Source organism: Mixophyes fleayi, unplaced genomic scaffold, assembly GCF_038048845.1.
Source record: "Mixophyes fleayi isolate aMixFle1 unplaced genomic scaffold, aMixFle1.hap1 Scaffold_35, whole genome shotgun sequence".
NCBI lineage: Eukaryota > Metazoa > Chordata > Amphibia > Anura > Limnodynastidae > Mixophyes > Mixophyes fleayi.
Window position 1 is genome coordinate 1,886,510 of NW_027447498.1, and position 72,089 is coordinate 1,958,598.

The 72,089-nt window shown below is 42.4% G+C and overlaps 2 protein-coding genes and 1 long non-coding RNA gene across 3 annotated transcripts; all 3 read right to left on the reverse strand.

Moving 5' to 3' along the window:
* Positions 1-3,630: 3,630 nt before the first annotated feature.
* Positions 3,631-7,293, reverse strand: LOC142131521 (uncharacterized). The gene is made up of 2 exons (XR_012686425.1): positions 5,942-7,293; positions 3,631-5,729 (listed from the first exon to the last, which is right to left on the reverse strand). It is a non-coding gene; the product is annotated as an uncharacterized LOC142131521 (long non-coding RNA).
* Positions 7,294-22,048: 14,755 nt separating this feature from the next.
* On the reverse strand, positions 22,049-43,722 carry LOC142131530 (uncharacterized). The gene is made up of 5 exons (XM_075194402.1): positions 43,701-43,722; positions 30,218-30,231; positions 27,100-27,150; positions 26,030-26,915; positions 22,049-22,125 (listed from the first exon to the last, which is right to left on the reverse strand). The coding sequence occupies exons 1-5, from the start codon at positions 43,720-43,722 to the stop codon at positions 22,049-22,051; spliced, it is 1,050 nt and encodes a 349-aa protein (XP_075050503.1).
* Positions 43,723-58,452: 14,730 nt separating this feature from the next.
* LOC142131523 (uncharacterized) lies at positions 58,453-60,662 on the reverse strand. Its single transcript, XM_075194396.1, has 2 exons — positions 60,388-60,662; positions 58,453-59,671 (listed from the first exon to the last, which is right to left on the reverse strand). Exons 1-2 carry the CDS (start codon positions 60,552-60,554, stop codon positions 58,513-58,515), a joined length of 1,326 nt encoding a protein of 441 aa, XP_075050497.1. The 5' UTR covers positions 60,555-60,662; the 3' UTR covers positions 58,453-58,512.
* Positions 60,663-72,089: the final 11,427 nt, after the last annotated feature.

The following is a 72,089-nucleotide window of genomic DNA, read 5'->3' on the forward strand; positions in this document are numbered from 1 at the left end:
CCTTTGCCGGTTATAGCGTTCACACGCTTGCTTCTCCGTGCTCCTGGTTCTGTGATTAGTCTGCCAGTTTCCTGATTGATATGGTCCATCAGGCTCACCTGTGTCTGCAGTGTTTCACAGTACAGATCTACTACTCTATCTTGCTCTGGAATTTTCCCTGACACTGTGCTGCTTTCTAGCTCCATCTCACTCAGGCCACAGCTGGTACTACACCATCCTCTACTCCACACTGCCAGTCTGTAATACTGGTGGAGGTTGGTACTGCATCCTGTTACTACTCAGTGTTCCTGCTTAATCTGGTCCAGGAGTATCTCTGCTCAGCATCCCACTGTCAAGTCCTCTGTGGTGCCTACCTACGGGAGTTGAGTTATCACTACTCGAGAATAAGTCCTGGGGACAACCGAGTACCGGCGAACATATCTGATAACTCAACTCATAGGGTGATTCGTGACATTATAACCGGCCCACATACTTTGGATTTACTCCCATGGATCCTAATCGTCCTTCCCTTGCACAATTGCTGGCTAATCGGCTGCAGGCTCAATATCAGATTGTTCAAGACATTTCTACCAGATTGTCCGTACAGGAACAAGCCTCCAGGATTACCTCTTCTCAGGAAGTTGAAGTTCAAGAACCCAAGCTTCATCTTCCAGACAGATTTTCTGGCAACTGAAGGGATTTCCACAACCTTAGAGAAAGTTGCAAATTATATTTCAAGCTACATCCTCGGTCTTCCGGTTCGGAACATTAGCGAGTGGGTAATGTTATATCACTGTTGCAAGGAGATCCACAAACCTGGGCATTTGGATTGAGCCCTGACAGTCCGGAATTGTTATCTGTAGATTTCTTTTTCCAAGCCTTGGGTCTCCTGTATGACGATCCTGACAAAGTCGCTACTGCTGAGTCTAAACTTAGATCTTTGAAACAGGGACATCGTACTACTGAAGAATATTGTACTGAATTTCGCAGGTGGGCCTCAGATTGCGAATGGAATAATCCAGCTCTCTGCAATCAGTTTCGTTTGGGCCTTTTAGAACGAATAAAGGACATAGTGGTGCAATATCCAGCTCCTGGTTCTCTGGAGTCCTTTATGTGTTTGGCAATTGATCGGCGAATAGATGAAAGAAGACTGGAAAAGGAATTTCATCTGCAGAACTTGTTCTCTATCACCAACTCAGTTAAAACTAGAGATGCTCACTGACCACCGTGTTTTGGTTTTGGATCTGGACTGCGTAGAGGAGTGGGTCACCACAATATATTAAAAACCCTGAACTTTTATGAATCGCACCAATAAATGTACCTGGACTGCGTAGAGGAGTGGGTCACCACAATATATCTTAAAAACCCTGAACTTTTATGAATCGCACCAATAAATGTACCTGGACTGCGTAGAGGAGTGGGTCACCACAATATATTAAAAACCCTGAACTTTTATGAATCGCACCAATAAATGTACCTGGACTGCGTAGAGGAGTGGGTCACCACAATATATATTAAAAACCCTGAACTTTTATGATTCGCACCAATAAATGTACCTGGACTGCGTAGAGGAGTGGGTGATTTAATTCTGCCAATTGCTGAATCATTGAGGGAGATCCAATTCAGTGCGATGTGTCTCCGGATCAGTCCATGGAGAGACATATTGTGCCGATGCTCTGGATGGAATCTCCACTAATATTCCCATGTGTCCCATAGAGGTACAAGTACTGCTGCGGTGCAGGTACAGTCTCCGTATCTGCCTTCATCATCACCACGATGTGCCTCCTTATGATCACACTGTGCCCCTTCATCACAACCACACTATGCCCTCTTATGATCACACTGCACCCTCCATGCTGCTTTTCCCCCCTTCATCACCCTGTGCCATGCTGCTTTTGCCCCACTTCACCCTGTGCCATGCTGCTTTTGCCCCACTTTACACTCTACCATGCTGCTTTTGCCCCTCTTCACACTCTGCTATGCTGCTTTTGCCCCTCATCACACTCTGCCTTACTGCTCCCCCTTAATCACTCTTTGCCATGCTACCCCCCTCTTCTTCATCACCCTGTGCTTTTCTCTCTCCCCTCCACCTCTTCTTCACACAACATGACAAGGCATGGAAATTAGTTACATGATGTTCAGGAATCGACCGGACAAATTAAATTATATTTTGGGGCTGTTCCTGACTACAAAGCAGGTTTTTTTTTTTACCATATTGGCAAACTGTGTAATGGGTGATAGAGGATCTGCAGATCTTTGTGAAGGTATGTAATATATTAATCATACTTGCCAACTCTCCCGGAATATTCGGGAGACTCCTGAAATCTGGGTCAGTCTCCCGGGAGAGAGGGCAATTCTCCCGATTCCCGAGCGACGGTGGAAATTGAATGGGGGAGGCGGGGCTTATCGGCGTCTCGGGCGCCTCATTGTGGGGGCGGGGCTAACGGTACAATTCTTCGAGCCCGAGTACATGTCCACCTGGAATAATCCATGTACGGTACATAGCGTATGTAGTGTACATGCACCACTGAGTCTCCAGCCGCTGTCTCCAGTTCCAAGTCTCCAGCCGCTGTCTCCAGTTCCGAGTCTCCAGCTGCTGTCTCCAGTTCCGAGTCTACAGCCGCTGTCTCCAGTTCCGAGTCTTCAGCTGCTGTCTCTGTTCCTGACCTACAGTCCGCTCAGGAAATGTTGCCAGTCTATACGGTTCAGCCCGAGTTGCCACTCTATACGGTTCAGACCGAGTTGCCACTCTATGCAGTTCAGCCCGAGTTACCACTTGGTGCTGTCTGCTATGAGGCTTCTCACAGCGCTGTCTGCTCTGAGGCTTCTCACAGTGCTGTCGCTGCCAAGTCTGCCGCCCAGTCTGGGCCTGCTGCCAAGTTTGACGCCCAGTCCGGGCCTGCTGCCAAGTCTGCCGCCCAGTCTGGGCCTGCTGCCAAGCCTGACGCCCAGTCCGGGCATGCTGCCAAGCCTGCCGCCCAGTCCAGGCCTGCTGCCAAGCCTGCCGCCCATTCCGGGCCTGCTGCCAACCCTGCTACCCAGTCCGGGCCTGCTGCCAAGCCTGCCGCCCAGTCCGGGCCTGCTGCCAAGCCTGGTGCCCAGTCCGGGCCTGCTGCCAAGCCTGGTGCCCAGTCCGGGCCTGCTGCCAAGTCTTCTGCCCAATCCCGGCCCCATGCCAAGTCATCCGCCAAGTCCGGGCTGTTTTCTGCAAAGGGTGTCCTGTCCTGTCTGAGTCCCCAGGGACGTATGTTCAACCCGAGCTGAACAAGTCTCATGCTAATTCACATTCATCATCTGTTCCAGACTTCCGACCACCTACCTTCAATGGGGATATTCAGCAATTTAATGCTCTTATTAAATTTTGTATTGCTTATTTTCCCTCTGTACCCGACTTCCTAGATACCCAACAAAAGCAAATGTTTTACCTGTTATCTAACTATGAAAGATTATGCTGAGAAGAGGGCTATACAAAAGACTCTCTAGTCAAGAAATCTTATGCCATATGATTGTGGATGCCATGGCAGACATAGAAAACTTTGGAAATTGTAAATCATTAACAGCATCTTGAAGAAGTACAACGCCACACCACCATACACCATACCATTGTCTTCTTACAAATCCAGACTGATTTATATTAAGAAACACACATAATTGTTTTAGGAAATTTCAGCTTTAATATTTTATTTCATCATCATCATCATCACCATTTATTTATATAGCGCCACTGATTCCGCAGCGCTGTACAGACAACTCATTCACATCAGTCCCTGCCCCATTGGAGCTTACAGTTTAAATTCCTAACTCTGAGGGAGTCAATTTGATTGAAGTGGGTCCCATTCTTCCTGCTTCTCCCAACACCAGAAACTTGATTAAAAGTGAGGTATCAATTCTGTGTTTTATCCTTTTAATTTTACAAGAAACAATTGCTTTATATTTGTATGCCTTTTTATTAACTGTTTTATCTTAAGCACTGTGGATGTATTTTCCATATAAAATTACACTTAATATGTTCAAGTCTCTGTGTTCTTACGAATTCACGCGACAGTTTGGTCAAGACGCTACATAATTGAAACATTGTGGTTGATGTGAACTCTGATTAAAGTAAATTGTGCTTGATTAATGGTAGGGAGAACCGAAGGCTTCCTAAATAAGAGTGTCAGCTCTTGTCAGAAAAAACCTTGGTGGTGGCATAGTTAGTACCGCAAAGCCAGTGTGTGTCATAGATAGGAAAGGATTTAATCATTTTAGACAGACCAGTTGGTTGTTATTTGGTCAACCCTGAGTCACACATGCATCACGCAGGCTCAGGTGAGTGCTGTTCGTGACAAATTGCTTTATTATCCAATAATTCCACATAATCTAACTTCTCATATCTTACACCAAGAAGTCACCCCAATACATCATTTTCTGGATTGAAATTTTAGCATATCTACCAAACCACCTTTCTTTGTCATGTCATAGGGGTATATTTACTAAACTGTGGGTTTGAAAAAATAGAGATGTTGCCTATTGCAACCAAACAGATTCGCACTTACACTTGTAAATAACTCACATTTATTAAGATGCCAATCCACATTTATTTATTAGTAAAATGTATTAGAGATTATTTATACATAGATAATGTATAAATAAAAGGTATTTATGGTTCAGGTCCTCTAAAAGGTAAACTAAAGCTTATTTCACCAGCTTTAACCCGGTTTCGACAGAGTGGCAATCACATCTAGTGGTCCCAAGTTATTAGCAATATGAGATTAATACTCAAAGTACTTTGTTGATGGGTCAGCTTAAACCGGTTATTCGTCGGGAAGACACGTAGGCAACAGTTGAAATGAGTTGTCCCCTCCTTTGGGAAGAGATCAAATGAACTGACCTATGACCAGCAGTCTACTGGCTCATCATGAACCCTGGACCAATGAAGACATCTCAGTATTATCTATGTATATTTGTGACATCATCACTGAATATGTTAATTCAAACTGCATATAAGCAAGTCCTAGGCCAGTGTTAAATCTCTCTCTTCCTGACTGCAGACTACATGGACCTAGGCCCAGGACGCGCTTGTGTAATGTATTCGGGTTTTATATTTTCCTGTTTATTGTTACACCTTTTATGCATCTTCATGGTTTGCTGTAAATCCTGCTAAATTTTTCAATCAAATCTTCGCAATGAACCCACAATAATAGCATTGGACAATGTTCATTGGTAGCGACAAAATGAATATTACACAGGTACAACCCTACATGTACACAACCCATACTTAAAGTTGCTACCATGACTACACAAAAGGCTTAAGAGATTTTGTGATGACAACATACATAAAATCTATGTACCCATAAATCAGCTAATATGTCACTGATAACTACGAATGAAGCATTACAAATATTGGTAATGTTTGGAATAAAAGAAAATGTAATATTTCTGAAATTGAGTTAGTCACATAGGTGATGTGTAATTCTCACTGTGATTGATAATAATTATTATGTAACTACTGATGTTATTGTGAATATTGATAGCATTAGCTATTTGATTTGTACAGCTACTGTATCTGAAATGGACTCTAAGTGTATTTTAAAAGCGAGGCACAGCGCATATCATGTGCTTTTTTGGTGCATTTGTAAGTCCACCTCCAGGAGACAGATCAACATAACTAACGTCGGGGGGTAATCGGAATGTGAATTTCTGTAAGAGGCTTGTAAAAAAGATGAAGAGCTCCATTCTTGCGAGAGTTTCTCCAGCACAGACTCTGTGACCTAAAACAGGGTAAACAAGTAGCATAGTAATTATATTAAATCAATTGGATATATAATTTCATTTAGTCTTTTACATTTAATACTGAACTAACAAGTCAGTAAATAATGATCTGTAAATATTCAGTAAACTTTCAACCTTGGAACACCATTATGTGCTGTCATTGACATAGTAAAAATAATATAATATTTCTCAAAGGCCAGACATACACTACCTGCAGAGAATGGCATAAAGGCGTCTTTCTTTATAAAGTTTCCTTTGTTGTCAAGAAAATGATTTGGGTAAAATTCATCTGGTTTCTCAAATTGCGTCTTGTCTCTCAATACAGATGACAGTAATGGGATTATAAAGGTTCCCTAGGATAAAAAAAACACATCTGGATAAAGGAAGTAAAGTGGGAACAGTGAGATATCAGTCAAATCTGCATGCGGAGATGGAAAGGAAGAAAAATGGGATTTAAACCTCTTATAATACTTGGCTAAGCTCTAGAACATTTATAGTTTAAGATTATCATACACATAAAAAAAATTGCAGTTGTTTCCTATAATTTACCCCAGATACTAGGTTTCATGTTACCCAAGAACACATTTCATCAGGCTGACAAATAAGGCCTGTGGTTCGAATGACTGGAGGACTCTGTTTAATCTATTAAGATCGTAGTGCCAATTGTAAACCAAATATAACTCTGGTTTTCACAGTTCTGTGGCTCTCTTTTTATAATAAGTTCTCTGAAAGTGATTCTTTTTATTACCATTACATGAAATTTGTTGGAACATACACATATGTGCTCAATATTTGATATGATATTTGTTATGCTTATATATTATGATCATTTATCCTTTTATATTAATTCATTGCCACTTATCGTTTGTGGGTTTTTTATGTAATTGGAATTAAAATTTTGTTATTTATCCATGGTTCATAGTTGATTTTTGGACACACTTATACATCATTGCATACTTTCTTTTTCTTTTTTTATTCATTGTTTATTTGAGGACTACAGACCTCTTGCAATCAGTATTTCGGGTCCACTGCCTACACAGTACCAAGTGATACATCATTTTCCTTATATATCTTAGATGTAAATCCACACAAAGCTGGTACCTCCATTCAACAGTGAGACCAGCAGAATGGGACTTCACTGTTCCCTTGTGGGCTCATTTATTCCTAGCCTTAGCATTTATTTAATGTCTTTGGTCATTTCAAACTTTCTTGGAACCTATAAAGTGGTTGTCAAACAATCACCCTTGGTGGATAATAAAATTGTGCTGTACCAGCGTGCTTCTTCCCAGGGTGTCAATAAACACATCATAAAGGACCCCTAAATGGATGTACAAACATATGATATTTTTTTTTATCCTTCGAGCTTCAGATGACAAAATCTCATAGTCTACATTAGAACTCTACATAGAACTTCAAATGGACCCTGCAAATCAGCCAACAGATTGCTCTCGTGTAGGTAATTACAACATAACTTTATTTCCTGTATCAAAGTCAGTCCCAACCCCATTGAAGATTACAGTATAAATTCCCTAACACACAAGTACACATACACTAAGTCCGCTTTTTTACTTATCAACCAATTAACCTATCATGCATGTCTCTGAAGAGTTGCGGAGGAAACTGGAGCACCCAGAGTAAACCCATGAAAACACAGGGAGCGCATACAAACTCCACACATAGTTGGCCCTGTTTGGGAACGGAACTCACCATTGTGCTGCCCTCAGTACATAATATTCAATGACATGGTTTGCTTGCGCTTGTAGTGCACCAAGATAAATTGTAAATAACAACAAAGACAACAAACCACTTACAGGCGGCCTGGACATGTTGGGATCTGTAGAATACCACAGAAGAAATATTATAATTTAACCCTTTTGTTTTATTTATTAACTCACACACACCATCCAGGGGTAGGGGAATAGCCCTAATGTTATCATCAAAGTGATGGTTATTCCTAGTGGGACTATCATTTATTTATGGATTTGAACCTCCAAAGGAATTCATCTTCATGCATAGGGCCAGTTGGTACTATGACAGGGGGACCCAACTCTATTGCTTTCCCTGCTATAGCACCACCAGTCCTTGCTGGCATAGCCTATTGCTGATATTGGCAATTTTAGGGTGCTCCATTGCTAAGAGTTATTGATAACTAGGAAGACAAGCAGGCTTGTCTTCTGAATTTGCAGGCAAATTCAACAGTGTTATATTGAATAAACAGACACATAGGGGGAGAAGAGGGAGACAGAAAATCAATCATCTTCCTCTTCCTCGGGACTGTAAATGGTGTTATAGTCTCTTAGTAGGCTGTGGGAGTATATATAAAGATATACAAAACAATACATGGATATAGTGCAGGATTACTATGGAGGGACAGAGAGTACTAGGAGTATATATAAAGATATACAGAACAATACAGGATATAGTGCAGGATTACTATGGAGGGACAGAGAGTACTAGGAGTATATATAAAGATATACAGAACAATACAGGATGTAGTGCAGGATTACTATGGAGGGACAGAGAGAACTGGGAGTATATATAAAGATATACAGAACAATACAGGATGTAGTGCAGGATTACTATGGAGAGACAGAGAGAACTGGGAGTATATATAAAGATATACAGAACAATACAGGATGTAGTGCAGGATTACTATGGAGGGACAGAGAGAACTGGGAGTTTATATAAAGATATACAGAACAATACAGGATGTAGTGCAGGATTACTATGGAGGGACAGAGAGTACTAGGAGTATATATAAAGATATACAGAACAATACAGGATATAGTGCAGGATTACTATGGAGGGACAGAGAGTACTAGGAGTATATATAAAGATATACAAAACAATACAAGATATAGTGCAGGATTACTATGGAGGGACAGAGAGTACTAGGAGTATATATAAAGATATACAGAACAATACAGGATATAGTGCAGGATTACTATGGAGGGACAGAGAGTACTGGGAGTATATATAAAGATATACAGTACAATACAGGATATAGTGCAGGATTACTATGGAAGGACAGAGAGTACTGGGAGTATATATAAAGATATACAGAACAATACAGGGATATAGAACATGATTACTATGGAGGGACAGAGAGTACTGGGAGTATATATAAAGATATACAGAACAATACAGGATTTAGTGCAGGATTACTATGGAGGGACAGAGAGTACTGGGAGTATATATATAAAGATATACAGAACAGCTGATTCAGCACTATCATGGAGTCAGATTGCTGTCACTCACACAATACAGACATGGTATGTCCTCACATCCTGTGGTTAGCTGTAGATTCAGCACTATCATGGAGTCAGATTGCTGTCACTCACACAATACAGACATGGTATGTCATCACATCCTGTGGTTAGCTGCAGATTCAGCACTATCATGGAGTGAGATTGCTGTCACTCACACAATACAGACATGGTATGTCATCACATCCTGTGGTTAGCTGCAGATTCAGCACTATCATGGAGTCAGATTGCTGTCACTCACACAATACAGACATGGTATGTCATCACATTCTGTGGTTAGCTGCAGATTCAGCACTATCATGGAGTCAGATTGCTGTCACTCACACAATACAGACATGGTATGTCATACCTCCTCTATATCTGCAGGGCGTACATAGCGAGCTGTATTCTTTTTCACTCTTGGGGAGACATCTTCCATCTCTAAGGGGTGACTCACTAATGGTCTGTCTACCTGTATAGTTATATTAGCAACTTGCTCTGCCAGTTTCTGTGCAATGAATCTTTTATGCTGCTCTTCCTACTTCATGCTCTGCTTACTAATTCATGTCATTTCTTCCTGTCTTCTCCAGACGCTGTATTACTGGTATTCTAGTCTCAAAAAAAATAAATACAATTAAAGATAAGCAAAGCATTCAGCAAATGTCACTTTCTATGACTATAATCTTTTATTTGTGGTCAGCAAATTGGGTTGCAAATGTCAGGTTGAAACAAAATGTAGTTTGGGTACAAAAATGTATTTTAAAATATTGCTTTTAGTTTAAAAAAAAAAAAAACCCCAAAGGGCAGAGTTTAACAAAATGTATAATGATTGTTATATCCTAAAGACATTCTTTTGAATTACTGCTCATGAAAGTTTTGTGGAGATCTAACCATTATGCTATTATCAATTCAAGCGAGAAAGACCTCAGTCCTGGTGGGGCATCTAATCCTATGTCTGATAATTGTGGCTATACTTTCTCCCTAATTGTCTCTTCTGCTGTCATCTTCAGAATATGGATAACGATATGCCAATCAGCAGTACCCCCCCTCCCCCAATCCACTCTGTATTACTTCCCAAAGTTTTTTTTTTCTTTAATAATCACTGAGGCGAATTTGGAACTTTGATGTGTTCAGCATCGGTTTTAATTAAAAATAATCCAAAGGATAAAGCTATTAGGTTTTCAACTGTGATGTGCAATAGGTGCACTGAAATGGAACGAGAAGTATTAAAAACATTTTTTAAAAAAATGTATTTACATTTCTTGCATTCGATGCAGAATTTTAATGCACTGTGTATGTGGCCTTCAATTGTACCTTTTTGTACATATTTGGTGCCTGCCCAGGTATAGCAGGTCGATCCTGGATAAATTTAAAGGTTAATCATGACTGGTAGATATGTTTTTTTTTTTAATTTTAAGATAATCTGTACAAGAAATTTGAGTCTGTGAAAAGAATAGAAACAAGTTTACATACTGGAATCTATAAAAGATCTGATTTATTTTTTTTGTACTTTAACATCCTTCTCCTCTGTATGTTTAACACGCTCAGGCTTTGAGGATGAGACACTTCAGTAGTTTATCCGACAGTGAACTGAGCACAGGCAGGTTAAACGTGGTCTGTGTACAATGGCAGGCATCACACTATGTACATGAAAGGTATGTTGTACCAATAATGGAGACAAATGTAATATCCAAAATCTAAAACTGTTCACAGAAGAGCTGCGCAAGCACAACATCAAATACAAATAGATAAAAAAAGGTATTTAGATGGACAGCGGGAATCAGGGATTGAGGGTTGAATTAAAATATGATAATATTTGACGTTAAAATTTAATCTCACTCTATAGTAGTTATAATAGTTTTAATACAATGCCAAGAATTCTTTTTCTCCTAATAGCAGGATACGAGCTTGTAATATATGCAGAATATTTTAGATTTTATGTGTGCATAAAATAGCAATATGTTTTCTACAAGTTCATTGCCATATTTCCAATTGCACACTATGCATAATGCTAATTCTCAAAACGGAGCAGGATCAAGGGGTAAATGTAGTAAAGGTGCGATATTGCAAATCCAGCGATTTTCTTGGGAGAGTTGAAACTCGCAGATGTATGAACCTGAGATTTCATGTAAAATCGCCAGAGATGTGTTTCTGTCAAAAGCGCTATTTCCAAAATCGATAGAGATCAAACTCCTGACTGTTTGCCACTCTAGCTATACAAGTCTCAAATGTATGAAGCTGCGTTTAAGCAAACTCTCCTGAGTTTGCTTTAAAAATCGCTACATACAACACACTGCAGTCTAGCAGTGTGTTTAGTAAACACATCACTGTTACACTGTCAGGCTATACAGCCGGAGGTCCCGGCAGCTGTCAAAAGTGTTTAAAATAGATAAAAGTTTTTAAAAGAAAAATTGACCTCGCGCAAGAGCTAAGCTCATTGCGTATCGGAGCTTCTATAGTGTAGAAGCTGTTTGCAGTGTCTGTCATATTTCTTGTAAACAAGCATGTTCCGGATTGGATCTTACAATACTGGGGCCCTTCTGGCTGAAGAAGAGAAGACTTCAATCAACAAGGGATGCCCTTCTGGCCTGGCCTGGGGTTGGTTGTCATTATGGCAGGGGGACCCCTGCCACGTGTCCCCCTACTATAGTGCCACCCACCCCAGCTGGTGTGCCTAGTGCTAGTTATGTGAAAATCGGTGGACCCCACGTACATTTTTCCCCTGATATTCACGTAGACAGCAGTAGGCTGGCTGCACTAGGGTTAATAGTGGCTGAGCTGGGGACCCCACACTTTTTTTTTTTTTAATATTTATCTATTTTTAAACATTTGACAGCTGCCAGAGCTCCGGCTCTATAGGCAGACAGTGTAACAGTGATGTGTTCACTAAACACGCAGGAAACACAGGAGAGTTAGCTAAACACGGGACTGTTTGACATCGCAGAAAAGCACCAGAGATGACCAGCAATTTGAAAGTTCAGGGTAAAAATCGCAGGTTAATACATTTGATGACTTTTGGACTAAAATCGCAGGTTATCACCCGCGATTTGCCGCGATTTTAACACGCTGAACAAATTGGACCTTGATACATTTACCTCCAAGTCTCATTCAGTTTACAAGCCTCACACAATGGCAAGCAAACTCTTCTAAAGGATCATTCTGATCTTGATCAGTTCTGCTCCACTTTGGCTCTTCGCTTCTGAAACTCACTCTTCAGGATTGGCAAGTACAGTCAACTTGTTTGATGCCTCCTCCACTTCTGCTACAGAAGAGTTGGCGGAAAGTGCGTAATCTAAACAAAATCTCCAAGGCCCTGTCACGTGGGACAACCCCTGTCTTTGCTTATTTGTTGCTCTTGAACTTTATATATAACCTGGAGCTATCACCCTTAAGCTCCACTGGACACAACACGATTTGAGCCTAGTTCTGTTTATTGCAGCTGGTTTTCATTTTCATTATTCTAATTTCATATTCCTAATTTGTTATATTATTATTATGTTATACTGTATCTATTAGCACGTGTTCTATGACTCTCAAATTTCTTGTCGACTTCTGAACTGTTTGTTTTAGTACATCTAGTTACTGGCTCTAAGTTGTCTAGTACAAATGTACCTTTAAACTGGGTTAAAAGTGAGGTTGTGTCAATGCTTTTTGATATGGATCATTGGGTTGGCAGTGGTCTTACTTGTGACTATGAGGCCAAAACAGCTCTGACCCTTCTTTATACAGAAAGGCTGATAGCACATGCAAAATCAATAATGTTACTTCAAGGTCCTTGCACTATCACTTTTTAAACATTTCACTTTTTCCTCGAAAGTACCGCTCTATGGGGCCTCCTTTACGTGTAAAACTGTTGATGGCTGTGAGAGGATATTGGTACTGTCTTTATTTTGTGTGTCATATTTGTACATTATTTTATTACTATTAGTGCATATAGAAATTCTATACTAATATAAAGCGTACCTGAATAGTAGATATTCCTTTGAATGTAAAAGCCAACACCCAAATTCCAAATGCTTAAAAATGAAGGGCCTGATTCATTAAGGATCTTAACTTGAGAAACGTCTTATTTCAGTCTCCTGGACAAAACCATGTTACAATGCAAGGGGTGCAAGTTAGTGTTCTGTTTTGCACATAAGTTAAATACTGACTGTTTTTCATGTAACACACAAATACTTGATAGTTTATTTGTACACTGAAATTTAAAGTTGATATTTGTGTGCTACATGAAAAACAGTCAGTATTTAACTTATGTGCAAAACAGAATACTAATTTGCACCCCTTGCATTGTAACATGGTTTTGTCCAGGAGACTGAAATAAGAAGTTTTTCAAGTTAAGATCCTTAATAAATCAGGCCTGAAGTCATTTTGCAAGGGAAGAGGGGGGGGGGGCAGTTAAAATGACCCCTCCCATCGCCATTGTAATGCGCTAATCCAAGCACCTAAATGCAATCGCTGAAGAACGGGTACATGACACCACAACAGGACATATGGGATTTGCACCTCCGCATTTTTGAAGTTCATAAATGTCCCTTTCTGTGGATTTATATGGTGACGACGGGTCCACTTTACACCAATTTCACTTTATCAATATCATATTTTTTTTTACCAGGGCAGAGCAGAACGATTTTGTTCGGCGTGAAAGTTACAGCCCCTCCCTGACTGAGCTCAGGTGTGACTGATCCGTTATCATGCTGACATGAACATTATACTGTGACTTACAAGTAACAGGCTGCCCAGCTAAGGAGCTCCCATTTCCCTCTACCACACGTACTAATGACATCTGCTTTGGGAGACTACATGCTTTTTTAAGTCTCATACACTCAACAGATTTTGTTCAGAGTGTTAGCGCAGACATAAATCTGTGGCGTTGTATTATGTGGAACAGCGAACCCTATATCGCCCCTGTGAAGTTTAATTGGTAACAAGTGTAACGTCTGTGAATGTCAAACACTGCTCATGGATTTAGTACCACGTACTGGATGCAGTTTTCTGGACTTTGCTCTTAACCTTAAAGAGGTTATTGACCTCCAGGTAACAGGTGTACGTACCCTCTTGCCACTTTTACATTTTTAAATTATATTTGTTGCCCATGGATAGTACACAAAATAGCTTATGCAGAGTTGGTCGCAAAATGGGAGCGACTCTAAAAATGAGCACAGAACAATAGCCTATTTCTGCCCACATCGAGATGCATCTGCATCAGCAGAACATGAGTCTGGTTACGACAAGTCATCATCATTAGTGCGTATTTGCACCTGCCCTGCAGCGGGTGTAAAGGATACGCCTACTAACAAGTGTATATACAGGTCTGCATGAGCCACATATGGGTATACATGCCTCTACTGTAATCAGTCAACATTAAAATTCTCAATACAAAAGGCTGCCCTGATTGTGTGTAGGTGAAAGGTACACTTTAAATCACCCCCACGTCATTAGGCAATTAATAAAATCGTGTCACTACTTCTGCTAAAGAAAATACATACACAAATGCTGCAAGCCATAGAGAGCCCATTAATACAAGGTCATGAGAGGCCACCACAGGCCGCACACTCGCACACTATATTTACTGCAATGTTGTGCGGCTTCTACAACTATATCACAGCAGAGATTAAACCGCAACTTCTTCAGATATATTTCTTGTGCTCTTTCCATTACATTAATGGAAAGAGCACAAGAAAATAAAGTAATTAGTCCATTGGCTTGTAGCCACTTGCCCACGGTACAACACCACTGGCCCTGGGGATGACAGCACAGCACAGATAGCCGCCCCAGCACCACCAAGGTGAGGGCTTTGTCAGGGTCCCTCAGGTGTGGGCGTTTCCTGGTTCCATCAGGTGTATCATGGAGCCAGAACATAAATAGTCTATGGGTATCCTGGTCAGTGGTCTTGGTGATCTGTTCGCCAGTATTGTACTAACCCATTTCCAAAGAACACGGGTGGTGAATATGACTTACTAGTTATCTTGTTTGGAATATTTTCATCTCTTCCCAGTTGTGTGTCTGTGGCGGCGAGGTCGCTGTGCTCTGGCTTTAGAGGACTGTGCCGGTGAGGTCACCGCGCTATGGCTTTAGAGGACTGTGTCGGTGAGGTCACCGCGCTAAGGCTTTAGAGGACTGTGCCGGTGAGGTCACCGTGCTCTGGCTTTAGAGGACTGTGCCGGGTTGGTCACCGCGCTCTGGCTTTAGAGGACTGTGCCGGGGAGGTCACCGTGCTCTGGCTTTAGAGGACTGTGCCGGGGAGGTCACCGTGCTCTGGCTTTAGAGGACTGTGCCGGCGAGGTCACCGCGCTCTGGCTTTAGAGGACTGTGCCGGCGAGGTCACCGCGCTCTGGCTTTAGAGGACTGTGCTGGGGAGGTCACCGCGCTCTGGCTTTAGAGGACTGTGCCGGGGAGGTCACCGCGCTCTGGCTTTAGAGGACTGTGCCGGGGAGGTCACCGCGCTCTGGCTTTAGAGGACTGTGCCGGGGAGGTCACCGCGCTCTGGCTTTAGAGAACTGTGCCGGGGAGGTCACTGCGCTCTGGCTTTAGAGGACTGTGCCGGGGAGGTCACCGCGCTCTGGCTTTAGAGAACTGTGCCGGCGGAGTCACCGTGCTCTGGCTTTAGAGGACTGTGAGGTAACTGTGCTCTGGCTTTAGAGGACTGTGAGGTCACTGTGCTCTGGATCTAGAGGACTGTGCCGGCGAGGTTACCGCGCTCTGGTTTTAGAGGACTGTGCCGGTGAGGTCACCGCGCTCTGGCTTTAGAGGACTGTGCCGGTGAGGTCACCGCGCTCTGGCTTTAGAGGACTGTGAGGTCACTGTGCTCTGGCTTTAGAGGACTGTGCCGGTGAGGTCACCGCGCTCTGGCTTTACGCCACCAGTTGGGGTCTGGACAAACTATCACAATTGTGTCAAACATTATTAGCCATGCCCTCATCATTCATATCCAGCCTAGGTATTTGACATTTCCATGGGGGCGGGGAGGGGGAGAGGGCAATAGGGGTTGATAGGGGCAATTCCCCCCCCCCTCCAAAAAAAATAATCAAAAATTTAGATCCACCCTTGCATTATGCCCAACTTTACTGAGACTTTCACCCACAGCCAAGTTCTTATAAATTAATCTCTCATGATGTGGCTGCATTGCTTATAAGGGACAAACAGTTTGCAACTCTCTTCATTATCTGTTCTTATTCTGTAAATTGTATGTTCATTACTGGTGATTTTATACTGTGACATGTATGATGTATGTCCCCTACCACTGGGGTTTTCTTACCAAAACACAGTTTAATGGTACTTGTGGAATTTTCAAAAGTTGTAGTAACTGTGGGCCTGATGCGGAGTTAGGAACAAAGCAAAAAATCAAGGAGCAAATTTGCACCTGGACAAACCATGTTACAATGCAAGGGGTGATGGATGATTATTTTATTTTCACGCAAAGAAAATACTGGCTGCTTTTCATCTAGCACACAAATACTTGATAGCTTTATTTTTACATTGAAATTTAAAGTTGATCTATGACATGCTCTACCCCAACTATTAATCTGTCCCCACATTTTAAATTTACCTCCCCTCCAATGTAACATGGCTTTGCCAAGGTGCAAAGTTACTGCTTTTTCTGCTCTCCTTTCCTTAATGACTCAGGCCCTCACACTTTTGCTCTGTAGTATTACTTTTCCTACCTTGCTGCCAGGAAATCCAACAATATAATAATACAAAAATATTGCAACTGATTTTAAACCACAAAAATCAATCTGATTATTTCACCGATGGCTGAAATACATTTGGATGGCTGTTCAAGCGGGTTGGGTACAAATTTCCGGTGGTGGATATGTCAACACTTATCTTGTCAACACCAAAATGGTGACAGAGTAAATGTTGACACAGCAATGCTGTCTACACACTGAAAATGTAGACATTGTGTTTGTAGACAGTAGTAATGTCGACAGTCAGAATGTCTGCATTAAACGTACAATGCTGGCAGAAAACAGTGGTAACACCTAAATAAAAACAGCAATAAAGCTAACCTCCCCCCCCCCCCCCACCCACCTCTTCCCAAATCAAATAAAAACTTACGCTGGCAGCCCATGAACCCGAAACCTGCGATACACAAAGGGTTAAAAAAAAAGCAAGTGCCCCCCCTCTCTCCCCCAATCAGATTAACCCTAGTACTGCCAGCCTAGTGCTGGTACTAGCAAAATTGGGGGGACAAAAAGTGTGAGGTCTATAGCAGGGGAACCTGTAGTGTGGGGTCCGCCTGCCATAACGTTAACCAGGCTGGTCCGCATGGGGCTGGATTTCCTAGGGAGATGGGGTAAGGTGAGGTGACTGATTGTGTTGGGGCACTACAGGTCGCAGCGGGCCCTGGGTGTTACAACATGCTAGCACTTGTGGTTCCCCAACTGCCAGCATTCCATGGCAGCCATGAGTATGTTGGTGCTTGTAGTACTACAAGCACCAGCATGCTTAGACTGTTATTGGCAGCCTGGGCTTGCTGGGCTGGGACCTGTAGTGCACCAACACAAAATGGTGTTTAAACATTAAAAATAAATTTATTACCCCACACCCACCGCCCTAGTGTGGTGGAAGGAGCCCTAGTGCTTAGGTGGTGGGAGGCCCTACATTTTTATTGCAGACCGCATCTCCCTAGGGAATCCAGCCCCATGCTGACCAGCCTGGGGTTGGTTGTCATTATAGCAGGGGGGAGTTAAAATTTATTACTGTTTTTATTTATGTGTTGTAACGGTTTTGTGCCGCCGGACCCGTCGGCGTTGTTCGTTTAATGCAGACATTACTACTGTCAATGAACACAATGTCTATATTTTCAGTGTCTAGACAGCATGAATGTGTCAACATTTACGCCGTAACCATTTTTCTGTCGGCAGTATAAGTGTCGGCATATCCACCGTTGGAAATATGACTACCATCGGTACAAGCAAGTGACGCTGGGGTCATGGGTTCAATTCCTACCATGACCCTATATGTTTGGAGTTTATATGTCCTCCCAGTGCTTGTGTCTATTTTCTCCAGGACCTCTGGTTTTGTCCCACACAATTCAAAAACATACTGCTAAGCTAATTGACTTATGCAAAAAAATTGGACCTGTGTGTGTGTGTGCGTGTGTGGTAGGGAATTTAGACTGTAAGCTCTAATGGGGCAGGGACTGATGTGAGTGTGCTGCCTCACCCTTTGCAATAATGTGCTTTAAGTCCTGTTGGGAGAAAATTGCTATACAAATAAAGAATCATTATTCTTATTTTGTTTATAAAGTAACTTAGCGAGCATGTTTGATATTGATTGGTTGTGCTTTGCTACACATTAAGCAATATGCAGGCAATTATGATTGACTGGCATGACCGGATCTGTATGTGTGTGCCTAGCCTAAAAATCAGAGCAGATTAATTGCCATAAGCTTTCAGTTAGCACAACCCTGCAATATGCATTTTGTACACTTTATATCTCTGACTGTATAAAGTGTAATCATAGCAAGTACTGCTTCAGTGCCAACCTTTAATTCCCCCCCCCCCCGGGGGGGGTCCTGGTGGGGAGCCCATGTAGCAAGTGGAGGAGGGAAAGTGGTGATGTAATCACTGTGGCTCTGCCCCCTTGCTGTACAGTGCCATTGCACGCCAAGATGATGCAAATTGCGTCATTACGCACCAACTCAATTTCAAACCTTATTATAACTAGTTTATTTAGATCACTTCAGTGTTATGGTAACACACATCAGGAGTGAGATCACCACTGTTTTGTTTAACAGGAGTCGTTTAATTTATTTATAAAATAACTCTTTTAGGATGACACAATGGGCAGCAAAATATTTTTGCCAGTTGATATCCCTTAGTTGTATAATATTAGTAATGATTTGATCTGGTTTCTTTTGTGCTATTACCCATATCTTAATCTTACCCGGAGCTGGATTCTTTAAACAAGATACATTATTTTATGAAATTGAACAAAGATCTCTCCTTCGTTTCCAAACCATATACGTATAAAAGACACAGAGGACTGTGGAGAGAATGATAGTTCCTTGTTGGTCCCTGCCAAGGTGTGTGTGTGTGTGATTTGGGGGTTGGGGATTTCAACAAATGGATATAAATAGTTAGAATTCCTTTTACTGTCTAATACATCTTACCAATATAAACAGTTGCTTTGCTATCTATCTTGATCTTATTTCAAAAGTCTGCATGTGTTTGGTCTAGTTCAAAGTTTTCCAGTCTCTGAAAGCATGTCCAAGATATAAAAATATGTTTGAAATCTACCATACAGACACTAACTCAAAGAATAACCAGTGCATGATATAGGACTACCTGTCAGATCAGGGCAGCAACTAGTATGTTAAGAAATAAAGCTCTGCTCTAGTTACCGAGCCCCAAATTGTTTCCGCGTTTGCCATTGCTATCTGAAGTATGACTTCACCAGGTCAGCCATAGTTTACATTGATGGCAGAATGTTGTGCTTGCTACTGGGATTTACTATTGCTGTCAATATTATAATATATAATACCAAAACTTTGCACGCAATTTTCAGGCACTGTACTTTCCCATAGAACAAGCTAAGGATAGAACATTTGTTCTCCCAAAATAGTCAGTCACCTTAATAATGATCCATCTTAATATAAGGGGTCTATTTATTAAAGGGATATAAGCCCTAAAACTATGAAAGGGGTAGTTTATCGCAGGATTTGGGGCTTCCCCTTTTTACCAAAGCCCCCAGCCGGTAAAGACTATTGTCTTCTAATGTTTTTATATGTAGAACCCTATTTACCAAGGATAGTACCACTGATGCCCCTCTGATTGATAGTGGCATTTCAGGTTGGTGTTAGCCGAGGGACCCCACAGGAAAAAATGCCTTATTATTAAATAATAATGCCTTTTTTAAAAAAATATATTTATTTTCCTTTTTTAAAGTTAATATTTTTTTTTAGAATCTGGATCTGGAAGCCCAGTCTTGCCAGGAGAGCTAGCAACATATTTTCCGACTTTTTAAAACTCTCCTCTGGGAGAGGTCATGTGACAGGGGGTAGGAGGGGGTGTGCCCCCTGCTACGCAATGCCAACATTCACGGCATTTCATAACATGAGGTGGGGTTATTTGACGCATAATTGCATCATTAAGCCCCGTCTCCATCATGTCTGGGAGGATACCTACTCTTTTGGGAGTCCAAAAGGGCTCCCCGAAAACCGGGAGAGTAGGCAAGTATGGCTAACAAGTTTGCAGAGGCTCATACAGACCGTTTTTATGGGGGCAGCTCCCAAAAGCAGAATGTGGACATGCACCTATATATGCACTAATTGCACACATACTGCAGATTTAATTGTGTGTAATAAAAGTAACTGTGGGGCCGCCTTTTTTCAGTTTATTTGACCCTCATTGGCTTGCCAACAGTGCAGACTGCAGCTAACCTGAAATATAGCAGCTGCAGCAAGCAAACATAATGACATAACTTCTACCAAAAATAACATGTGTTATTACCACATTGATTAAAATGTCTGATGCGAGCCAGGCTCCCTATAGCAACGGGAAGATAAATTAGAAATAAAGAAAAAAAAACGGAACAATTGTAACATAAACTATTTTAAAAAATGGGAAAGGATGATCTTCTCCAGAATACAGTTTTAATATGTTTCTACATATGTGCCTGTTGGGTGCCTACTGCTTATCTAACACGACAGTAACCTCTATTCCCTTCAAACAGGGGTCAAATATTACTAACCACATTCATTCCGGCTGCCGGAATGGTTGCCTCAGTGCATTTCACATTCATTCCACTGCCGGAATGGTTGGCTCAGTGCATTCCACATTCATTCCGGCTGCCGGAATGGTTGCCTCAGTGCATTTCACATTCATTCCACTGCCGGAATGGTTGCCTCAGTGCATTCCACATTCATTCCACTGCCGTAATGGTTGGCTCAGTGCATTCCACATTCATTCCGGCTGCCGGAATGGTTGCCTCAGTGCATTTCACATTCATTCCACTGCCGGAATGGTTGCCTCAGTGCATTCCACATTCATTCCACTGCCGGAATGGTTGCCTCAGTGCATTCCACATTCATTCCACTGCCGTAATGGTTGGCTCAGTGCATTCCACATTCATTCCGGCTGCCGGAATGGTTGCCTCAGTGCATTTCACATTCATTCCACTGCCGGAATGGTTGGCTCAGTGCATTCCACATTCATTCCACTGCCGGAATGGTTGCCTCAGTGCATTTCACATTCATTCCACTGCCGGAATGGTTGCCTCAGTGCATTCCACATTCATTCCACTGCCGGAATGGTTGCCTCAGTGCATTTCACATTCATTCCACTGCCGGAATGGTTGCCTCAGTGCATTCCACATTCATTCCACTGCCGTAATGGTTGGCTCAGTGCATTCCACATTCATTCCGGCTGCCGGAATGGTTGCCTCAGTGCATTTCACATTCATTCCACTGCCGGAATGGTTGGCTCAGTGCATTCCACATTCATTCCGGCTGCCGGAATGGTTGCCTCAGTGCATTTCACATTTATTACACTGCCGGAATGGTTGCCTCAGTGCATTCCACATTCATTCCACTGCCGTAATGGTTGCCTCAGTGCATTCCACATTCATTCCGGCTGCCGGAATGGTTGCCTCAGTGCATTTCACATTCATTCCACTGCCGGAATGGTTGGCTCAGTGCATTCCACATTCATTCCGGCTGCCGGAATGGTTGCCTCAGTGCATTTCACATTTATTACACTGCCGGAATGGTTGCCTCAGTGCATTCCACATTCATTCCACTGCCGGAATTGTTGTGCACACTGCATGGGTAATTATTTCATTTTATGTAAAATGTCTCCCAAACAATAGACTTTGTCATAAATATTTATGATAAATCTCCAACCATTCTGAACAATTACCAATATCATTAGTTATTAGATATGTTACATGCCTGATTTGACAGTTGGTGATGGTGCGTTTGCAATAACAAATAATATTAATAGACATATAATAACTCGAAACTATATTTTAGGGTTTTACACACATGATTTATGCAAATTTAAAACAAGTGTACTATTACCACAGGGACACTTTTAACAGCAACACAAATAGTGTAAGGATATTAATGATCCCTAAGAGCCGAGGGCTGGTGAGGACTCGAACAGCTTGTTGCCGTGCATGAAACAAACGCGTTCTCCGACTGTCAAGTCTATTGTTACAGTGAATGGGTGAATTCATTTAGGCAGCAAAACGAACGTATTGTGCAAAAAAAACAACAACACTTTTTTCAATGAAATACATCAGGATGTTATTAATGTCTACTGTACATAAAATACACTTTTACAGTTGCTCCTGATCGCAAACACATGTCTTAGCATGAACGCGCGACCGCCATCGCTAGTAATCCGCAGTTACACCAGACCTGTAGCTGGTGCAAGTGATACGATAGAAAAACACGCACCATAGAGATGCCCAAAACTTAAATTGGATGCTGCAGCGTGTGCTCGAGCTTGGCATGCCCTTACTGTACACTGACTACGTGCCTAAGCCCCTAACCCGCCCCATAGGCTGCACACAAAGATGAATTGCATACACTTGCGTTTTCTGGCGTATATAATTGAATGCAAAACACGGCGCGTATCGGCATTTACGTTCCTTAATGAATCAGGCTCACGGAAAGCAGAATTTATAAGGCTCTGCAGCGTTCAGAACAAGACTCTGCAGCCACTTCTGGAACCCCCACTGTCCAGGTGTAAACGCCATATTACACTCCCGATAACCCACGAGATGCGCCAACCATCTTTCAGGCAATAAGTCCTATAGTGATCTATAGCAGAAATCTGCCAAGTAACCTGAACTCCGGCAAACACTCTGCCAAAACCAGGTGATCGTGTTGCTCCTCTGAAAGTATTCAGCATATTGAGGACATGATGGGGCAGATTTCACAGCAGATGTCGACATTTGGAGTATATCTCATTCCGTCATTAGTTACATTATCAGCAGAACGCAACAAGGGGAATGTACCACTCAAAGTACACTTGGAGGAAACTTTGATGCCTTTATAGATAGGACAATTTACAGATATGGCTATTTTAAAAGCAGTTATTTTATAGAGCTCTACGTAAATAACAAAACAATGACATTCATTGTCCAGACACAGACAATAGTCCAACACCTTTACCATGATAATCTGGTCCAGCGGGAAACACTAAATCAGAGACTACGACACATATTTCATATTAGTCCCAACAACAAATCACAGCATCAGAGTCCACACGTTATATAAGACACATTTTGTGCTTTCTCTCTCCTGCTTTTTAAGAAAGTACAAAATGTAACTTAAACAAATGGGCTTTTTTAAGTTACTTTTAATTGTAGTCCTGTGCTGGATGTACACACTCGATACATTTTATGTACATTATTATAGAATAAAATAAGATGCAAATAACATTCCCGTTAACAGAACATAAGGTTCCACATTGAATTTGTTATTCAGTGACTCCAGGCTGTGCGGTGCACCAGCTGTACTGGGAAAGATTGTGCACGGTCATGATATGTATAATAATAATATAATCATTATAGTCACTATAAGACAGAGCATAGTCTGCAATCGGTATATAGATATTATTAGGGGCAAAACACCAAAGACAATTAATGAAACAATATGAACTATATGTGTACAGTCTTCCCTGCATCAGATATCAAGGCATAGATATTCCATATCTAAAAGATTTCAAATCCAAGATGACTGAATATAAAACAATGTCACGTATGTATGAATACAATGACTGTGACCCTGTAATTTGTATGTGATTGTATGTTTGCAATATTGTGGTGATCACTGTCTGTGCTACTGCAAATAAAATGTTTAAATAAATTATATATATATATATATATATATACACATACAAACACATACATACATGTATACATATGCACACACACACACACACACACACAGTATATGTAAAGGTTTCCATCCCATGACAGGACTTCAGAACATTATGTAAGCTTTTTATCAGAGTGCAAGCTCTTGGTCACTGCTTGCAATGTCCTAACATATGCTTACAGACAAAAAGTATGGTCTGCACCTTCAAAGCTTTACCTCAAGTACCTTAAGCATGTAAAAGTTCCTGATAACATTACATATGTGGGAATTGAATGGAAACTCTCATATATAAAACAGACTGTATTGTGGTTCAGATGTTTTCTAAGGTTCCGACCGCAGATGTAAAACTAAGATCAACAGAGGGAGATGATGAAATATATTGGCTATAGGACGGTTTGTTAGATGAGATGTGTGAGGATTCAGGCAGGTATTTCCTGCAGACTGATATGATCTATAGAATGAAGGAGAGAGAGGGGGGGCGGCTGTACTGAGCTTTAATACTGCATTGCGGAATCGGCATGTGGGATGAACACATTATGTTTCCCGTGGCATACTCTATAAACTTCCAGAACACATCGCTCCTCTTTCATTGTGACAGGCAGACTCGACAGAAGTACTTTATTTAAGACTGAGCTCCCCCATAGTGTAATATACAGGGAAAGTATTTTCAGGCATCTCAAAGAGGGACAGTCAGATTAATGAATAGAGACAAGCTGGGCTTATGTTCCTGGCACTTACCATTATGACAGGTAGTAAGGGAGAGAGAGACGGGGCAGAGAGGAGGAGGAGGAGGAGGAGGAGGAGAAGGATGAAAAGGAATAAAACAAAATGTCTCTAAGATAGGAGGGGTGAGGGAGGGAGAGATGGGCACATGGGTAACAATTTAGAGGGAAAGAGTAGGGAGGGAAAGTGAAGGAAGGAATGGTAGGAGCAGGGAGACAGAGGGGGAAGAGAAGGGTAGGAGGTGGAGGAGTGATAAGGAGCAGGGGGTAAGTAGGGGTTGAGAGGAGGATGGAGAGCGGAGAGGGGAGGAAAGAGTTAGGCACATGGGTAACAAATGTATTTTGAGAAAGGAGTGAGAAGACTCAGGTAAAGAAGGGATGGGGGGAGAGAAGGATAAAAGCAGAAGAAATTGTAGGAGGTAGGAGAAAAGGGACCATGAAAGGAGTGGAGAGGGGGGAAAGTGGAGTGGAGAAAGGGGGGAAAGAGAAGGTGGAAGAAAGAAGGGGGGAGAGGATGAAGAGGGAGGGAAGGAGAAGGGAGAGGAGAAGGGGGAAGGCGAAGGGAGAGGAGAAGGGGGAAGGAGAAGGGAGAGGAGGAAGAGGGAAGGAGAAGGGAGAGGAGGAAGAGGGAAGGAGAAGGGAGAGGAGGAAGAGGGAAGGAGAAGGGAGAGGAGGAAGAGGGAAGGAGAAGGGAGAAGAGGAAGAGGGAAGGAGAAGGGAGAAGAGGAAGAGGGAAGGAGAAGGGAGAGGAGGAAGAGGGAAGCAGAAGGGAGAGGAGGAAGAGGGAAGGAGGAGGAGGAAAGGAGAAGGAAGAAGAGAAGGGAGAGGAGGAAGAAAGAAGGAGAAGGGAGAAGAGGAAGAAAGAAGGAGAAGGGAGAGGAGGAAGAAAGAAGGAGAAGGGAGAGGAAGAAGAGGGAAGGAGAAGGGAGAGGAGGGAGAAAGAAGGAGAAGGGAGAAAGAAGGAGAAGGGAGAGGAGGGAGAAAGAAGGAGAAGGGAGAGGAGGGAGAAAGAAGGAGAAGGGAGATGAGGGAGAAAGAAGGAGAAGGGAAAGGAAGAAGAGGGAAGAAGAAGGGAGAGATGGAAGAAAGAAGAAGAAGGGAGAGGTGGAAGAAAGAAGAAGGGAGTGGTGGAAGAAAGAAGAAGGGAGTGGTGGAAGAAAGAAGAAGGGTAGGTGGAAGAAAGAAGAAGGGAGAGGTGGAGGGAAGGAGAAGGGAGAGGAGGGAAAGGGAAGTAAAAGGGAGAGGAGAAAGAGGGAAGGAAAAGGGAGAGGAGGAAGAGGAGGAAGAGGGAAGGAGAATGGAGAGGAGGAAGAGGGAAGGAGAATGGAGAGGAGGAAGAGGGAAGGAGAATGGAGAGGAGGAAGAGGGAAGGAGAAGGGAGAGGAGGAAGAAGGAAGGAGAAGGGAGAGGGAAGGAGAAGGGAGAGGAGGAAGAGGGAAGGAGAAGCGAGAGGAGGAAGAGGGAAGGAGAAGCGAGAGGAGGAAGAGGGAAGGTGAAGGGACAGGAGGAAAAGGGAAGGAAAAGGGAGAGGAGAAAGAGGGAAGGAGAAGGGAGAGAAGGAAGAGGGAAGGAGAAGGGAGAGGAGGAAGAGGGAAGGAGAAGGGAGAAGAGGAAGCGGGAAGGAGAAGGAGAAGGGAGAGGAAAAAGAGGGAAGGAGGAGGAGGAAAGGAGAAGGAAGAAGAGAAGGGAGAGGAGGAAGAAAGAAGGAGAAGGGAGAGGAAGAAGAGGGAAGGAGAAGGGAGAGGTGAAAGAAAGAAGAAGGGAGTGGTGAAAGAAAGAAGAAGGGAGTGGTGAAAGAAAGAAGAAGGGAGTGGTGAAAGAAAGAAGAAGGGAGTGGTGGAAGAAAGAATAAGGGATAGGTGGAAGAAAGAAGAAGGGATAGGTGGAAGAAAGAAGAAGGGAGAGGTGGATGGAAGGAGAAGGGAGAGGAGGAAAAGGGAAGGAGAAGGGAGAGGAGGAGGGAAGGTGAAGGCAGAGGAAGAGAGAGAAGGAGAAGCTAGGGAAAAATGGAGGGAAAAGAGAAGGAAGAGGACAGAGGTTGAAGAGGGGGGTGCAGGTGTGGGGAAGAATGGGGGCAGGGAGGGAGAAGAAGAGGAGAAGAGTTGGGAGAATGGAGAGGAGGTATAGAGAAAGGAGGGAAGATATGGGAGGGTGGATGGTATGGGAGCGAGGGTATTGCAGGGAGGGCAAACAATGGTACAGCCAGGGTGTCAGTGACAGAGTGAGAGGAGTAGATGTGAACACATTAATATAAACTTTTAACTTGCCAAAACATCGATCTAAAAGTCCTGTAATATTACCTGCATTAACCACAATGGGCGTCTCCAGAAGGAACACGGTTTGCTTCCAGTGGGTTTCCTTGCACTTGGGGCTGGTGGAGAATGAGACCTATTGACACAGATTGAGAGCAGTATTTGTAATATCACGCTACATTACTTTATTACATGATGAAGTACACGCACTTTAAATGCTTACAACAACAAAACACACCGCATTCCCAAACACCCCAGGGCACAGAACACAACACAATCTCTCTCATAATTAATTTAGACTGGTGTCTGGATGTACTTACTGGTGTATGACAATCCTTCTCGAATAACACGTCAAAATAACCAGCCACAGCCTAGAAACGGAAAATGGAAGATAATCAGTCACTGAAGGATATTACGGATGACAGCAGAACAAAAATATATTATATCCAATATATTTAAATGACAGAACCGAAATACACAGCAATACTTCTTATTCCTAACACTCGGTGCTTGGCGCTAACTAATAACTTCAACCCTCCACATTTCCCCCCCCCCAAGTTAAATAAATCTGGTTACAGGAGTCTGATAAAACATGACAAGTATATGATAGATCTAAAACAGTTCAAAAACAGTTCTAATCTCGTGGTTCAGCTACATTATATGAAGGAATTGACTTTTAGGGTCCAGCAAGTCTCTGAATTAGTGCAGAATTTTAATTTCCTTAAAATCAGAACCTGTAAATATCATCACCATTTATTTATATAGCGCCAATAATTCCACAACATTGTACAGAGAACTCACTCACATCAGTCCCTGCCCTATTGGGGCTTACAGTTTAAATTCCCTACTATACACACAGACACACAGAGAGAGATTAGGGTCAATTTGTTAGTAGCCAACTAACCTACATATATGTTTTTGGAGTGTGGGAGGAAACCGGAGCACCCAGAGGAAACCCACGCAAACACGGGGAGAACATACAAACTCCACGTAGATAAGGCCATGGTTGGGAATTGAACTCATGACCCCCCCAGTGCTGTGAGGCAGAATTGCTAACCACTAAGCCACCGTACCGCCCTAGTCCGACAAGATCGGTGGCCAGTTGAACGACAAACTGAACAGAAAAATGATGGCTGGATTTGGCAGTTGAGGTCATTTGATGATGGGGGTGAATGGCAAGTTGATTTTCAGCGGTCACACATAGTGAGGTCAAAAATAACCAAATTTGCTGCGTCATGTGTGACTGGCGTAAGAGATTTTCTTTTGGGTGCCCATACACACTGCAATTCTGCGGAACAATTAGGTTATTTCAGAATTCATTGGTTGCATATTGTACCAACTATGACCATCGATACCAATCAACATCTTTTTGGGTTCGTTGATCTGTCAACTGGTGAAAAAATAAGTTTAGGCAATAATGGAATCCTGACCCAGTGTGCGGTCATCACACAACATCACTAATTACGATCTGGTCGATTGCATGAGCGCCAAACAGCCGCGCCTTTCCAATTTGACCAAACGCTTTTGAGACCTACTAACGAAACAAGATGAACTATATGTTTACACATGTGTACAGCCAACCCTGCATTGTGAAAGTACAATGCATACATATTTCACATTTAAAAGACCGAAATCTCAGCTTATTAAATATAAAACAATATCACGTGTGTATCAATAGCACAGTTGTGATCCTGTGATTTGTATCGTTGTAAAATTGTGATGTCGACCCTCTGTGCTACTGAAAATAAAGTTTTGTTTGTGTTTAAAAACAATGTCACAAAAATATGCAAAAGTTTCCATCCCGCGACAGGACTTTGTGAAATTTACATGACGTGTAAACTTTTTATCTGAGCGTAAGCTATTGGTCACTGCTATACAGCCATCGAGGCTGAGTGAAGTATTCTTCAATATTCTTACAAGGAGAGAGAAACCAAAAGAATCGGCAGAACTATACCCCCCAACAACGCCAAAATCATTCCGAGCACACGAGTAGAACCGAGTCGATCGTCACTCTCCAGTACAGACATCTCCTCCACAGAAATGACCATGTACCTTATACAATATATTCTTGAGCTAGGTACACACTCATGTAATTATCATACAGATCACACAATTCATGACCGTTTGGTCAGATATTGCAACAGTGTAAACTCTCTCACAATCATGTTTTATCGCACCACAGCACATTGTATCGTTTGATTTGGTTTTCTAAGCTTCCTAAAGATCACGATCTTCGATGGGACAATGTCAGGCAAATGTGGCAGTGTGTACGCACTCCTGACCAGCGATATAAGCCGATATCTGTAGCGGGTCTGTTTTCAGCAGATGGTTATGAGAGATGAAGATCACAGATCTGAAGGTAAATCGTGTAGGTGTGTACACAGGAATCTGCATGTTCATCAGGACTTTCACTCGTTGGTGAAATCATTACAGAAATTGCATCTGCAGTAAGAATGCCTACGTGTATATCAAGCTAAACACCTTGGGGTTTTCATGTGGCAAATTACTCCCACAATCGTCCTGAAGCCAAACATTTTTAAAAGCCCTTTTAAAACCGTGTGTGTGACAAAACTCCGCAAAATGTATATTTGGAAATCCAAGTTGGGAGCTCATTAAACTTTGGCGTGTGCTATTTGTTCCAACATTACAAACGGTGCATACAAGGAACACTGAGCCTCGCTTTGTAGGTTAAATGACTGCTTGAGGGAGGAAAAAAAAATGACTCTGCAAATCCCAAAAGCATTTCTTCCTCTGCCAAGTAATTACTGTAGTTTGTAAAGCCTTTCTTTTCAGGGCTGGGTATAAAGATCCGGAGAGAAGAATTTCATTTCGATGTTCGGAACTCATCCTCTCCAAATATTACATGAAAAAGATTATTTAAAATAAAAAGAGAGAGAACATATGATCAAACACTCTGCGGGTAAAGAGCAGAAATTGTGTTTTTTTTTCTTATCCCTCAGCGTATTATTCTCTAACCCGTTTCTACATTACCAGCGTCATGGCAGTTGTAAAATCATTGACTCGTTAAAGGCGTTGGACCGAAACTAATTACTTTTACACCAGAAATTGTAGGCATCCACGAAAAAGAAAGAAATTCAGATGCAACAAAATCCACAGCGTCCTCCAAGCTGAGACTGTAACAAACACAAAATATAAACCACAGCCAAGGTACAGAGGCCAACCAAATATGTCTTCTTGTGTACCTGCTGCAAAGCTCAGTGTCAGCTTATTCCTCATCATCATTTATTTATATAGCGCCAACAATTCCACAGCGCTGTGCAGAGTATTTGTTACTCACATCAGTCCCTGCCCCATTGGAGCTTACAGTCTAAATTTCACACACAAACTAGTGACAATGTTATCCTCAGCCTGCAATACAACACTGCCCCTAGTGGCTGCATTATTAGGACAAGGGTAAAGTATTTTGTTTGTACTTACTGCAGCATGCACGTCTCAGACACGGGATCACTTGTGTTTCATCCTGAAGCTAATATTTCTGTCATATGGAGGGCAGCTAAAGTGCACAGGGGCGCAAATGAAGTATAGTATCTGTCACTTAATTATAGCGTTAGATTAATAGGAAATCAATGTCTTAGCCTTAATTAGTTTATTAAATAGAAGTGCACAAAAAAATTGCAAAAAAAAAAAAAAGACCCATTTCTTAGGTTTAACCCACAATTTAAGATGTCTCGGTTCGTAATGCAACTGAAAAGCTAAAAAATTGGGGACACCTAATGGCAGTCAAAACTCATTATTGGGAAAGAGTATGGGTTATCCCAAAGTATCACTAAAAGAAATGATAAAGTACAGGCAATCCTAAAATATACTTCTCAGGCTACCCAGAATAATTATCTCTGTAGTCATACAATTAAGGCTAAGGGGTATATTCACTAAACTGCGGGTTTCAAAATGTGGAGATGTTGCCTATAGCAGCCAATCAGATTCTAGCTGTCATTTATTTAGTACATTCTACAGAATGACAGCTAGAATCTGATTGGTTGCTATAGGCAACATCTCAATTTTTTTCAAACCAGCAGTTTAGTAAATATATTCCTATGTGTGAACTAGATTAAAATGGCGAAAAACAAAAGAACGAATCTGGGATATTTTTGAACAACTAACGTTTTATATGTAGATCGCAGGCACCAAGTTTTGTAAGGTATATAGCACCTTAGTATGTGACGTTACACAGCCCATAACCCTCCCCCCTCACTGGACCAGATTTGAACACGAACAAAGAAATTAGCTATTTGCTTGATGTCAGGCCGTAATCCCCAAACTAGTAATAGAATATGCTTGGCTCAGCTATGGTTGACTTACTAGATTGATTTTCAGTCACCCACAAGAACAGTTTCCTACCGGCATAAAACACACCAAGGTCTATCAACATTGATTGTCATACATAATCAATTCATACCCTTTATTTATTTCTTCACGAGCCGTTCCGCAAGGCAGAAAATCCTCATAAGATGTCAATGAATTCCGGGGACATGGAGGTAAACAAAATAGAAGTGGACGGAGAGATGGAGAGATAAACAAAATCAGAGCGAACTGGAGTGATGATCGAGAGCTGAAATAGTGGAAGCAATAGAGGTACTGTTGGACTGCGAAATCAGCAAAACAAAGCCCCCGTGATCCAAGCTGCCCGCGCCCCCCCCCCCACTTACCTCCTTCTTTGGTGCGCTGTACGCTCTTTACTGAGGAGATCCCGTGAGTGAGACTCACGAGATCTCCTCAGTAAGGAGACTACAGCGCGCCGGAGAAGGACCGCAGTGAAAGTGCTCAGCAGCACTGATCGTGCCGGGAGCACCCCTGACCGATCAATACTGCTGCTGGGCACTTTCAAGGGGCCCCTGGATGCCATAGGCCCCTGGGCTGTAGCCCAGTTAGCCCTATGGTTAATCCGGCCCTGTGTGTAGGTGAGGTTTAGTCACTCTGCAGAGAAAGAATAGCTCTTTCTTTTCTTTTGTTAAAATAACTAAATCTCGTTCCTCCCAAATAGCAAGCGAAGGGGTTCCCGTCCAATCAGCATCATCAAAAGCCTTGACATGACGTAGAAATAGATTGATAATGCTGGAGGACTGACCGCTACCGGCTGACACACGGGTACGTCTCTCAGGCACTGCCCAGACTTAGAACTCTTGTGGTTATTTTGGGGTGGTAGATGTATCTGCTTGTGGATGTGATTATGGCCTCTGGTGCAGCCTAGATAGTGGTTAATGTTAATTTAAGCTAAATAGTTTGTATACCCTTCTTTTCTATTATATATACAGAACCATACTGTTTAGAGAGGTTTGAAAACAGGAGGAAGTGTCTTTTGCTAATTTGTTTGGATTGCATAAGAGACCAATTTTCGGAGTCCTTATAATTGTATTAGATGACAGGGATACAGTATATTTGTAACATCAGTCGAGTGACTATCGCTAGGTTGTGTTCAGTTCTGGAGGCCAAATCTCCAGGATAAAAATACATTACAGACTGTACAAAGAAGGGCAACTAAAATGGTGCATGGCCTACAGCACAGAACTTCCCCGGAAAGACTAAAAGATCTTATTATGTATAGTTTGGAGCAGAGAAGGGAACGGGGGGACATGATAGAACCTTTCATATATATCCAGGGTTATAACAAGGTGCAGGAGGGAAACATTCTACAAAGGAAGAGAAGTATTAGAACACGAGTACATGTACTGACACTGGGGGGAAGAGAAGTATTAGAACACGAGGACATGTACTGACACTGGGGGGGAAGAGAGGTATTAGAACACGAGGACATGTACTGACACTGGGGGGGAAGAGAAGTATTAGAACACGAGGACATGTACTGACACTGGGGGGAAGAGAAGTATTAGAACACGAGGACATGTACTGACACTGGGGGAAGAGAAGTATTAGAACACGAGGACATGTACTGACACTGGGGGGGAAGAGAGGTATTAGAACACGAGGACATGTACTGACACTGGGGGGGAAGAGAAGTATTAGAACACGAGGACATGTACTGACACTGGGGGGAAGAGAAGTATTAGAACACGAGGACATGTACTGACACTGGGGGAAGAGAAGTATTAGAACACGAGGACATGTACTGACACTGGGGGGAAGAGAAGTATTAGAACACGAGGACATGTACTGACACTGGGGGGGGGAGAGAAGTATTAGAACACGAGGACATGTACTGACACTGGGGGGAAGAGAAGTATTAGAACACGAGGACATGTACTGACACTGGGGGGAAGAGAAGTATTAGAACACGAGGACATGTACTGACACTGGGGGAAGAGAAGTATTAGAACACGAGGACATGTACTGACACTGGGGGGGAAGAGAAGTATTAGAACACGAGGACATGTACTGACACTGGGGGGGAAGAGAGGTATTAGAACACGAGGACATGTACTGACACTGGGGGGGAAGAGAAGTATTAGAACACGAGGACATGTACTGACACTGGGGGAAGAGAAGTATTAGAACACGAGGACATGTACTGACACTGGGGGAAGAGAAGTATTAGAACACGAGGACATGTACTGACACTGGGGGGGGAGAGAAGTATTAGAACACGAGGACATGTACTGACACTGGGGGGAAGAGAAGTATTAGAACACGAGGACATGTACTGACACTGGGGGGGAAGAGAAGTATTAGAACACGAGGACATGTACTGACACTGGGGGGAAGAGAAGTATTAGAACACGAGGACATGTACTGACACTGGGGGAAGGGTAGTGGATAAGTGGAATATCCTCCCATCAGAGGTGGTAGAGGGTAATACAGTAGAGCAATTTAAACATGCTTGGGATAGACATAAGGATATCCTTATAAAGAGCTGAGGCTCAAATAGGGCTTGAGGCTACCATAGGTTAACATATGGGCAGACTAGATGGGCCAAGTGGTTTTTATCTGATATCTAGGTTTACTTATAAAACGAGAGCACTGATCTTCTCCTTGACAGTATAACAATCTCGTGGACACGTGGTTTGCAGCCCTGAAGGGGGGGGGGGGGGCTCTTTATTCAGACACAATAAACTTTTACCAGCGACTCACAGGAGAATGGCAGAACAGCCAGCAGAATCATCAGTTCTATGGGAAGAAAGGAAATTAAAAATGATCATCATGGCTTTTATCTGGAGGGAGTAATTTGTCATTGTGATAGTCCCGGGCTCGTGTGTTTTGCTGGAGAGACAATGAAGCAGTTGGCCGTACAAAGGGGGGGATAATGTACTTGTGATGGGGTTTAGCCAAGCATGAAGGATCAGTGATTACAAACCCTGCAGCGGGGTTTAGCACGTCCTTATAACCTGCCAGCCAATCCTATGGACAAACTGTCACCAAATATCAAATAAAATATAGAGAAAGCACTACACGGACGTACCCAGTTCCTGGATATTACAGAATGGATTTTACAATCATTGGTTTCAAATTCTACCGGCGCCAAGAGGCCGTGTTATATTATCTCAGACAGTGGAGCTCACGGTCTGGAAACTCAACCTACAAATGAATCTATTGAGCCGCAGATTTAGGTGATGACTCGGACTATTTATTAATTCTTGGAAGAAATGAAAGTAACATTATGTGATACTTGTATCGGGAGATAGGAGTGTGAGCAGAGAGGGCTGCAGGTCACTGAGATCGTTATGCATTCCTGTGGCTTCCGGTCCCTTATGCCTCGGTGGTTTCATCAGGTCCTAGTGTAATAAGAGGCACCGTTTGTCAGTTTACGTGACACCATTCCACAAATGACTTCTATACAACCAGCACGGTTTGTTTTTTTCTTGGCAAAAACAGCAAAAGTCGCAAGATACTGAAATTTGCTAAAATGGTTTTCCTGCCTTCCGATGACTTTATACTAATCCAAAACATAGCTTTAATCACACATTAGCATACTTGCCAACTCTCCCGGAATATCTGGGAGACTCCCGAAATCCAGATCGGCCTCCCATGAGTGTAGGCATTTCTCCCGATTCCCGGCCAGCTCAGCAAATTAAACGGAGGGGGCAGGGCTTAGTGGTGCCTTTTACACGTCATTGTGGCCACACCCCCTATTTTTATTGGCCAAAAAAGTGATGCCGGCGTTGGGGGTGGGGCTAACGACATGATTCTTTGAGCCTCGTCACCACACACCCACCTGCCTCCCAGGACACAAGTTGCCAACTATGCATTAAAGTCAGGGAACAGTTAGTAACAGTTGTAGGAAGACATGTAAAAGCTAATAAGGTAAAGCAATCTGCAGGTGGAGAAGACCCCTAGACAAACGCTGCACTGGGCTGTCCCTGCATATGCCTGTCTGTATCTGTACGACCTGTAATGTCTGTATTGGAGCATCCGCCTGTCCTAGCTGTTACAGAAAGTTTTGCTGTTCTTCTTTGGTTTAGCAAAATGCATCTATACAATCAATATTGTTTTTTTTTTCAAAAGCCTGTATTAGTAGTTTCTGACCTTGTTAGTAGAACATATAATGAGGAAATGACAGAATGTCAGGATGAGATCCCAGTTAGGTTATACATGTGTATGACCAGGCTGGACAGAATCGTAATCACTTGGCACACACAATTGTATAGGATGGGTACCTCAAAATCGACAGATTACACATTAGTGGGCTGGCGGCGGTCTGGAGTATTCAATGATTGTTACCTGTTTATAGTGTAGTCATTAATGACAAATTTGTTAAATGTTTTTGAGTGAAAACAAACCTACTTTTTTTATTTATTTTTTTACTTTATCATGATGTTATCAATGTCCATTGTACATAAAATACATTGTTACAGTTGCTCCTGATTACAAACACATGTTCTAGCTGTATACACAGCCGTCATCACTAGTAATCAGCACTTACACCTGACCTGTAGCTGGTGCAGGTGATACAACAGAAAATCACGTACCAGAGAGATGCCCAAAGCTTGAGTCAGACGCTGCTGTGTGCGCTCCAGTTTGGCACGGCCTTACTGTACACTGACTACAGGCATACGCCCAGTCCCCTCACTGTTCCGCCCCTGAAATCGCTGGCTGCTGTAAGGGTCTCTGTAGTAAGGGACCTTGAAAGTTCCCCAAACATCTTAAAAACTCCATATATGTTTAAACAAAGTACTAATCAGCACAACTAAACATGAAACGAAAATAAAGCTAATTAAAAAAATGTTAAAATGACATTTAAATATTAAAAAAGCATATTAAAGACAAAAGCTATTCTGGTTCTAAACCATAAACTTTTAATGGGATAATCACAAAACATAAGAATACCTAATGAACTTTTACACATATACACTATATATATATATATATTAGTGAAATATAGAGCAGATAATATATGTTCTGGGGAGGGAATAAAATGAAGCCAGCTTTCCACAAGTTAGTAGGCTATTGAAATAACATGAATTAGTATTGATTAACAATTACAGAAAAATCACTTGAAAGCACATTGCTTGGTATTTAATTATGGAGAATTATCTCTGAAATTAACACCTTGAGATGACAAATAATCTAAACATATCATTTCAAATTTCAATCTGGACAAAAATGGAGAGATTTAAAATTTTAATTACATACAAAAATAAAAGCATTCTTTAAATGGACATTAACTTTAACATGGAGACAGTGAAGAAAAATAAGAGTTATACAATTAAGATATAATCAATGAAATTTTTTTTGGGGGGGGGCAAGAAAGTACTTTGAAACTTTTGAGCTAGGGGGGACCAAGGGTCCTTGACTACCTAAAGCTGCAGCAGAATTTTGATAGGTGGATTTGACCAAATTGACCAAAGATTATACAGTGTGTTACTTTATAACATCTATTTAAACATTCTACCTGGTGGCCACTAGAGGCACTGTTTCATGACTATCAATAGCTGAGATTTCACCTTGACTTTTCATCTTGGTAGACACACATTGGAGGGCTGAACCACTATTCAGTTGATCAGTGACATCGCTAATATATGAGTTATTTGGTGCCTCATGCCTCAGACATGCCACTATTCCCTAGTAGCTGAATTTACATGAAAATTGCATGAAAATTGGTTGAGTTCACGCAATGGCTGCCTTGCAATTGTAGCGCAATGGACACCCTTAAATATAACATTTATAGAAAAGCGCTACAAGGACATAAGGAAAGACAAAATGAACAAATATCCTCCTGTCCCACCATACTGGCCACATAAAATGTGAGGTCCTTACATGAATCGGATGTGTATTATTACTATCTCCCATCAGTCCCTATACAACATTAATCCTCTGTGCACACCAATCCACGCACGACATTAATAGCTTCATCCCCCCCCCTCAACTGTTCTATAGTGGGAGTTATGCAACAGTGACGCCTGCAGGTAGAGAGGGTCTTGTCCACAAGGAGAGAGGTGAGAGGCTGGAGAGATGGAGAAGATATGAGAGGGCAAGAGCAGGAGCGAATCAGGGTGGCTACCACTGGGTGTGAGTCTATCTAACAGGAAGAGCAGCAATGCTCTGTCTGGCCAGTCTGGACCCACTCCGGATGGCAGCTCGATTCACCAATTGCCTGGTTCATTACAGATGCAGCCAACACAAGTCCTTTCAGTAGCACCATTTACACCCACTACAGGTTAGTTGTAAATAATAGTGATGACTGACATGGCATAGTCACGAGATATACTATAAACCAATATATAATGCATTATATTACAGCAGTCATTAAAATCTTCCTTATTTATTAAATTAATATAAAAAAACAAACTTTTTTATATTTAAATAAAAATATTCAGTTATTTTTAACTTTGATAACATAAGTTATATATGTTGATATAACCTTTTATTGTACAGACTGCAGAATACACATTGTGTATCCTGCTGTCCGTTCTGTGTGTCTGTATACGTCAGGTAACGTTTAAGCAGAGCGTAATACACCCAGATTGAAATAAAAGGTATCTTGAGATAAGCTTGGATGTGCACAGTCTGAACTATGCTCAATTTACGTGCTCTTTCTCAACACGTGTTGCGCACACACACACACACACACAGTGTGGGAGCTGTACGCACACACACAGCGTAGGGGCTGTACACACACACACACAGTGTAGGGGCTGTACACACACACATACATACACACACACACACAGTGTTGGGGGGGGGGGGGGCTGTACACACACACACAGTGTTGGGGGGGCTGTACACACACACACTGTTGGGGGGGGGCTGTACACACACACACACACACACACACTGTTGGGGGGGGGCTGTACACACACACACACACACACACACAGTGTGGGAGCTGTACGCACACACACAGCGTAGGGGCTGTACACTGTAGATATGCAGGGTAGTTCTCCCCCCTCCCTATAGATATGCAGGGTAGTTCCCCCCCCCCTATAGATATGCAGGGCAGTTCCCCCCTCCCTATAGATATGCAGGGCAGTTCCCCCCCCCCCCTCCCTATAGATATGCAGGGCAGTTCCCCCCCCTCCCTATAGATATGCAGGGTAGTTCCCCCCCCCTATAGATATGCAGGGCAGTTCCCCCCCTCCCTATAGATATGCAGGGCAGTTCCCCCCCCCTCCCTATAGATATGCAGGGCAGTTCCCCCCCCTCCCTATAGATATGCAGGGCAGTTCCCCCCCCCCTCCCTATAGATATGCAGGGCAGTTCCCCCCCCCCCCTCCCTATAGATATGCAGGGCAGTTCCCCCCCCCTCCCTATAGATATGCAGGGCAGTTCCCCCCCCTCCCTATAGATATGCAGGGCAGTTCCCCCCCCCCTCCCTATAGATATGCAGGGCAGTTCCCCCCCCCTCCCTATAGATATGCAGGGCAGTTCCCCCCCCTCCCTATAGATATGCAGGGCAGTTCCCCCCTTCACTTACCTATAGTTGTGCCAGCGTCGCTCCTCTCCTCAGATCAGCAGATAGGAAGTGAAGACGTCCTGCTTCCTGTCTGCTGCACAGCAACAGGCAGCCTGGCGATTGGCTGTGTGTTGCTAACCACTGACCACCAATGCTTTTGATCATCAAGCCCTCCACCCCCCCGCGGCGACCCCCCCCCCCTCCCCCACCCTCCCCCACCCCAAAAAAAATGAATGAAGAAAAAAAATACCCACAGTGCCGTGCCCCCCGGGACCCAGAGCCCCAGGCTGCAGCCTGGTCAGCCTAGTGGTTGATCAGGCCCTGCATACATACACACACACACAGTGTTGGGGGGGGGGGGCTGTACACACACACACACACACACACAGTGTTGGGGGGGGAGCTGTACGCACACACACAGCGTAGGGGCTGTACACTGTAGATATGCAGGGTAGTTCCCCCCCCCTCTCTATAGATATGCAGTGTAGTTCCCCCCCCCTCCCTATAGATATGCAGGGCAGTTCCCCCCCTCCCTATAGATATGCAGTGTAGTTCCCCCCCCCTCCCTATAGATATGCAGGGCAGTTCCCCCCCCCTCCCTATAGATATGCAGGGCAGTTCCCCCCTTCACTTACCCATAGTTGTGCCAGCGTCGCTCCTCTCCTCAGATCAGCAGATAGGAAGTGAAGACGTCCTGCTTCCTGTCTGCTGCACAGCAACAGGCAGCCTGGCGATTGGCTGTGTGTTGCTAACCACTGACCACCAATGCTTTTGATCATCAAGCCCTCCACCCCCCCGCGGCGACCCCCCCCCCTCCCCCACCCTCCCCCACCCCAAAAAAAATGAATGAAGAAAAAAAATACCCACAGTGCCGCGCCCCCCGGGACCCAGAGCCCCAGGCTGCAGCCTGGTCAGCCTAGTGGTTGATCAGGCCCTGCATACATACACACACACACAGTGTTGGGGGGGGGCTGTACACACACACACAGTGTTGGGGGGGGGGCTGTACACACACACACACACACACACACAGTGTTGGGGGGGCCTGTACACACACACACACACAGTGTTGGGGGGGCCTGTACACACACACACACACAGTGTTGGGGGGGGCTGTACACACACACACACAGTGTAGGGGGGGGCTGTACACACACACACACACAGTGTTGGGGGGGGCTGTACACACACACACACATACACACAGTGTAGGGGGGGGGCTGTACACACACACACACACACACACACACACACACACAGTGTTGGGGGGGGCTGTACACACACACACACACACACACACACATACACACAGTGTAGGGGGGGGGGCTGTACACACACACACAGTGTTGGGGGGGGCTGTACACACACACACACAGTGTTGGGGGGGCTGTACACACACACACACACACATACACACAGTGTAGGGGGGGCTGTACACACACACACAGTGTTGGGGGGGGCTGTACACACACACACACAGTGTTGGGGGGGCTGTACACACACAGTGTAGGGGGGGGCTGTACACACACACACACACAGTGTAGGGGGGGCTGTACACACACACACACACACAGTGTTGGGGGGGGCTGTACACACACACACACACATACACACAGTGTAGGGGGGGGGGGCTGTACACACAGTGTTGGGGGGGCTGTACACACACACACACACACATACACACAGTGTAGGGGAGGCTGTACACACACACACAGTGTTGGGGGGGGCTGTACACACACACACACACACACATACACACAGTGTAGGGGGGGGCTGTACACACACACACACAGTGTTGGGGGGGCTGTACACACACACACACACACACATACACACAGTGTAGGGGGGGGGCTTTACACACACACACCGTGTTGGGGGGGGCTGTACACACACACACACAGTGTTGGGGGGGGCTGTACACACACACACACACACACATACACACAGTGTAGGGGGGGGGCTGTACACACACACACAGTGTTGGTGGGGGGGCTGTACACACACACACACACAGTGTTGGGGGGGCTGTACACACACACATACACACAGTGTAGGGGGGGGGGCTGTACACACACACACACACACACATACACAGTGTTGGGGGGGGGCTGTACACACACACACACATACACACAGTGTAGGGGGGGGGCTGTACACACACACAGTGTTGGGGGGGCTGTACACACACACACACACAGTGTTGGGGGGGGCTGTACACACACACACACACAGTGTTGGGGGGGGCTGTACACACACACACACACACACACACACATACACACAGTGTAGGGGGGGGCTGTACACACACACACACAGTGTTGGGGGGGGGGCTGTACACACACACACACACAGTGTTGGGGGGGGGCTGTACACACACACACAGTGTAGGGGGGGGCTGTACACACACACACACACACATACACACAGTGTAGGGGGGCTGTACACACACACACACACACAGTGTTGGGGGGGCTGTACACACACACACACACACAGTGTAGGGGGGGCTGTACACACACACACACACAGTGTTGGGGGGGCTGTACACACACACACACACAGTGTAGGGGGGGGGGGCTGTACACACACACACACACAGTGTAGGGGGCTGTACACACACACACAGTGTTGGGGGGGCTGTACACACACACACACAGTGTTGGGGGGGGGCTGTACACACACACACACACAGTGTAGGGGGTGGGCTGTACACACACACACAGTGTAGGGGGGGCTGTACACACACACAGTGTTGGGGGGGGCTGTACACACACACACACACAGTGTAGGGGGGGGGGCTGTACACACACACACACAGTGTTGGGGGGGGGCTGTACACACACACACACAGTGTAGGGGGGGGCTGTACACACACACACACACAGTGTTGGGGGGGGGGGCTGTACACACACACACACAGTGTAGGGGGGGGCTGTACACACACACACACAGTGTTGGTGGGGGGGCTGTACACACACACACAGTGTAGGGGGGGGGCTGTACACACACACACAGTGTAGGGGGGGGCTGTACACACACACACAGTGTAGGGGGGGGGCTGTACACACACACACACAGTGTTGGGGGGGGGGGGCTGTACACACACACACACACACAGTGTAGGGGGGGGCTGTACACACACACACAGTGTAGGGGGGGGGGCTGTACACACACACACAGTGTAGGGGGGGCTGTACACACACACACACACACACAGTGTTGGGGGGGAGGGCTGTACACACACACACACACAGTGTTGGGGGGGGGCTGTACACACACACACACACAGTGTAGGGGGGGGGCTGTACACACACACACAGTGTAGGGGGGGGGCTGTACACACACACACACAGTGTAGGGGGGGCTGTACACACACACACACAGTGTTGGGGGGGGGGGCTGTACACACACACACACAGTGTAGGGGGGGGGCTGTACACACACACACACACACAGTGTAGGGGGGGGGGCTGTACAGGCGGCTGGCCAGGTAACGCCGTTGCTCTCAGACACACAGGGACAGCTGGCTTTCTTGTGTGGCAGCTGCTGCTCTGTCCATGTTTAGAGCTCTCCCCTCCCTCTTGTTTTCCTTTCTAATCCCCCCCCTGCCTCCGCCTGGGCACCAGGATTGGAGGAGGAAATGAGGGAAAGTACAGGCAATGGGCAGATTTCTAGTTATTGCTTACAAAGGGCTGAGCCTTTCATTCATTGTCTGATTGCTGAACACAGCCAGCATGGAAGCGGAGTGAGGTGTCTGTGTGTGGACAATGTTCCTGGGCCGAATATGAGGAATCTTAGGCCTGAAACACTTTGCAGAGCTGCAGAACTCAATGTGTGACCAGCAAAACTAACACTCTCTCTGCCTGATCCACAACAAAGACACACAATTGTTCCTTTTGGTGTGGAGACAAAACACAACTAGTTCTACAGAATATACCTGTGGAATAGAGGACACCAACCCACAGAGTGCGCTCTATTACTGCAGACCACAAGACTGAGAAGTAGTGTCTAAGATCCCAGTGTGCAGTGTAGCCTGAAAGCAGGATTGATGATGATGCACAATGTTCTGCAGATTAGCCACAGGTCTTGACCGTGGAATAGGTAACACGAGTACAACGGAGAAGTGATAACTGCAGGGAACTGAAGCGCCTTGGTCCTGATGGGCAGTATAGCTTGGAAGCAGGTTCGATGAGGATGCACAATGTTCTGCAGATTAACCATAGGTCTTGATTGTGGAACAGGTAACACAAGTACAATAGAGAAGTGATAACTGCAGGGACCTGAAGCGCTGAGGTCCTGATGGGCAGTATAGCCTGGAAGCAGGATAGATAATGATGTGTAATGTTCTGCAGATTAGCCACAGGACTTGATAGTGGAACAGCATGAATACAAACGGTACTAATAGATAATGACAGGAGTCAGAAAGAACTGCGTCCTCACAGAGAAGGAGACCTGAAGATCTGACAACAGAAGATAGGAGGAAGTGCATTAAATAGTGAACTGAACTATAGTCAGTCAATGTGAATCTAGGAGAAGTTTGAAAAGTGCCAGGCTTGCACATGTGCAGCAACTGCTGGCCAAATGGCGTCAGAGAGAAGAGGAACAAGAGGTATCGGTAATCAATGGAAACCACAATCCCAGACAGAATAGCAGGTGAGATGTGTGAAAGTGAGTTTCAGAAACAATAAAAGCTATTATCTTTTTATAAAAAATGTCCAAATGAAAATAAAGTTTTTAATTTATATATAAATATATTAAGTTTCTGTCTTTGCCAATGTGGAACAATAGTCACATAAAGAAACACGTTTACAATCATTCATACCAGTTTTGAGAGATTGACTGCTGCCATTATTACTTATATTGGAAATCAAAGTGGCATTCCTCCTGCCCCTATGGCACCTGTTGCCCCTCCCGCCTCCATGGCACCTGCTGCTTGGGTGACATGGATGAAGCTACAATCAAGCAGTACACTTAACATTGGGCCATTGCTTGTTTCGCTAAATGCAATGTTTTTTAAAACAATGGTTTTCTTGGTCATTTGTTTGTTTTTTGTAAGCATTACATTTTAAATAAACCCAAAAGGTACTTACATGTAAGGTAAGATGAAATCACATGTACCTGGGATTAACGTCATCTTCATCCTGGCCAGCAACCTCGGCCTCTTCTACCCATGGAACTCCATTCTGTATGGCAATATTGTGAAAAATGTCATTATGCATTGTAGCTTTTTGGTCCTCTTTGAAATTACACATAATAGACAAAACATACTTACAGCTAAAAATGATTGGTCCGTCCTAATATTTAAACTTTTTAAGGTTCTGTATCATTTTTTCTGTTTTACAAAAAAAACTAAATCAGTATAAAAAGCATGCAATGTAATTTTTTAAAAATATGAAAATATGATAATGTATGCATAATGTTTGTATAAACTGGATCACATAGGCAAAAAATTCACAACATTTTAAAACATACAACTGCATTGCTAATGTAATTCAACTATGTCTAAACAATATAATGCTATGCTAGAAAGAAATAAAAAATTATCCACAATTTTCGTAAACCCAGGAAATTGTCTCTGCAAAGAGCAGTACTTGCTTAAAATAGATCTTTAGTTTATAAATTTTCCTTTTTTCTGTATATCCCTGTTGCTTTAAGGTAGAATTATTCTATTGCTGGTTATAACAATTCTCAGTATATAATAATATAGGAACATATACAATTAGCTAAATATAGGGTTTAATGTATTCTGTCCTGTTAATTGCTCACATTTCTTAAGAATTGGAGAAAGTAGGTAAAGTGTGTCCCAGCCACTGCAAGTTTAATAGCTGGAAGAAAATAAATTCAAGAGAGACTCTACAGATGCAGACTCTGTTCCATCTCTTTAACCTTTCTAAAGCAGTAAATATAACTGGAAGTTGTCATAACCAATGGAAAGTTACAGTAGCTGTGGCTAGTGCGGTCAGAGAGCCGCAATTATGTATTCTTCTTCTTATCTTATCTTTTTATTTGTAAAGCAACAACACATTATGCAGCGCTGTATATTGAGGAGATTATGGCACAAATTACATGTAACAGAAGGTAAAGATGGCCCTGCCCCTGTGAGCTTGTGAAATAAGTGATGTAGGGAACACAGGATACACAAGATAGCAGAATATCAACTTGTGGGTGGGTGTCTATTGTTAGAAGTCAATTGTGAAATTGCATTTCTGTGCAACTAATGGTGGTGCAGCACAGTTGGAATGATGAGACAGCAGAGACCCGAAACATGAACCAGTCGATGCAGAATTCCTAATACAGTATGCCATTAGCAACCTCAACTGTCCCCCAACATCCATCACAGCTGAGCATCCTTCCCCTGCTGGTTGTAGAGGAGGATTTTGCCTTAATGCTACACAGGCACTCTAGTGGTTGTCTGTTAGTTTGAAGTATTTGTGCAAAGAACAGTGTTTTTCTTTAGTGTCAAGCTCTCTGCTGGAAAAGGAGCCAGGGCAGTTGTTCCCCATGTTCAGTGCAGCTACTGTCACCAGGTAGGCTGCAGAGATCACTAAAGGTTGATTAGAGATGGCAACAGCAATGGCAGTTAAACTCATTGGGCCCAGGAGCTGAACTGAGATGGTACTCCAGAAGATCTTCTAAACAACCTTGTCCTAGGTGAGATGACAATCCTTGGCCCCACTGAAATATTTTCCCACTGTCTTCACAATCTTTTAGATGTTTTATGTTTGTGATTATGTGAGAAGTAGGGCACATAGCTGATCTAAAGTGCAGCCATCTCCAACTGCCACCCACATGACACCATTATAAAGCACCATATGGCTGAGGGGCAATGCAAACTTTTCTTTTATATCAAAATGCATGGGTTTTCAGAGCAAGGTGGCTTTTGCAAAATAGCAGAAGCTTGCACCTACTATACTAATAGGAGGAAATGGGAGCAATAAGGGAAATTTTTTATGTGATGCACCAATGCATCTAGTTTTGCACTGCAGTGCAAAAATAAGATGATTGAAAGAAGATAAAAGAGAGGAGTGTGCATCTTTAGGGGTAGTCCTTGCAATGCAGAGGGCACACTGACATTTTCAGTCCACAAGCACACTTGAAGATTGCACCAACTATAATAATGTTAGTATACTTTTAAGTGCACACATTTTGCACCTTCTAATTGTACTTATTACATTTTTAGGTGAACTTTCTTATATAAAACATTTGTTTTCTGTAAAATAAATGAATTGCAAGGGAGACACTTGTATGCAACATATATTTTATAGTGGGTTTTATTTTATGTAGCGGCCAGTGGAAGCGTTGCCCATAGCAACCAATGAGTTTACAGCTATTTTTTCTAGAATGCACTAGATAAATGAATGCTAGAATCTGATGGTTTGCAATGGGCACCTCCACTTTTTCTTTTTAGAAGGTTTAAGAAATCTATCCAATCTGCTCCTGGAATTGAAGTATGAAACAAATTGGATTCCAAGTTAAGCCTTCTAAATCCGGTTCAGAATAAACAGAACTTTTTCAATCACATCACTCATAAAAGACATATTTGGGAATTCATTGAAATCCCATTCTTAATTTCCCTCCATTTAATTAAAATGTCACCTTGTATAAAACATATCCAATCAGAATGTAATATATTGCATTTTTCTTATAGACTAATCAAATTAATGAATTACTACAGTCCAATTAATCTAAAACAGCAAATGAATAATGTACAAGTAATATATTATCAGTCATTAATTGTACACATTTCAAGACATATAACGTAATAATTTAAAATAAAGACAAATAATATTAGCAGAGAAAAAAATGTGTCTAGATCTTTTCTTACTACTCATGCATCAGTGTTAACAAGGATGATTTAAATGATATTGCTTTTATCAATAATGGTGATCGGCAGCCCACAACTGTCCCTAGCCAGATAATTTTTAATTACATCTCTGTGTGAACTCAGACAAATCAATCAATCCAAAGGATACACTGTTTAAGCAACTCATCGTCAATAAAATGAAAATGATATCTGCTTAGATAATAAATTGCCTTCATAGTAGAAATTGAGATTATTACATTAATATGTATGTTATGGTTGGACACATTATGATTACTTGTTAAGTTATGAAAACATATTAAAATACCTTTAATTGTCTTAAACAGTCAATATCTACTTGTCTATCAGCACATAATAATATTCATAAACTCGGAAGAAAGAAATTATTTTGGTTTTTTTTTCCCTCTGCCTACCTGTGATAGCATGATTCCACTTAGATTTTATTTATATATTGCTCGGTATAACATTTTTAGCAGTTTTTTTTTATTATTTATTTTAAAGATTATTATAATGTGTTTCTAAAAAATATTCAGTTTTTTTCACTTTAGGGGGTAAATATATCATACCCCGGTTTTCTCAACTAGCGGGAGATCGGCGTCTTAGCAGCTTAAATTTAAAGCGGCGCTGCCTTGTATGGTACATTTATCCCTAGATGTTTTAACTCATTAGAAGAAATACGGGGACCAAGGGCTAGATTTACTAAACTGCGGGTTTGAAGAAGTGGAGATGTTGCCTATAGCAACCAATCAGATTCTAGCTTTCATTGTGTAGAATGCACTAAATAAATGACAGCTAGAATCTGATTGGTTGCTATAGGCAACATATCCACTTTTTCAAACCCGCCGTTTAGTAAATATACCCCCTAGTCTGCCACACGCAACATTTCTGTTTGGAAAATCAGGACGTATACAGTCATACCGTCAAACCACCCAAATCGTGCCCAGATTCACACATATTACACCCCATTTTTCAGTAGGGTGCATTCTTTTTTGGCCATCGAAAAGGACTGTCAAAGAAAAATGAGGACTGTTGGGTGGTGTATAATTGAGGTCTCTCGCCAAAGTTTTCCTCATCTGGCACCACAGTTTCAATCTGCCATAGTTTCTTCTGAAGAACCTATGCAGATAGGCCGGTCTCATCTTTCCCAGGAGGAACGTGACAGGTTCATCAGAAACCATCTTTGTATTTATTGTGGTGAATCTGATTATCTCCTTTCTTCTTGTTCCAAGAGGCCAGGAAACGCTCCATCCTAGGCGATATTAGAGGGGGTCATCCTAGGGTCCAGAACCATCACTCCCTAGTCCACCAAAGATGCTGAATTTCTTATGTCTATAGTTCTCCTTGCACCAGACAGTCCATAGCAATTGTCAGCCTTCGTGGACTCTGGATCCGCCGGGAACTTCATATCCGCCGAATTGGCGTCATCTCTCTTCTCACCCGTTGCCACAGCCCCTGGTCTTGACTGCTATAGATGGTAACTGTGTCACCAATGGCTCCATTGACTGCATTTACAGCCCAGTACGGTTGTTGGTAGGAGCTCTCCACTCTGAATGGAAAAGTTTCCTAATTCTCCCACAGTCCATGAACCCGGTAATTCTGGGACTACCCTGGCTGCGGTTACATTCACCAGAATTCGACTGGCACCGTGCTCAACTTATCTCCTGGGGCCCTGCATGCAAGCATTGATGTCTGTCTCCGGTACTCCCTATCAAAACTTCGATCTCTTGTCTCACCTCTACAGCTCAGATTATCCTCCCTGAAGCGTATTCAGAATTCTTGGATGTCTTTAGCAAAACCGCTGCGGAATCCCTACCACCTCACCGACCTTATTCCTGGCAAAATGATTCCCAGGAGTTTTCCCTTTAGCCTTGCCCAAGACTCAGGTCATGTTGGACTACATTTCCGAAAACCTCGATCGCGGTTTTATCTGTAAATCCACATCTCCAGCTGGTGCTGGATTTTTTTTGTTCAAAAAATGGACGGATCCCTTAGACTCTGTATCGACTATCGTAAATTGAATGTCATAACATCAAGAACCGTTATCCACTTCCTCTCATTTCAGAGCTCTTCGACCGTGTTCGTGGAACTCAAATATTCACTAAACTCGATCTCAGGGGAGCTTACGCTTTGCTTTGGATTCACCAAGGTGAAAAATGGAAGACTGCCTTCAATACCAGGGACAGGTCATGCCCTTCAGGCTATGCAATGCCCCGGCAGTCTTCCAGGAATTTATTAAGAAAATCTTCTGAGACCTGTTATATTCCTCCGTAGTCGTTTACCTTGATGACATCTTAATCTTTTCTCAAGATCTTTCCTCGCATCGAGAACATGTCAAAGCTGTCTTACTTCATCTGCGAGAGAACAATCTGCATTGCAAATTTGAAAAATGCCTATTCGAGCAATCTCAAGTACCCTTCCTAGGCTATCTAATCTCTGGCGCCGGCTTGCAAATGGATCCAAAAAAGTAGGAGCTATCCTCGATTGGCCTCAGCCTTATGGCCTTAAAGCTACTCAACGTTTCATCAGCTTTTGTAACTACTATCGACAGGTTATCAAAAACATTTCTTCATTAATTGCACCCATCACCTCCCTCACTCGCAAAGGGGAACAGGTGAAAGTTTGGCCTCAGAAGGCTGTCATCGCCTTTAGATCTCTGAAGAAGACTTTCACAGTGGCTCATATTCAGAAACAACCGGACCAACATAAACCATTTTTTCCCGAGGTAGATGCCACCTCAGTTGGTATGGGGGCAGTTCTTTCCCAGACAGATCCTGCTGTCATCTTTTTCCCTTGTGGAATTCTCTCTAAGAAATTTTCACCCTTAGAAGCTAACTATGGCATTGGTGATAAAGAGCTCCTGGCAATCAAAGTAGTCCTGGAAGAATAGCGGTACCTCCTGGAGGGGTCCTCCATCCCATCACGATCTTCACGGATCATAAGAATCTCACCTACAGTCAGTGCAATGTATGAATCCTCGGCAGGCCCGTTGGTCACTCTTCTTTTCTAGAATTCAACTAATCCTGACCTTTCGTGCCGGCTCCAAAAATGCCAGGGCTGATGCTCTATTAAGGTCTTTTGAGACGTCTGAATTCTGCTCTTTTCTTTCTAGACCCATCTTAATCCCACTCAAGGTTCTAGCCTTTACTAAGTCCTTACCCAAGACAACTCCGGTTGGACGTTCCATCGTGGATGTACATCTTCGTCCTAAACTTTTATCTTGAGCACACGACTCTAATTTTGCCAGTCACGTGGGCATTATGAAAACCATTGCCCTACTATCCCGTAATTATTGGTGGCTTTCTTTGACTTCTGATGACCACAAATATATTGCTACCTGTGATGTTTGTGCCCGTCACAAAACTCCTAGGCGATCTCCAGCCGGGCTTCTTCTACTACTTCCGGTTCCAGAATCTCCATAGACAAGCATCTCTATGGACTTTGCCACTGATCTTCCCAATGTCATAAATTCAATACCATTTGGGTAGTGGTGGATTGTTTTTCGAAATGGGCACACTTTGTTCCTATCGAAAACTTACCCTCGGCCTCTGAACTTGCTATCCTTTTTATCAACAACATTTTTTACTTCCATGGTTGTCCTCTAGAGATCATCTCTGATCGAGGTGTACAATTTATCTCTAAATTCTGGAGATCATTTTGCAAACATCTCGGCATTCAACTAAAATTCTCCTCAGGCTACCATCCTCAGACTAATGGTCAAACTGAGCAGGTCAACCAGGATTTAGAGACCTTCCTTCATTGTTATTGTTCAGACCATCAAGCATCCTGGAGTGTTGATCTTTTTTGGGCGGAGTTCTCTCACAACAGCCATCAGCATGAATCCACCAATATTTCTCCCTTTTTCACTATTTTTGGTAGACATCCTGTCTTACTGACCTTTTCTGGGGATTCCGGTATCCCTGTTCCAGCTGTTCAAAGTACGGTTTGCGACTTTTCAAGCCTCCAACTGACACAAACACTTTGTGGATCGCAATCACAGTACTCATCCACTCCATGTAGGAGACAAGGTATGGTTATCCACTCGTAATTTCAAACTCACAGTTTCATCTATGAAGTTCGCTCCCCGCTGTATTGGGCTACGTAATTGTGTCCAGGGGCAAGACGTCAGGCCTCCATTAAAGGTAGGCTCTTGTTCCTGTGTTGTTCTGTGCTAACCCGTGCTGTGGGGACAAGTGTAGTTACCAGCATACACATAGTCAGGGGAGAACACACGTAGTTTTCCTGTCCCTTAGGTCCCCGGGGTCACACTGGTTCCCAGAGGGGGTGGCTGAGTGAGTTGTTGGCAGTGCAGCACACCTTGAGGCAGTTCCAGGGGCGGCCGTGGTTCTGATTGAGGGTCCCCAAGGCCGGTTCCGTGCAGGTGGACCTGTGGTTCCGGACATAAGGACACGTGTGAGATACCCGAGTACAGGCAGTCGGGCGGTTCAGTTTGATCGGCTGTTCCTTGCGGCCTACATGAACATTCAAGAGGTATTTTCTGATCATTTAGCAGTCTTGAGAAATAAAACACTAGTTCCATTTGCAAATGTAGTTATACGAATCTACTTTACAAATAGGATGGCTGCAAGTAAAGTAAATGTTAGGTTATACAAAGAAAATTGTGTTATATGGGTGAAAAGTGTTCTATTTTTATAACATTATTATTTAAGACATGAGAAATGAAAAGGGATTGAAACACAGCACTAGATCCACTATGTACTCCAATTGATTCACGTTAAAACAAAATCCTTATCCAGTATAGCTTTTGCAAAATGTTACTAAATTCCCACAAATGTTACTAAGTTCTTCCCACTCTAGAATCCAAGACTTCTCCCGTGCTGCCCCCCTTCACTGGAACGACCTCCCTCTCTCCATTCGTCTCTCACCCAATCTGTGCTCCTTCAAGCGGGCACTTAAACCTCACCTGTTCCTTAAGGCCTACCAACCATCCACTTAACCTCTCACCTCTTCTGGTTCTCCCCTGCCCCCTTTTTCTCTCCCCGTTGCTTCACTGGCTCCCTTCTGTGCCTGATTCTGTTTACCCCCCCTAGGATGTAAGCTCGTATGAGCAGGGCCCATCTTCCCTCCTGCCTCCATACCTGTTCTTCCGCTCCGTCTCTACTGTATCTGCCTGCCTGGAGTTTCTGAAGTACTGGTACTTTGTGTTCATTGTTCTGTACTGTTTTACCCTGTATAGTCTACTGTTCGTACCGTGTACGGCGCTGCGGAAACCTTGTGGCGCCTTACAAATAAACAATGATAATAATAATAATAATAAATGTTTCACTTTTACCTAATAATTTAACCTGTGTACATTCTAAAATTATCACCCTTTCATAATTAAATAACCAGTGGTTTAAAAAACTTTTAAAAGTAAGCAGCAGTAAATCACAATAGTTTTGTGATCAAAGCTTCACCAGGAGAAATAAATACACTAGAAATAAATACCATAATCCTATAAGGACAAGAAAAAGAAGGCAATTATAATAAAGTAATATACCTGATATTTCTTATAAATACATTATAAATAAGCAAATGCTTAAAACATATCTATAAATGGAAATTTATATTTAGAAAGTTATTGACATATTTATTGAATTTGTTTATTTATAATGTAATTAGGATAAATACGATATATATTATTTTATTAAAATGTGATTCCTTTTTTGTCCTACTGTATAATAATATCTCCTGGTGGAGAGCTAATATTATTACTTTTGTGTGTGTTTCCATTTTCTTAGCGGTTGGTCATCCTCGTTGGAATTTAGCAATTGTCTCAACAGGGATTTTTAGTGCTGTTTGGATGGGTGGGAGTTTTTCTTTTGCTTAACTCAAAGATGTTTCTGTTTCAAATTTATTCAGTTTGAGTCTTTTGGTTTGTATTATATTCCTTACAACAACTGAGAAAAACATTAGATAGTGGTAAATGCATTAGTACCGTGAGGTTGCCTAGCGTTCCTTGAACTCTCTTGATAATAAAAGTTATATTTAAGGGACCCTCAGAGGCTTCTGGTTCTGTATAATTCTTTTTCAGAAGTGACTCAGCTGCAAATTGAACAATTCCATTTGGATCACCAAATTTTTGTATCTAGGATAAAGGAGTTCAAAAAATACATAGTGAAAACATGACAAAGTAACATAATTAAATTATTAGTAAGATATCAAAATATAGACTTGCACCAACACCAAATATTTACTAGCCTATTTTAATGCTTCAATCTATTCTCCCACCTCAACATTGCCGTGTTTATCCATGTCACAAGTCGCCACACTAGCTGCGACCGTTCCGCTCTCTGTGCTCTGTGGACGCTTCCTTCCCTGCCTTTGCCCTGGCAGCTGGGACAGGGGAGGGTTGGAAAATTTTAGCCCGGGTGCAAAACTCGACACAGCAGCCTATTAGCACCATTTTCAACTAAAAAAAAATGTAGGTGGCTCAGTGACCCAGCCCAAGGTAGTCCGCTATGGGACCGGCCCCGGCTCCCAGCCCAGCCTGCCTCTGAGTTGGGACTTTACTTCCAGCCATTGCGCCGTCTTCATTGCCGCTTTGTCCTGGCAATTAGCAACCAGCCAGGGCGCTCGACTCTTATTGTTATCAATGCCTCCTGTGTGTGTGTGTGTGTGTGTGTGACGAAGGGAGGTGTGTGTGCACCTTCCTCTTTGATTGGCTCACATCTGTTTAAAAGGCATTAGTGACCTGCTCCCTGTCCTTGTGGGTACCTTTCTGCCTCTGACTGATTCCTGTTTAGACCCTTGACTTGTTTCTGGACCATGCTTGTATGCCGATTGCCCTGACCCTTGGCTCTGACTTTTGGATTTCCCATGGTTGCTGCCAGCCCCAACCGTTTGGCCTGTCTGAGACATTCCTACTCGCCTCTGACCCACGACCTCTGGCTTGTCCCCGGTTATTCATATTCTGTGACGCTGGTTCCTGTGCCTCCAACTCTGTTCTGACAGTTACTGTGCATAAGCTTTCATTACGTTTGAGTTAAGCCCTGGGGCCATCTGAGCACCTGTGAGTGCACCTAACTCTATGGAAAAGGCGGCTGCTATAGGTGAAGACTTCTGCCACCAGCTCTGAAAGCTTATGTCAGTTTCTGTAACAATCCAATGCCTGTTTTTTTTCCTATTCCTTCTCCTTTCCTCTGTTTACTGCTTATCTCCATAATTTAAGGTGTGTTTGACTAAGGGCTGAGCACCATATTGTATTCATATTTCAACCCTTCTATTTATAGCTGACCAAACAGTCAGGCATAGAGCAATCTGATGCTAATCAGATCATTAGAATTTTCAGATTATCTCAGGAATGAGTGTGGTGATTTTGTGAAAGGCTCGGGGTGTCCATTTGAATGTTTGTGCAAATGAGAACACAATGCGTGTGACAGGACAACAGTCTCCATGTGAGGTGGGAATCGAGAAAAGCAGGAAGCCATAGTCTGAGAGGTAGATAGTAGAAGAAGCAAGTCCCTGAAACTGCACAGAGCATACATAGAAATGCAGTTACTTCAAGCCAGCTACATGTTTTCTACAGTTTGTACTGGGCTCTCCAGCTCTCAGTAACCTACAAATACTATTATCTTCAGCAAGACAGTAGTTATTGGAAACAGTGTGTACGTTGTCTGGTATATAATAACAACCACATCACATATATGTGGTTTTCATGCTTTTTGAATGTGAGTTTTGTTCATGATCTTATAAATAACTAACCAACTTTGTATAAAAGATTAAATGATTTGACTGTCATTTTATAGATATCTTCAATAAGTTTCTGAAAGCTAATTCCATTTATCTGGCTTTTGATGGCATCGACATAATAATGTCCTCCCATGTTATTCCTACATTCCATGTATTTTCTTTCTTTTTTTTATTTTAAATATAAAAACAATTAAACACATTGTCTTTGCTTTAGCTTCCGACAGGATCTAAGTGATTAGTGCTTACATGGAGTATAGTTTTGCTTTTATTAGTGTATCGCTCAGGATTCTGTAAGTACTAATTTGAAAATCTCTGAAAGATTGATAAACAGTCAACCTACTCTTGGTAACAAATCATTACTATTCCTAAGGCACATGATGGAAATGTAAGATTTATTTTAGGTCATGCTGATAATATGTTTCTTTGTCATACTTCATTGTGTAACATAAGACAACACAAATGTTTTGTTACAGCAGTGCAATGCTTCATATATCCTCTGATTGTCAGCCCAAAGAACTGACTGACACGTTGCTGCAGTTGGTACAATCATCAATCGTCAGCCAAACAGGAATATTCCTAGTTATATGGAGACAAAAAGGAAGACGCATCTTGTTCTTTGGCTACTTCTGGCAGGTATGTGGCTGTGCGCTTTACCCCCTTCTTATTTAGGATCTCAATCCTGGTCCCATAGACTTTAACCTGAAAGAAGGGAATCAATGTATTTGTACATATATTTCACACTGGAAATAATCATGAATGCATTTGTGTAAAGTATATGTCTTCAATATCCTATATGATGCCGCACAGGTGGACAGGGTCTGTCCCAGTGGTTTCACACATGTCTTTTTCCTCTGAGTGGTGTCGCACAAGTAATATGAACATATGTATGAGACCAAGACTGAAAATTGTGTTTTGCCTCTACAAGAAACTTCCATAACACATGTTTAGAATTATCCAAGCCTCGTGGGATCCTCCAGACACTATAGAGAATCACAGTACATCCTCCAAATGCTATGGAGGAATTCAATAAATTATCCAGATCAGTGGGAGAAGTGGAAATATAGAAGTGATGGTATGAAAAATGTAAGTGACTGGAGTTTGCAATCAAGGTGGTAGAAGTATCACCGTATACCAGCCCACTGCTCCAGATACTATAAAGGGTTTCACTACATCCTCCAGAGACTACAGAGAGTTTCACTAAATCATTCAGCTACTATAGAGTTTCACTACATCCTCCAGATACTACAGAGAGTCTCAATGCATCCTCCAGACATTACAAAGAGTCTCAATGCATCCTCCAGATACTACAAAGAGTATCAATGCATCCTCCAGATACTACAGAGAGTTTCACTACATCCTCCAGATACTACAGAGAGTCTCAATGCATCCTCCAGATATTACAAAGAGTCTCAATGCATCCTCCAGATACTACAGACAGTTTCTCTACATCCTCCAGATACGACAGAACATCTCATCACCTCATCCAGATATTACAGTGGATTTCACTAAATCATTCAGATACTACAGAGGATCACCTTACATTCTCTGGATACCACAGTGGACCTCACTATATCCTTTATTTACTACAAAATATTGTGCCTCATCCTCTATTCATTGTAGATGATCGCATTACATCCTACTGATACTAACGAGGAACTCACTACATCCTCCACAGACTACATCATCCAAATATTATAAAGGATCTCACTACACTACACTATACACTACAGATGAGCTAAAGATTACTGCATACTCCAGATACAACAATTAGAGATGCTCGGGTTTGATTCTCCAAGAACTGAGCCCACCTGAACTTCGCAGATCCGAGTACTGAACTGAGCCGGCTCTGTAATTTCACGCGCCCTCGGAAGTGAAAACGAGGCAAAACATTATTGTTGCGTTGTCGGATCTTGCAAGTCATGGATTCTATAAGTACCACCCTCCACGGAGATTCTGCGCCATTTCACAGAGGGACACAAAAGGGGTAGCACGGTTCTTGGCAGTCTCTAGTGCAGTTGGCAGCGTCATATCTAAAAAAGAGGAGGGGTGGCAGTTTTCTTAAAAGTCTCCAGTGACATTCTACTGAGTTATAGCTCACACAGAAACAGGAGAGGTCCCATTGTTGTTTCCAATCTACAGTCTATGTTCCATTGCTACATTGCTAATTGTCTTTGCGGGAATAGAAACAATAGGGCTGTCAGTGTTCTTCAACATGTGCAGTCACATTGTACTGTGCTATAACTCGCACAGAAATAGGAGAGGTGTCAGTGTTTAGTGCTGACACAGAAATTCAAATAATAGGACTGGCAGTGTTTTTAAAAGTCTCCAATCACATTTTACTGTGCCATAGCTCACCCAGAAATAGGAGAGGTGGCAGTGTTTAGTGCTGAAAAAGAAATTGTAATAATAGGGCTATCAGTGTTCTTAAAAGTGACATTCTACTGTGCCATAGCTCATACAGAAACAGGTGGGGTAGCAGTGTCCTTGTCACTCTCCAGTCTCCAGTCACATTGTTCTTGTCACTCTCCAGTATTCAGTAACATTGTTTTTGTCACTCTCCAGTCTCAGTGCCGTTGGTCACACAGAAACAGGGGTAGCAGTGTTCTTGTCACTTTCCAGTCTTCAGTCATGATTAAACTAATCCCTCTATGTCATATGTTAAAGCCTATGTTCAAGTGCATAGTGGTTTTAAGTCAAGGAAACAAAAATGTAAAAAAAAAAGCTTGTACATCTTTAAGAAAAAATCACCTCTCTAATAAAGGTGAAACTTTACTGTAGAAAAACATAAAATTGCCAACATTCTATCCAAAATATTAACAAGCATACTATCATCAGCTAGCTCCCTTCTCTCAGCTAGATCCCAGCACCTGCAATCTATACTGTCATCATCCTCACCCTCATCAGTGTGTACATCATCCACACACAATACTAATTCATCCCCACTGGAATCCACCATTACAGAAGTCTCTGTAATTTGATGTAATTGCGGAAATGGCCTTTCCCGTGGAATTTGTAGTTCATTTTATGACAGCTGTCACAATTTTTGTGCAATTCTTTTAGAACAGACTAAATGTTAAAATGTGCTGAAATTGTGGTCACCGAGGCACCCTCGTACACATCTGGTGGTCTTGCCCTGTTATTTCCTCCTTCTGGGATAGGGTTGCGAGACTTCTCTCCTCCCTTCTCCAATGCCCTATTAGGAAGAACACGTGGTCCTTCTTACTTTGTTATCCTATACAAGACCTTGATACCCACTCTGCGAAGCTAGTCTCACACGTGTTGGCAGCTGCCAAATGCCTGATAGCTAAATCTTGGAAGCGGGTGGAGCCTCCTCGCGTCTCTTCTTTAAGTTCATATATATGGTTTATAGCCAACATGGAAAAGATCACCTCATTACTATGGGACAAAGAAGACAAATTCCATCAGGTCTGGGCCCCCTGGCTCTATGCCTAGAGTCTCGCAGTCTGTCTCCCTCTGATTAATCTCCTTCTTACACATTCCCACATAAAATTGAGCCTATTGCTTATCTAAAGAGGCCAGGTAAGATGGAGTTTTAAAGAGGAAAACAAAAGATGTTTGCATTTAATTTAATTTGTATTTATATTTAAATTTCACATTTATTAGTAACACTGTTGATATACTATTCTCTCTTGTGTATATAACAATTCATTCTATTATCATTTTTATTATTATTATTATTATTATTATTGAGCAATGTGACTAGCATTTGCTACTAACACAGTGAAGCCACATCTCTATTCTATGCCTATGTGGGGAGTAGTATACACACTTGTTATGACAGATGTACACCTGGAGCACATACTACTGTTTTTGAGCAGAACATATCTTGAGATACGTCCGACTCAATATATGCACACAAATATGCTCTCTGTCAAATGCATCTTTTGCCTACGTACGTTCTGAGCACATATGCGTCCTCTTCTAAACAAGCTACTATGTGTGTCACCACTAGAGTTTTGAAATGTCATTTAACTGCAAGGTGTCCAAATACCCCCATGTGATAGCGGCCTATAAGATTGGAATGTCTTAGTAATTAAGGCTTATAGCTAACAGTTTTATCCAGCATTTGTTTCAGTGGTGAACTCTTTGCTATATATTTATTTCTCTGGACATTGCTTATTTACCAGATTTGGATAATAAATTGAGAATTCTAACACTGGGATTTCACAGAGGACAACACCTAGGACATTGCTTAGACTAATTCAATATTAGTCCAATATTTTTAATAGGTTTTATATGTGATATACTAGATATGTTAGCTTATATATATGTTTATATCATCTATGTTTTATGCTCTCTCAATTCTGTTGTCCTACGTTTGTTTTCTGGCAGGTCCAGATCCTGCTCCGTGAGAGCTGCAGCGTAGCTGTATTAATCCAATCAGGGTCCCTACAGCGCCTACACATTGTATATGTACGTATAGCTAACAGGTTCTGTTATATTTGCGCTCACCTCATCCACAGAGGTGCTCTCATCATGATTTGTGTTGACGTCTGTTAAGGTTTCTCCTAATTTTTGGACATCAGTGTCTGGATACTTCCTTACACTCTCTTCTTGGTCCATATAGCTCTCTTGGCTGTCAAATAAACTGTCATCCATCGAAGACACGCTGTCCAACTGCTCTGACACACTCTGCTGCCATTCAGACACAATGTCCACCTTCTCTGGCACATCCTGCTGCCCTTCAGACACAATGTCCACCTGCTCTGACACACTCTGTTGTCCTTCAGACACAGTGTCCAAATGCTCTGGCACATCCTGCTGCCCTTCAGACACAGTGTCCACCTTCTCTGGCACACTCTGCTGCCCTTCAGACACAGTGTCCACCTTCTCTGGCACATCCTGCTGCCCTTCAGACACAATGTCTACTTGCTCTGGCACACTCTGCTGCCCTTCAGACACAATGTCCACTTGCTCTGGCAAACTCTGCTGCCCTTCAGACACAGTGTCCACCTTCTCTGGCATATCCTGCTGCCCTTCAGACACAATGTCCACTTGCTCTGGCACACTCTGCTGCCCTTCAGACACAATGTGCACTTGCTCTGGCACACCCTGCTGCCCTTCAGACACAGTGTCCACCTTCTCTGGCACATCCTGCTGCCCTTCAGACACAATGTCTACTTGCTCTGGCACACTCTGCTGCCCTTCAGACACAATGTCCACTTGCTCTGGCAAACTCTGCTGCCCTTCAGACACAGTGTCCACCTTCTCTGGCATATCCTGCTGCCCTTCAGACACAATGTCCACTTGCTCTGGCACACTCTGCTGCCCTTCAGACACAATGTGCACTTGCTCTGGCACACCCTGCTGCCCTTCAGACACAATGTCCAACTTTCCTGGTTGGCTCTGTTCTTGACCTCTTCTCTCCTGTGACTCTGGAACGGCGTCTGTTGTGTCCATCTCACTGATGGACCTCATGAGAGCACGCAAGTTCATTTTCCTCTTTGTAGATGTAGGGCGCAATGTAGTTGAATCAAACAAAGGGTCTAGAGGGAAGGGCATCCGTGAGATAGGTGCCTCTGCATTGGGTTTCCACAGATAATTGTGCCGTTGCTTACTACAATTGGTATGAGGGACGACATGGAGAAAAATAGGAAAAGATTAGGGTGTTCACTTAGATCACTAAGTCGACTAATTTTTTGCTATTGGTAGATTTCACATTAACCCAAATCCACACAAAATTTCCACACCTTATTTGTCAATTGCTTTGTTTATTATGGAATCAAAGCAAAACTAATTCGTTGGATGATTTCGAATATGTAACTTTTATTAAAATTATTATATGGATAAAAAAAAACACTTTTTAAGAAACCTAACGTTCAATAAAGTGTAAAAACAAACATAAAAATGGAATTTTGATGAAATGTTAGACCAAAACTGGTCCTTGTATTTAACCAGTGGATTCTTATTAGGCAATCTCAACGCTGAGAGTTAGTAACTATCCAGATATTTTGGATTTTAGATACATGTGGAAAGGAAAATCTAAATCATAGATGAAAAAAAAAATCTGACCTATTACCACCTTTTAACTCCTGTTCCTAAATACATATTGAATGATGTGTAATTTAATCTGTATGCAAAGGAGAGGCTACCAGTGAAGATTATTATCAATCTGCATTAAACCCAAAGATTATAAAGTGACATTAAAACATGACCAAAAAGTTCCTGGGATTGTGTGTGTACATCGATTTGTAGAATAAATTTATACAAATATGGTTCTAAAAATGTCTTATGATAAAAGAATTATAAGTCCATGTTCTCCATGTTGCTTACCTTGCTCCTAGGATACCTAGGTATGTCTGCAATTGTCGCAGGAAACCAGCATTAGGTTGTACAATGTTCCTTCTGTCCTTTACGTGTTTTAAAGCTTCTTCTAACTTCCACTCATACTCCTTCATGGCATAAGCGATAACGGTGGAGGCTGAGCGAGAGACACCCATCTTACAGTGTACAAAGACATGAGAGCCTTGGCGCCTGTGGAAGAGAGTCAGAAAAGAAGATTATTCTAAACTATTCTCACATAGAATTCTAGTATGTCAAAAAAACAAAACAAAACAAAAAACAACTCGGTGTCTGATCAGAAAACTATATAAAAAAAAATATGATTTAAGCACGGTCATGCAAAAATCATTTTCAGAAGTGTAAATAAGCTGATCAGTTGTTTAGCCTTTGTTTAGCCTTTATAAAAAGACAGCAAAACAATATACTAAGACACCAACAAGACTGTAAAGACAAACTATAGGCAATTGAAGTAAAAGGGATATAAAGGATAAGTTCACATTCCAATAAGCAATGTCCTTTAAAAACGCAATAATATTTCCCCAAGTATGGAGTATGGAGTACACTACAAAAGTACATTGCTGGCTTCTTATTGTCTGGTCCTTCTCTGTTATGACGTTCACAGGATGCCACACGACTCAATGTCCCGGTGCAGCTAGCTAAATGTGTGTGTGGGTGCAAGAGTCTAACTAACCCAAAGCCCACCACCATCATCATCAGCAGCTATTTATATAGAGCCACTAATTACGCAGCGCTGTATACAGAGAACACACTCACATCAGTTCCTGCCCCATTGGAGCTTACAGTCTAAATTCCCTAACACACGCACACACAGACAGAGAAACTAGGGTCAATTTGAAAGCAGCCAATTAACCTACCAGTATAGTTTTGGAGTGTGGGAGTAAACTGGAGCACCCGGAGGAAACCCACGCAAACACGGGGAGAACATACAAACTCCACACAGATAAGGCCATGGTCAGGAATCAAATTAATGACTCCAGTGCTGTGAGGCAGAAGTGCTAACCACTAAGCCACCATGACAAACCATTACCAATAATACAACTGAACAGGCAGTCACTAAGCAGCAGCTACCAGTAAAGTGGAACATATAGAGAAGCCACACACCTTTCTATTAGAAAATAAGTCTGCATCCTGCTATTGGTTTTATAGGCTTATAATATGGAAAAATCAGTACAATTTATAACACTAAGATTATAAAATGACTTATAAATATAAAAGTCAGGTTTATCTTGATTCCCTATGTCATAGTGAGAGAACCATATCTGTAGTTAAAGTCTTTCTTTGAGATTCAAAGTGTAAATAAAAAAGTATAAAAATATATTGTAATATTCAATTTTAATTTCTAGAGAGAATATATTGTGTGTGTATGGGAAAAAACAGGGGAATATAGTATACTGTTTATAGTAACCCCTAATCTGGATACATTTCTCATATATATGGAACAGTTTTAAATAGCAATTATTAAAGTGACAATCTATTTGTTATCTTCCATCTATTCATATAATATTCAAAGTGTCTATAAAATCTTAAACATTTTATTCAGTTATTAGTGGGTGGTGTACACATGCATTTGTTAGCAAACTGTTATGTTTACCCACTGTTAGGATGTCTGTAACAGGGGTGGAGGTTATATTTCACCCTCTCACTTGATGTCAAGCTAAATTAGCTGCTTGTAAAACCATGCTAAATCAGATTAGTGTAATTATTTTCTTTATGTAAGAAATACAAAATCATTATATCATTTATTATATTATATTATATTATTACATTACATTGTATTATATTATATTATATTATTACATTACATTGTATTATATTATATTATTACATTACATTATATTATATTATTACATTACATTGTATTATATTATATTATATTATTACATTACATTGTATTATATTATATTATATTATATTATTATATTACATTGTATTATATTATATTATTACATTACATTATATTATTTATTATATTATATTATATTATTACATTACATTGTATTATATTATATTATATTATTACATTACATTGTATTATATTATATTATATTATATTATTATATTACATTGTATTATATTATATTATTACATTACATTATATTATTTATTATATTATATTATATTATTACATTACATTGTATTATATTATATTTTTACATTACATTGTATTATATTATATTATCATTATATGACATTATATTATATTACATTACATTATAATATATTATAGTATATTGCATTATATTACATTATATTATTGCATTACATTATATTATAGTATATTACAGATCAGCAGGAGATGTATAAGCCAGAAAAAAATATAGTCTTCTGGTAACACTGCCTGGATGTGAGTCCTGAGGTGAGTGAGTAGTTACATGCCAGAGGGTAGGTGTAGGGGTGTGTGTGTGTGTGTGTGTATGTGTGTGTGTGTGTATGTCTGTGTGTGTGTCTGTGTGAGTGTATGTCTGTGTGTGTGTGTCTGTGTGTGTGTGTGTGTGTGTGTGTGTGTGTGTGTGTCTGAGCGAGTGTATGTCTGTGCGAGTGTATGTCTGTGTGTGTGTGTCTGTGTGAGTGTATGTGTGTGTGTGTGTGTGTGTGTGTGTCTGTGCGAGTGTATGTCTGTGCGAGTGTATGTCTGTGTGTGTGTGTCTGTGTGAGTGTATGTCTGTGTGTGTGTGTGTATGTCTGTGTGAGTGTATGTGTGTGTGTGTGTGTGTCTTTCTGTGTGTGTGTGTGTCTGTCTGTCTGAGTGTTTGTGTGTGTGTCTCTCTGTGTGTGTGTATCTGTGTGTCTATCTGTGTTTGTGTGTGTGTGTCTGTCTGTGTGTGTGTGTGTGTCTGAGCGAGTGTATGTCTGTGCGAGTGTATGTCTGTGTGTGTGTGTCTGTGTGAGTGTATGTCTGTGTGTGTGTGTGTATGTCTGTGCGAGTGTATGTCTGTGCGAGTGTATGTCTGTGTGTGTGTATATCTGTGTGAGTTATGTGTGTGTGTGTGTGTCTTTCTGTGTGTATGTGTGTGTGTGTGTCTGTCTGTCTGTGTGTGTGTCTCTGTGTGTGTGTGTGTGTGTGTGTATCTGTGTGTCTATCTGTGTTTGTGTGTGTGCCACATGTGTGTGTGTTTGTGTCTGTGTGTGTGTGTCTCTGTGCTCTCTACAGCAAATTCCGTAGCGCTTTACAATTGGGAACAAACATTAATAAGACAATACTGGGTAATACATACAGAGAGGTAAGAGAACCCTGCTCACAAGCTTACAATCTATGGGACAATGGGAGTTAGAAACACAAGGGCATGTGCTACATCATATTACACAATGGACCAGCTAGAACGCAAAGGTAAAAGTACTGAGTGGGCTGTGTGTGTACCAATGTTGGTCAGAAGGTTGTTGTCTTGTGTTAGCAGTGTAGAGGATAGTAATAGGGTAATCTAGGGAAATTAAGGTGATGGTTGAGGAATATCATGTCTGCCGCACAGAGACGGACGTCTGCTTCTGTTGCCGAGCTTCCGGGTCGGCGGTCACGCGTTCCGTTGCTAGGCAACGGAACGCTTCCCAGTAATTCCGGCGGTGGTGTTTAGCGTCACCACCGCCAATGATTGGACTACAGCTGTATAAAAGCCTCACTCTGGCACATGGTGAGTGCCAGAGTATTAGGTCTCATCCTAGCTCCAGCGTTCCTGTGTATTACCCGGCTTGTTACTGACTACTCCTGTTCTGTGCTCCCTGTGAATTTGACCTCGGCTTGATTGGATACTTCCTCCTGTGCTACCCTGACTACGGCTTTGGACTTCCCCTGTGGCATCTCCTGATTTCTCGGTTTGGACCCGGCCTGTACGACACCGCTTTCATCTACTGCTTCACTGGTTACTCCCTCTGAGGACCGCGACCTGCGTGCTCCCTGCAGCTAAGACCACACTCTCTTGTGGGGGTCCCTGGTGAAGACCAGGAACACGTTAGACTATGCGCCTCTTGGGTGAGTAGTGCAAAAACCAGTAAGCAAATACCCAAATCTGTGACAATAACCTTGTCTGAAGAGGTGGGTTTTCAGAGAACGCTTGAAGGTTTGAAGACTAGAGGAAAGTCTTACTGTGCGAGGGAGGGAATTCCACAAAGTGGGTGCAGCCCAGAAAAAATTCTGTAACCGAGAATGGGAGGATGTGATGAGAGTGGAAGAGATACGCAGATCTTGTGCAGAACGGAGGTGTCGAGTAGGGAGATATTTTGAGACAAGTGAGGAAATCTATGTCGGTGCAATTTTGTTGATGGCCTTGTATGTTATTAGAAGAATTTTATATTGGATTCGTTGAAATACAGGCAACCAATGTAGAGACTGACAGAGTGGCTCAGCAGAGGAATAACGGTTTGTAAGGAAATTCAATCTAGCCGCTGCGTGCAAAATAGATTGTAGGGGTTCAAGTCTGATTTTGGGAAGACCAGTAAGGAGGGAATTGCAATAGTCGATGCGGGAGATGATGAGTGCATGAATTAATGTTTTTGCGGTGTCTTGTGTCAGATATGTGCGTATTCTGGAAATGTTCTTTAGGTGTATGTAACATGATTTAGATATAGAGTTGATGTGGGGGATAAATGACAGTTGTGAGTCAAGGATTACACCTAGGCAACGAGCTTGCGGGGTGGGATTTATGGTCATGTTATCAACAGAAATAGAAATGTCAGGCAGGAAGCTTCTGTTTTTGGGTGGGTATATTATTAATTCTGTTTTTGAAAGATTGAGTTTCGAGTTAGCGAGAAGACATCCAAGATGAAATGGCAGAAAGACAGTCAGTAACGCGAGACAACACAGATGGTGAGAGATCAGGAGAGGATAGATAAATTTGTGTATTATCCGCATAGAGATGATACTGAAATCCAAAGGAGCTTATTAGTTTTCCAAGAGAAGTGGTGTAGATAGAGAATAGCAGAGGACCTAGCACTGAGCCTTGTGGTCTCCAACTGATAAAGGAAGCGGAGCAAAGGTGGATCCAGAGAAATTAACACTAAAAGAGGGATTAGATAGGTAGGATGAGAACCAGGATAGAACAGTGTCTTGAAGTCCTAGGGATTACAGCGTTTGTATGAGAAGAGAGTGGTCAACGGTGTCAAATGCAGCCGAGAGATCCAGGAGAATTAGGAGAGAGTAATGGCGTTTAGTTTTAGCAGTGATTAGATCATTGACAACCTTAGTCAACGCAGTCTCTGTGGAGTGTTGAGAACGAAAGCCAGACTGAAGAGGATCCAACAGGTTGTTTGCGGAAAGGAAGAGTGTGAGGCGAGTGTAGGCAAGTCTGTCTAGAAGCTTGGAGGGGCACGGCAGCTGAGAGATGGGACGGTAATTTGAGAGAGAGTAAGGGTCGGAATCTTGTATTTTTAGAATAGGAGTAATCACTGCATGCTTGTATAGTGATGGAAAGATGCCAGTAGAGAGCGAGAGATTACAGATTTTTGTTAGAGGTGAGATGAGCACAGGAGACAGGGATCTACCAATTTGCGAGGGAATAGGATCAAGAGGACAAGAGATAGAGTAGGAGGATAAGAAGAGAGTAGAAATTTTCTCTTCATTTGTGGGATCAAATGAAGAGAGGGTGTCAGAGGTTAGTGGGAAGGAATTGAGCCGATTGCTTGTAGAGGAAGAGTATACCAATTCTAGTCTGTTCTTATCAATCTTGTCCTTGAAATAGGAAGCAAGATCCTGGGCAATGATAGTAGATGGAAGGTTTGGGGTGGGAGGATGGAGAAGAGCTTTAAATGTCTTAAAAAGGCGTTTGGGGTTAAAAGCCTGAGCATAGATAAGAGATTGGAAGTATGTTTGTTTTGCAGTGTCCAGAGCATTTCGATAGGAGCGGTAGATAGAAGTATATGTGAAGAAGTCATTAGAGGTGCGAGATTTACGCCAGTGACGTTCTGCTTTACGGGAAAGTTTTGAAGTTTTTGCGTTGCTGTAGTGTGCCACGGCTGACATCGATGTCAACATGTAGTATGTAGAGTCGCTGGAGCCACTTGATCAATGGCCGTATTTGAATCTTCAAGTTTTTTAAGTTAACAATGAGTTGGATGCAAGTGTCAACATTTTAAAAATAATTAGCAGCTTAGAAACTCCAACACACCCATTAGGTGGCTGCCCAGTCTCGGTTTCATTTTTATATTAAACGTTATCCAAATCCATCCAGAGGAAGGCCCAAAACAGGCTCCTCGAGTCAAAGTTCTGGCCAGGGTATAACAACGGGAGTCCAGACCAGGACCTCAACCCCTTGGTAGGTCTTAAGGTATCCAGTGTTACCAGTCAGTTTTCGTCCAAATCCATCCAGTGGAAGGCCCAGACCAAGCTCCTCATGTTAAAGTTCTGCCCAGCGTGCACCAACGGGAGGTCTAACCTGGAGCCGAAACTTCCTAAAACCTGGCCAGGATCCAACTGGACCACCTTGCATTGGTTTAATACCAATCGGAACAGGGGTGTCCAAGTGCATAACCAGACAGTCAAAGAAACCAAATCCGCGAGTCAAAGTTCTGCCCAGCATAGTCGGTTTCTTCATAATCGGTGCAGGGGTGTCGAAGATATTCGCCAACAAACAAAGAAACATACAAACTTCTTATTTTATATATATAGATGTTTTCCAAATCCATTCAGTGGGAGGCGAAGAACAGGCTCCAGGGTCAAAGTTCTGGCCAGGGTACACCAATGTCAGGTCTGACTGGGACCTTTACCCCTTAAAATGTCTTCTGGGATCCAATGTTACTAGTCTATGAAGTTTTTGTCCAAATCCATCCAATGGAAGCTCAAAATAGGTTTCCCGGGTCAAAGTTCTGACGAGCGTACACCAATGGGAGGTCCAACCGGGACCCTAACCCCCCCATAACCTGCCCAGATTCCAACTGGACCACCTCACATTGGTTTCAACCCAATTGGTGTAGGGGTGTCTGAATGTATAATCGGACAGGCAAACAAACCAATTCCATTTAGTGAAAGGCCCAGACCAGGCTCCCTGGGTCAAAGTTCTGGCCTGTGTACACCAATGGGAGATCCGACCAGGACCTTAATCCCCTAATATGCCTTCTTGGAAGCAATGTTACCTGTCTGGGAGGTTTTTGTCCAAATCCATCTAGTGGAAGGCTCAGAACATTCTCCCCAGGTCATAATTCTGGCCAGCGTATACCAATGGGAGGTGTGATGGCTGGAAGGCTCAGAAGAGGCTCCCCTGGTCAAATTTCTGTCCTGTGTACACCAATGGAAGGTCCGACCAGGTCCCTAAATCCCTTAATATCTGCCCATTTCATCTGAATCGGTACAGAGGTGTGTAAAATATTGGCCTACAAGCAAACAAACAAACAAACTTCTTCTTTTATACATATAGATTATTAATTTCTTTAAAAATATTTTTGAGTGTATGAAAAGATAATTTAAAAATACACATAATTTACAGCTTTATTACATAATAAACTGACTGGATGTAATATCAGTTTAAAAAAATAACAGAGAAATGTAAAATTATATATATATTGTATATTATGTCCCACAGAACAGTTTGCAGAACAACCTGCTCAGGAAGAGAAGCTGGAATAGACCAAAGCAGATGTGGTGGTAGTCACTTTCCAGATGACAGTAATGCCAACAACAATGACACTGACATAAAAATCACGCATCAGTGTGACAATGAGTAAATATATACATACCATTAGATGTACAGTATCACCGACACCTGTTATAGCCGTCACCTCTAAATTGCTAATACGCAAAAGCCGGCAACTGCTAAGCTCGTCATTCACACTGCTCAGAGTGCAATTGGCGCTTTTAAGGTGGCAATGGGTGGACCTGCCATTACTACCAGCCTAGACTTGCAGCACTAGGGTGAATCTAGTTTGAGGGTGCACGGTGGCTTACTGGTTAGCACTTCTTCCTCACAGCACTGGGGTCATAAGTTCGATTAATGACCATGGCCTTATCTGTGTGGAGCTTGTATGTTCTCCCCGTGTTTGTGTGACTTTCCCCTGGGCGCTGCGGTTTCCTCCTACAAAAACATACTAGTAGGTTAATTGGCTGCTATCAAATTCACCCTAGTCTGTCTGTGCGTGTTAGGGAATTTAGACTGTAAGCTCTATTGGAGCAAGGTCTGATATGAATGAGATCTCTGTACAGCGACTGTTTTTTTTTTAACAAAAAAAAATAATATGATATTGTAGATTATACAACATAACCACAGGACCATGTCACTTGAATTTGTACCTAATTACCTAAGTAAAACAATAAAAGTTTGGACTATTTATTCTGTATTTAACGGTTAATCACTACTGCTACTACCAGATTGCATAAAATGTTGCTTTAAGTTAAAGTAAAATGGATTAGGACATTAAGAAACCAAAGTTTAAATGTGCAAATAAGAAGATAATAAAGGGAAAAAAAAACTAAGACTTACAAATACAACATTACCACAAAAATATTTTTTCTTTTTCTTTGGTGTGGGTTCTGGATCAGTGCTATGGCTGGTGGCGTCTTCCTCTCCTGATCCGCACACTAGCACGTGGTGGAGTCGGTACCTTGGGGGATGTACTAGGCTTTGTAGTTTGGCTGCTGTCACCTATTGTTGATGGCACAGGGTCATTAAAATATTTTGCATCTGGCCGCATGCCGGGACCAAATTTCCGGCAAGCTCTCTCACAGCCCCAGTCAGATTATTAGTTGCCGTTGTAATGTGAATAAGGCTTGCATCTCTTCACTCAAAACTGGTCGACATCTGAAACTGTGTATGATGGATTTGGTGTAGCTTTTTTATGCCTTTGGACAACTGCCTTTCAAATCCCGTCATTGTTTTCTAACAAAAGGCCAATAAATTTCATTGAACTTGTCTGAAATGTTCGACAGAGGCAGCCAAATTTGAAGCTGTGGATGGTTCCCCTTGGCTTGGTTGAGCTGCTTGTAGAAGACTCTATGGGTCAGTCTCCACAGACTCCACAACTTCAGGAAAGTTCTCCTAACATTCTGACATAATGTTTTCTTCCTCTTCCAGTTCGGGTGCTGGTGATTTTTCTAGTTTCAAATATTGCCCTCTGCTGGTTTATACTCTGGGGATGTTCGTTTGAAAATTAAACAAAATTAACAAATTAATAGACATTACCTGAACAAATTTACCATTTACCATTTGCAGGTATTTATGCCTACAGGATAATGTGTAATGACAGTCACATGAAATTTGTAGCCTCAATTTTTTTAGGTGTGTGTTTTTTGGTGAGAAAATGGCACAAATTTCATGTGACTGTCATTACACATTATCCTGTAGGCATGTTAGTACGGTGGGGGCCAATCAGATTCTAGCTTTCATTTATTTAGTGCATTCTACAAAATAACAGCTAGAATCTGATTGGTTGCTATTGGCAACATCTCCACTTTTTCAAACCCACCGGAAAACTCTCAGCTTGATACATTTACCCCCTTGTATGGGAAACCATGGGTTGTCATTACAGGCTACAGTGAAGACTAGGTGGATTAGGCTATGAGAAGACACTAAAAGACTTAGGGGTATATTTACTAAACTGCGGGTTTGAAAAAGTGGAGATGTTGCCTATAGCAACCAATCAGATTCTAGCTGTTATTTTGTAGAATGCACTAAATAAATGAAAGCTAGAATCTGATTGGTTGCTATAGGCAACATCTCCACTTTTCCAAAACCGCAGTTTAGTAAATCTAGCCCTTAGTCCTGGTTGTATATTTACTAAACTGTGAGTTTGAAAAGTGGAGATGTTGCCTATAGCAACCAATCAGATTCTAGTTATCATTTTGTAGAATGTACTAAATAAATGATAACTAGAATCTGATTGGCTGCTATAGGCAACATCTCCACTTTTTCAAACCCGCAGTTTAGTAAATTTACCCCCTTCGTCTGCTTATGTATGGTCAGCCAACATGTGTCCAGTGAATTTGAAAAGACAGAGGTCCGGGCTCACACACCTGCCCCCCTTCTTGCAGACAGCAGCAACCATTGTTAGTTTTTTGATCCCCATAAAGTTGTCATTTTCTACAAAAACATTTAACCCTTGGTGGTGTGGAGAAGGCGGGAAGTTGAAATGTTGTTTTCGACCACTGGGCAGCAAAACAAAAAATAAGATAATCCTACTGTCTTTGGCTGAATACATTATTATTATCATTTTAATTGATTAGGCATCTCTTTTACTTACTGTGATGAAGACAATGCTACTTCCACATAGAAGTACATTTCCATGGTAGCGATAAGAACTAAACTTTTTCACAAACTTACAAAAGTCTTTGAACTGTAAATAGTTTAGTAAATTAAAAAGTCAAAAAAAAAACCCAGCTAAAAATTGAAAGTAAAAGCTAGTCATAAATCGTGTCCCAAAGCCCCCTCTATAGAGGAGTAGAGACAATATTAGTGCAAACGTTTGGTTAGCAAAAAAAACCCCAAAATGCTAAAAGTGATTTCTCAGGAGATTCCCCTTATTTAAGAAACTTGCTCCAAAACAATCTCTAAAAACAGAATGTCTTGCCAGAAGTCATTACGACGCTGTGTACAGTAGTGAGCTTTGAGGATGTGTTATTTCAGATTACATGGAAATATGACAATTAAACATGAGGTGGAAGAATTCTCCTGGTTTAATCTTGTGTATCTGTCTTTTGTCTCCTGTAGATAAGTATTGGAACGTTATCCAGCTAACATCTAATTGAGCGCTAAGATGTCCGGTGCAGGATTCGTTTTTTGTTTTTTTTTAATTGTTTTATTTGGCAATGAATAAAAATACATTTTTCATGTTACAAAAATACTCTTGTGGTTATGTTCTGTTTTTTGTTTTTTTACTCTGGCAAATGTTAAAAATATAACAAAAAGGAGAGGGGGGCTGGGTTTTGAAAATATATATAAAACTCTATCAACATTCAAATGTCTCCCAACCATTATAACCAGTATATGTTCAAGAATAGGCCCAGTGGTATAACTCATACTTGCCAACTCTCCCTGAATGTCAGGAAGACTCCCTGAAATAGGGGTGATCTCCCTCACTCCCTGAAGAGTCTGGCATTCTCCCTGATGCTGTGGCAGTACAAGATGTGGTTGGCTTCGCCATCTGTGGCATGATGACACAGTTCAGAAATTGTGTCCTATGTCCATGTATTGATGCCTATGGAGGTGACCATTTTCATGGAGACCAAGATTTAATCAAAGACTGACAGGTAAGGCAACATGACTTCAGTAATGGAGACAGAAATGTAAAAGACACTTCAGTCTCTAGAGATTCATTAGCTGCTTTTCGCATAGTTGCCTACTCTCCTGGAATGTCCGGGAGACTCCCGCACTTCTGGGAGACCTCCCGGGAGAGCAGGGCAACCTCCTGATTCTCACCCCTGCAATAGCTGGGGCTAAATGGCTCAAATATCGCATCATCTTAGCCCCGCCCCCTGCTGCAATAGGCCAAAATTGTGACAATTGTTTAGGGGGTGGGGCCAAAATGATGTGATTCATCAAGCCCCGCCCCCGCACACCCACCTCCCCAGGATCTCCCAGAAGTCAACGAGCAAAAGGTGGCAAATATGGTATAACTGCACACTTCAAAGTCCTCCCCACAGTGTGTTATGGATAATGTCAAAATATAGGCACAATATCAACATTATACTAGGCGGGCACACTTGGATGAAGTTCAATGTCACAACTAGAAACTTAAGTCACTGTTGGGGTGAGTTTCAG

What these genes read in the sequence shown, in the direction of transcription:
- LOC142131530 (XM_075194402.1), bottom strand. Translation starts at nt 43,722, where the DNA reads ATGAAGATGACGTTAATCCCAG. An exon ending in AGAAGGATTGTCATACACCA is followed by an intron (nt 26,916 to 27,099) that starts GTAAGTACATCC and finishes CTGTGTCAATAG; the next exon opens with GTCTCATTCTCCACCAGCCC. An exon ending in TTTCCTTCCCTTTTCCTCCT is followed by an intron (nt 22,126 to 26,029) that starts GTCCCTTCACCT and finishes CTGTAACAATAG; the next exon opens with ACTTGACAGTCGGAGAACGC.
- LOC142131523 (XM_075194396.1), bottom strand. Translation starts at nt 60,554, where the DNA reads ATGGGTGTCTCTCGCTCAGCCTCCACCGTTATCGCTTATGCCATGAAG. An exon ending in CTAGGTATCCTAGGAGCAAG is followed by an intron (nt 59,672 to 60,387) that starts GTAAGCAACATG and finishes TACCAATTGTAG; the next exon opens with TAAGCAACGGCACAATTATC.